Source organism: Tursiops truncatus, chromosome 2 (assembly GCF_011762595.2).
Source record: "Tursiops truncatus isolate mTurTru1 chromosome 2, mTurTru1.mat.Y, whole genome shotgun sequence".
NCBI classification, from domain to species: domain Eukaryota; kingdom Metazoa; phylum Chordata; class Mammalia; order Artiodactyla; family Delphinidae; genus Tursiops; species Tursiops truncatus.
In genome coordinates, this window is record NC_047035.1 from 135,615,633 (window position 1) to 135,687,721 (window position 72,089).

General features: G+C 37.6%; 1 non-coding gene across 1 annotated transcript; it reads right to left on the reverse strand.

The window, feature by feature from the left end:
• Window positions 1-33,378: 33,378 nt before the first annotated feature.
• LOC117311524 (U6 spliceosomal RNA) lies at window positions 33,379-33,485 on the reverse strand. Its single transcript, XR_004525719.1, has one exon. It is a non-coding gene; the product is annotated as a U6 spliceosomal RNA (small nuclear RNA).
• Between the last annotated feature and the right edge of the window lie 38,604 nt (window positions 33,486-72,089).

A 72,089-nucleotide genomic window follows, 5' to 3' on the forward strand; every position in this document is an offset into this window, starting at 1 on the left:
CCACTTGACTTTGATGGGTCTTAACGTTTTCCTTCTTGATTGATAAAGTCTCTTTGATAGCTTACTTTAACATTTTGACTATTGTATTGCAATCATTTTTAAGATGTTCTTTGCTGTTAAGATTTGATGGTTTTGGCATCTAAATAAATGTATTCCTTCTGTATACCTAGTGCACCATAGTCAACTGTTTTTCCAAAATTATTAATCATGTCACTTATTTACTTTTGTTTTAAGATATTTTCTATGCACATAAGAATATATAAAACATATTCACAAAGAATGTGTAAAATGTATGTGAACTGTTTAAAGAACAACGATAAACACTCTAGTTTCCACCACTCGGTTTAGGAAAAGGAACCAATGCAACTACTTGGCCACCCCATTGTGACTTCCCTAATCACACAACTCTCCCCCACTCCCCAAGGTAACCAGCCTTTTGACTCTGGTGATCATCACTTTCTTCCTCTTCTTTGCAAGTTTGCAAATATGTGTGTATTCCTAATTAACACATTGTTTAGATTTTCTCGTACTTGACCTTTATATAAGTGTCAAACCACACTGTGCTTGTCATTAATTTCTTTCATTCAACAATATTGTAGTTTTAAATCATAATGACATGTGGATGCATGTCATAATTCTTTTGCTCTGCAGTATAGTGAGTATTCCATACTGTATCTGTTCATTATATTCTTAATGACTATTTGGGTTGTTTTCAGGGTTTTTGTGGTCGTTTTGCAATTACAGGCAATATTGCTTTGAACATTGTTGTAGATGACAAGTCTCCTAGAACAAATGTGTAAAAATGTCTCTAGGGAATATATTGAGGAGTCAGGTTGTTGAGTAGTGGGATATGGATGTATTCAGTTTTACTGGATAAACACCAAAATGTCTCCCAAAGTATTTATTCTAGCCTTCTTCCCCTCCAGCAGTGAACAAAGTTTTCTATTTCTTTCCTTGCACAGCACTTAGGGTTTCTGACTTTTTAAGTTTTACTTACAGCGTGAATACAAAATATTATTTCAATGTGATTTTAATTATAACTTTGCTCATTACTAAGTGAGGTAAAGCACTTTTCACACGTTTAGAGGTTATTCATGTTTTCTGAGAAACATTCAAATTCTTTGCTCATTTTTCTGTTTTTTAGAAAACCTTTTTCTAATTGAATCACAGGTGCTCTGTTTTTATTCTACTTGTTGTCATTATAAGTGTCGCAAATATATTCTTATTTATGGTATGACTTTTTACTCTCTTTGTGATGTATTTTCATTGATGAACTCAAGTTGTTAATTTCACATAGACAGGTTTATCAATCTTTGCCTTTACGGTCCATACTTTTTGTGTTTTATTTTTTTAAATCTTTATTTTCTGAAAGGAGAAACTCTGTTTCTTCTACACACTGACACCACTCCACTTCTGATACCAGATGCGTGGTTTTTTTCTCACACCAACAAATTCTCTGACACCAGCTGGGTGTCCTACAATTCAATTCAATTTTGACACCATCTACCTGGAGTTAGCGTCAGATCCCACAGGTTAAGGGCTGAGTCCCACAAGACTGCCCCCAGCTTCAGATGCCAATCCTATGTCTGGGCCTCCAGTATTTGTAATTGACCAGGTGTAAATCAGGAGTTCCCACAACCCCCTCCTCAGGTTGGATTATTTGCTGTGCTGCGATGGCACACAGATCTCAAGAAAATACTTACATTTACTAGTTCACATAATGAAGCATATAATGAAAGATACGAGTGAATGAACAGACACACGAAGAGATACATACTGTGATGTCTGGAAGGGTCCCGTCCCTGGGGAGTTAGGGTGTGCCATCCTTCCGGCAAGGAGATGTATTCACCAACTCACTAAGGGATTTAACCAGCATTCAATTTTTGTCTTTAAAATTACTGTGGTGATTAGCTTCTAAAATTTTACTTATAGTCATGAAATATTATATTAATACATTACTAAAAGTAAACCATCTTTATAATCTTAGCCTAGATCCCATTTAGCCTTAGTGAATTACCCTTTACATCATATTGAAATCTATTTGGTAATATTTTATTTAGGGTTTTGCATTCTACATTAGCAATTTCAATGTGTTTTCTTTATTCAGTTTTATAATTAGGGTTGTACTACCTTCATCAGAAATGCTGAGTAGCTACCATCTTTCTCTGTACTCTAGGAGAATGATTTTTATTTTATTTTTTTTATATTACACACAACAGGAAAACTAACAATGTTTTGTTCTGTTTTATTAGTAGATGTGTTTATGTGCTTATGCACAAGAATGGTAAGGAGGATGGGTGGCTTTGGGGCTTGGTTTGATTCACAATGACTTGGTTTCTTTTCACTTCTCCACTCTGCATTCTGGGGTGACAAACTTTTCAAGCTGGCTCCCTGCATGGCATCACATCTTTACAGTTCGGAAGAGAGAGGGCTGGCTTCTATAAGTTCTCATAAGATGGAGGTATCTTCTTTGAGAATTTCATAGAAAAACTGTCTGCTTTATGTTTCATTGTCTTGAATTGAGTCAGTTGTACTTTCTGGCCATGCAAATGCCATGAATTGATGGGCTTTTAGATGGGTCACCTGATCCAAGCATGATAATAAAGGAACTTTGCCTTGATTAGTTAAAATAGAGTCCCACCCTGGATATACTGGATAAGCCACTCCTCAGGGCTGTTGATAGTGAGAGGGAAAGATAAGATGTTGATGAGACAATCTCAATATTCACTGAAAAGACATCCTTTAATAACTTAAATTATCTAACTTTAAAACCATTTAGGGTTCTCCTGTGTTTCAAACATATTTTTCCTATTTTTCTATTGGTCTATTTTGGTTTCCTGTGTCTTATTGAGTCCATTTTGTAATTTGTTCCAAGTGTATCATTCATTTTGTCCTATCTTAAAAATATGTTAGCCAACATTTTGTATAGTGTTGCCATATTTTTAATCTCCTGTGTGCCCCTATATCTATTACCATAGCCTTGATTTTCTTTTTGAATAATAATAATAATAATAGTGATGGCAATGTAGGTACTGCGCAAAAAGTTTTACATATATTATCATTTTTCTAATTGCTCTCATAAGACTTGTTACAATTTTGTTGTTTTTATCAATTTCTTTTTAAAGAACTAGCTCTTAGATTTGCTTATGTCTGCTGTTTCTCAGTTTCCAATAATTAATTTTTGCTGCATTTTATCATTTCCTCCTATTTTCCTTAAGACTGCTTCTATATTCTTTTTCTAAATTCTTGATAATTAAAAATCGTTTTTCATCATTTAACAGCAATGTATTAAGGATCCAGATTTATGTATGCTTATATTTATTATGTAGATTTATAATACTTTTATTTAAGATAGTTTCTAAGTAGTTTAGTATTTTATTATGTATTTAAACTTTGACTCAATGGGCTCTTAGAATAGCAGCTTTCAATTTCTATGGTTAGGGCTTTGTAAAGTTATTTTTGAAATTTCTACTCTCTCTGAATCTTTTTTTGTTTAATATATAAATTTATTTATTTTTGGCTGCATTGGGTCTTCATTGCTGTGTGTGGGCTTCCTCTAGTTTCGGTGAGCAGGGGCTGCTCTTCATTGTGGTGCCCGTGGGCTTCTCATTGCGATGGCTTCTCTTGTTGCGGAGCACAGGCTCTAGGCACGCGGGCTTCAGTAGTTGTGGCTCGCGGGCTCTAGAGCACAGGCTCAGTGGTTGTGGCTCACGGGCTTAGTTGCTCCGCGGCATGTGGGATCTTCCCATACCAGGGCTTGAACCCCTGTCCCCTGCATTGGCAGGCAGATTCTTAACCCCTGCACCACCAGGGAAGCCCCTCTCACTGAATCTTGAACAAATAACGTTGGTCTGTACAGTGACTAATTTGCAGAACTTAATGCAGGTTTGTGTCCCAATAGACACAATTTTTAAGCCATTCCTTTCAGGCTTAAAAAGAAAGAATCATTTTTCAATTTGTGGTATATGAAATTAAATATATGTCTATTCACACACTGTTGTTAATTATGTTAATCTAATCATCACTGTTCATATATATTTTTGACTACTTCATTCATTATACAGTGAAGGTAGGGAATTAAAGCAACTCCATTATATTTCTTTCTATTTCTTAATTAATTTTATAAATTATAATTTATAAATTAATTTTAGTTTATTTTAAAATTTAAAATAAATTTTTATTTATTAATGACAAATAATTGCTTAGTTAAATAATTGATTTCCTAAGTAACATGTGAACACACACTTATATAATTAGCACCCAGGTCAAGAAATTGAACATTGATAACTCAGTCTCATGTTTCCTTTTAGTCACTAACCCCTACAGGTAACTGCTGTCCTTAATGCTAACAGCAGAGATAGGTTTTGTCTGTTTTTGTACTGTCTCGTGTCTGGCATCTTTCACTCAACACTGTTTGTGAGATTTGTTCATATTTTTTGTGTGGAATGTTTTATAATACCATTGACTTGAATGCTAAAAAAAAAAAGTCAATATCGTGAGGCACTAGAGAAGCAAACATACAAAACTGAAGGATTATTTTAGAGTAAAGGAGAGTCAGTAGCTATGGCAACCAAGTGTATGATTAAACTGGAGAGTTTTGAATATGCACTGTATATTAGTTAATATTATTTTATCAATGTTAAATTTTTTGAGTGTGCAGTGGTCTTATGGTTATATAGAAGAATGTCTCCTTGCTCTTAGGAGATGATGTGATGATATATTTGAGTTAAATATTATAGGGTCTGCAAGTTACTTTACAATGGTTCACTAAAAGTAATATACATACATATATATTTGTGTGTGTGTGTGTGTGTGTGTCTGTATGAAAATAGCAAGGACGTGGTAGGATGTTAAACATTGGTGAAGGATGTAACAGTGTCATATTATTCTTTCAACTTTTCTATGGAGTTGAATTTTTCAAAACTAAAAAAAAAATGTGAAAGATAAGCATGCATTGTGATTTAATCCTAAGTTTTAAAATCTGAGAAGTACCTTTTCCACTGTGATTCCATTTCACATATGGGGAAACTGAGGCTCAGGGGAGTTTGGTAAATTGCCTAAAGTATGCTCTTTCCACGAAAGCCACAAGGATACTGTTGACTGATAGTTCAAAAAAATGAAAGCTACAAAACATCCTGGGATTTTATAGAAGATATGAACCTATCTACTCAGATACAGATCTTAGAAATGATGTTGAGAGAGTTTAAGTATTTGGTTCAGGGGTGTCAGAGCCTGTGTTAAAATCTTGGTTTTCTGGTCAATGTTATTTTCACTGCACCACCAAAAACTGAAAGTATTTGCAGGAAGAATTCTGGGCCATGACAACAAAGTTTTAAAAAAGAAAAAGAAAAAGGAAAAGAAAAAAACCCCTCAAATTCCTCCAATTGCATTTCAGGTTTATGTTTGACGTGTGACCACATGTCAGTCAGGTGTTTTTATTGCTTGAGTCAGGAGCATTTTGTCTAACTCCTCTGAATGTGTAAGATCCTCGCTTTCTTTCCCTGGCCAGATTGGGAATGTATCTTGGCATGTAGCAGAATTCCTGGATGTTTATTTCCCTGTCTTATGTAACAACAGTTTTGCTGAATCATTTACTTTTTCCCTTTGACAGAGTTTCAATGCTGTCAGTAGAGTATGCATCAGGGCAGAAGGGAATTATCATGGTGTCAAGCATTATGGGTAATTCCAAAGTAAATAGTTCTGCAGAGAGCCTTGCTGACTTGCCTGAAGGCAGTGAAAACTCCAAAGGGAGGGCTTCCTTCTGTCTGGCTTTGTTAATTTCAGTTTAGTGTCTATTAGCAGGCTTCTTGGAAATAGGTATGTTGGACCCTTGACAGTCCTCTTGAACTTGAGAGCCCTATCCAGTCTCCTTCATCCGTTTCTCATTATCCACATCTTTCTGTTTACTTTTCCTTGGCCCCAGCCTTCCCTGAGAGGAAAGAGATGTTTCTGTTGTTCCCTTCCCACACTGAGAGCCCAGAGTTTGGGTTAGTCGTCTTTTTTTTTTTTTTTTTTTTAATGAAAGACCATCCACAAAAATATAGCTAATCTCACCAATGAGCGATTTCCCCCATAAAGTCCTGTGTGATGTTATAGGGATCCGGGGATCACCATCTCAGTTTTGAGATTAGTCAGTGCTATGACCTGATCATACCATTTTTCATCACTAAATAAGTAACAGTGAAAAACATGAAAAGATTCTGCCTTAATGTGTGCTTGATAGGTGTCAAGAAATTAGATTTTACTTGTTCATTCTTAAAATATAAAAATATATTCTAAAAGATACATTTAAAAAAAACAAACCTTTAATTATCCAGTAGTTGGATAGGGATACAATTTATATAGTTGAACATTGCTTTATTGCCTTCTCTTACATGATCTTCTTCAGCTCAGATAACCAAAACTAGTATTCTTAAAAAATAAAAACTAGGGCTTCCCTGGTGGTGCAGTGGTTGAGAGTCCGCCTGCTGATGCAGGGGACGCGGGTTCGTGCCCCGGTCCAGGAGGATCCCACATGCCGCGGAGCGGCTGGGCCCGTGAGCCATGGCCGCTGGGCCTGTGCGTCCAGAGCCTGTGCTCCGCAACGGTAGAGACCACAACAGTGAGAGGCCCACGTACCGCAAATAAATAAATAAATAAATAAAATTAAAAAATAAAAACTAAGTGAGATAAGTTAATTGATTTATCTAATATTAAAAGTCTATTTGATTGAGCTAGAAGTAAAACTAAGAATTTAAATATCTCAATGTCAATATGCCATTTTTTTCACTATATAGATAACATAATGACGCATTAAAGATAATTTGTAAAGTAGAAAATATTTAAAATACGAAAACATTACAAAAATATCACCCATGTCTCATATTTGTTAATTCCCTAACTATATGCCAGCCATTGTTTTAAGGGTCAAAACTGCATCAATGAACAAAATAGAAAAAAATCCTTATTCTCATGCAGCTGACATTATAACTTGTTCAATTTTCAATATACATTGTATATTATATACATGAATATGTGTAATATATGAATCATATTGATTATATAAAGGTGATAAATGTTATTAAAATAAGTGAAGGGAAAGAGGGTTTGGGATTATCTGGGGAGAAGTAGGTGGGGGGTATTGTTGAGAAGGTGATATTTGGTTGATGATTTGAAGATATGGGATAGTGAGACATGCAGATATGTGATGGAAGAACATTCCAGAAAGAAGAAGAGTCAGTGCAGTGGTGAGAGCATGTCCGGAATTCCTGAGGAACGCTAAGGTGGCCAGAGTGACTGGAGGGGGTTTGGTAGAGTGATGGGGTTGCTAGAATAAAATAGGAATTGGAGTTTTGTTGCAAAGAGGAATAGAAAAATGGGAGCATAGTCTGGGGCCTTTTTTGTTTTTTAAGGTGACACCAAGAAATCTTTTATTTTTATTTATTTATTTATTTATTTATAAAAATTATTTATTTTATTTATTTATTTTTGGCTGCATTGGGTCTTCGTTGCTGTGCGCGGGCTTTCTCTAGTTGCGGTGAGCGGGGGCTACTCTTCGTTGCAGTGTGCGAGCTTCTTATTGTGGTGGCTTCTCTTGTTGCAGACCACGGGCTCTAAGCACGCTGGCTTCAGTAGTTGTGGCTCATGGGCTTAGTTGCTCCACGGCATGTGGGATCTTCCCGGACCAGGGCTCAAACCCGTGTCCCCTGCATTGGCAGGTGGATTCTTAACCACTGCGCCACCAGGGAAGTCCGAAATTCTTATTTTTTAAGACAGAGTAATAATATAATTTTTATGCTGATAGGAATGATCTAGTAAAGAGAAACTGAGAATGTAGAAGAGGGGGCAAGAATCGTTGGATGGATGTCTTTTTTTTTTTTTTTTTTTTTTTTGGCGGTGTGTGGGCCTCTCACTGTTGTGGCCTCTCCCGTTGCGGAGCACAGGCTCTGGACGCGCAGGCTCAGCAGCCATGGCTCACAGGCCCAGCCGCTCCGCGGCATGTGGGATCTTCCTGGACCGGGGCACGAACCCGTGTCCCCTGCATCAGCAGGCGGACTCTCAACCACTGCGCCACCAGGGAAGCCCTGGATGGATGTCTTTGCATGGGGGTGAAGACAGGGAATCTAATGCATCCATGGAGGGATTAGCATGAGGCAGGGTCATGGAGAGTTTATTCATAGTAACACAAGGAAAGCAACGTGCATGAAAATAGATTCTTGAAGATGGGTAGAAGGGATCCTGAGGATTTTTGGAAGATCGCCTTTGATTGCTTCCATTTTGTCAGTGAAATTGGTAGAAAGATTATCAGCTGTGAATGAGGATGTTCCGGGAAGACTTGTTGGAAGTTTCAGGTAAAAGGAAAAGGTGAGAAATGGTTCAACAGGAGTCTGAAGGAATAAATGGGCAAGAGAAACATACTCTAAATTTGGCAGCATTTCAGCACTCATGAACGTTTTGGTCGTGAGTTGAAAGTGATACCGGACAGAAGGGTGATGTGTTTTCCCTTCCTATATTCAGTGACTTGGAAGGAAGCAGGTGGGGAAGAGATGGTAAGGAAAACAGAGCTGAAAACATCTACAAGTGAGTGATTATAATGGTTGGTCATAGGATTTAGACTCGATAAGGAAAAATAGGTATATTCAGAAAATTGACACTTTGTTACATTTCCTTCTATCTTTTTAATGTACAGTATACGTCAGATTTTTAAAAATTACAAAAATTATTCTGGATTGTGTTTTTTCAACATGTTTTTCATGGGCATTTTAACGTACTCTGGTTTCCCAATAGACTAGAGCAGGGGTCCCCAACCCCCGGGCCACAGACTGGTACCGGTCCACAGCCTGTTAGGAACCAAGCCGCACAGCAGGAGATGAGCGGCAGGTGAGCCAGCGAAGCTTCATCTGCCTCTCCCCATCGCTCACATTACCGCCTGAACCAACCCCCACCCCCACCCCATGGAAAAAATTGTCTTCCACGAAACTGGTCCGTGGTGCCACAAAGGTTGGGGACCGCTGAGCTAGAGTATATGTACAATTTCTCTTTTGAGGGCATTGAGTTTTGTGAAAAAGACTGCTAGTTTTCCTCAAATATTCTCCCATTCTTTAATAGTAATAGAATCCCTTCTCCCACTTTGAGCTTGGTACACAGCCACAGAAATAAAAACTGTTTGCCAGCTTCCTTCTAATTAAGGATGGCCATGTGAGCATCTCTGGACAATCAAATGAATGTGCAGGGCATGTGCCAGTCATCTGGGACCATAACCTTGACAATGGACGCTACATGCATTTATGTTATTGAGAACCTGGGTCTCTGACACCATGGAGGTAATACCTTTAGCTAGAATAATTATGAAAGGGAATTAACTTTCTGTAAACCAATGTCATTATGAGATGTGTGGAAACAGATGAATTGCAGCCTCCCCAGAGTATGAAAAGGCAACATACCTTTTTTCCAGCTTGAGCATCCTGTTTCTTGTTTCTCTTTATTCCACATGAGATTATCTGAAAACAAAAGCAAAACAAAAAGCCACTACTTTAAAAAGGGCAAAGAAAAAAAACACCTGAATTTAAAAACTCTAAGGCAAGATGCCTGTAAAGTTCAGATTTGTGGCCCACCAATAATTAACATTGAGTCACAGATTGGCAGGCGTGTAGATCAGCACACTATCTGGATTCTTCTTTCCCAAGTCCCCTCATCTTGGATTCTGAATACAGGTGTCATCTAATTTTCTGTAGGCTTCCGTTAGTCTTACCCATACTGCTATCTGACAAGGATAAATCCCAAGTAAGTCAGATTTGCGGATTTCATTGACTTCACAGTTCATTGGCAGAGCAGTGATTCTTGAAAAACCTTGTAGTTAGTGAATCCCCTAGCACTTCTTCGTTCAAATCCTCAAATCGGCTTGCTTCTGAGAAGGAAATTCTGGTATTATTCACTCAAGTATCTTCAAGACTCCCTTTCCTATCTTTCCTACGTTCCTCCAACCTCCAACCCAATTAAGTAGCTTTCACATTTTAATGAGCATAAAATTATCTTGATAAAAATGCATCTCACCAGACCACAGCGTTGGGGTTCCTGATTTGGTGGATCTGGTGGTGGGGCCCGGGATTATTTATTTTTAACCAGTGTCATCCCATGGCTCTGGTGTGGGCTCTACATGGATCACATTTGGAGAATTTCGTAGACACCTTCATGGAAATTGACATTCTCTGACTCAGTTGTACTCTAATTGCTTAGAACAGTTTCATTGTGTGAGATAGTCTAACAAATGGCTGATCTTCACTATCTTTCCCCATTTTTTCCCCGATATGATAAAAGAGAAACCTCTGCCATAAGAGTAACTTGGACACCTGTGCTTCAACCAAAGTGCACTTCCAGTTTAAATGTTATTTTGAGTCAAAAGATTGACAGAAAATATTTAGAGGAAACCAGTTTCCCCACGTGTCTTGTTCAACTCAAGCAACCCGGGAGATTTTAGTAGCTGTGACATACTCCACTTAGTGAAAAAGGGGACAAAATCAATGCCCACTTCTGTGGTTCTTACAGAGAAACATAAGGGACTCTGCCTCTTAATTTTGTTGTTGTTGAAGATCTGAAGATATGAACCAAGCTTTAATGTTGTAAGGCAAAATGAAAACAAAAACAAAAACGTTTTCTGGCTACTGGAGGTTTTTATCCTTCTTGGCTTAGAACTTCTAGAAAGATGTTGTCTCGGGATCAATGTAAACACCCTGGGATGCAGTGTAAGTGCTCCGTATTTCACAGCTCAGGTTGTAGATGGAAGCCTTTTTGGGGGTAAGATTTACCTACAGCTAGCGCTCTATTGACTGCTTATTTGCTTTCCTTTCTTAAAAATCTCCCAACTTTAATTTCTGGGACCCCATTCTGAGACTCATTTTGAGGGAATTAATTATAATTCTTGTGTTTGGAGTTTTCTCTCTGAATTTTATGAGTAACTGCATTAAATCTCCCCAGCATGTGCGCACGCACACACACACACACACACACACACTTTAGTTTGTGTAAAGCAGAAGTCTAAACAGGATAAAATTTTGCCCCTCACCCGACTCTTCAACGCCAAGGACATTTGGCCCTATCTAGAGACATTTGGGGCTGTCCTCACTAGGTAGGCATATTACTGGCATCTAGCAGGTGGAGGCCAGAGATGTTGCTAAACACCTTGCAATGTACAGGACAGTCCTCACAACAAAGAATTTTCCAGCCCACATGTCAAAAGTGCTGAGGTAGAGAATCCTTGGTGTAGAGCCCACAAAAGTTTATCCATGAGAATGTATTTTCATTTTATTTTTATTAAAGGCTCGTTTCCCCATCAACCAATTGGAATATTGCCAAGTGGCCTTTTCACATGCTCCTTCCATAATCCCCCTCAATTGCAAACCAAATGACTTAAATCATCACAAATATCCCAGGGGTCCATGATTCACAAATAAGGAATAGTTAGCGCTGGCTTGGTGGGCTCCCTCCACGTCTGTTCAGTGACCTCATCTTAAATTATGGTCCATACACAGTGCACTTTAGCGACTGCTCATTTCTCCTTTCCCTGCCACCCAGAGCGTTGCCACCTACCACTTGTTCCCACATTCTGTAATATCACAAAGCCCCTTCTCTCTATATTATTCTCAAGGCCTAGCAGGACTTTTGGTGTTGAGGCAAATAAACACCCTACCAATAATCCAATAAAACTTTTACAGACATCGGATATAAAACATAGCGAGGAGCAGTACACAATCTCTAACTGCTTGCTTCTTTTTTATAAACCCTGCACTTGAGCCCTGGAAGCAACACAAATCAAAGCTAATAAAAGTGCCAAGGTTTTAACCTTATTGTCCCTAATGGGTTGATTCACCCTTCCTCTGCTGCTCCCCTAGTGACTACGGGGTGTCTGGGTTCCCAGATGGAAGAGACGCATGCTGGCATATCGAGTATGAGGGAGGAGGAACTAATTTAAAACACTTCTTTCATCAGGTTGATTTTCCCTTTTTTTTTTTTTTTTGCGGTGCGCGGGCCTCTCACTGCTGTGGCCTCTCCCGTTGCGGAGCACAGGCTCCGGACGCGCAGGCTCAGCGGCCATGGCTCACGGGCCCAGCCGCTCCACGGCATGTGGGATCTTCCCGGACCGGGGCACAAACCCGTGTCCCCTGCATCGGCAGGCGGACTCTCAACCACTGCGCCACCAGGGAAGCCCGATTTTCCCTTTTGATGGTCATCAGCTGCAGATGAATAAGTGCCATCACCTTGGGCCAGAACCAGACAGTGTCTGAGGTTCCCAGAGACAGAACGCAAAACAAAACTAAATCCTGGAGCTTAGTTTTTTTTCAGCTGCATTTCCCAACTCTTACTTTATGAGGGAGCTGCAATTAGTCTATGCTATAAATGAAAACAGATTAGAACCGATAAATGTGAGCTGTTTGATAAAAAGCTTGTCCCAAAGCGGAGGTAAGAGGAAACCACAGTTAGAATATTAGTCCTTTCATAGGGAAAATTTTATCATTGGCAGAATGACTGCTGGGTTTTGCTGATAATCCAAACGCCAACATTTTCTTCGGAGCCACAGCTCAGATGTCTCTAGGGGCCAAGTAGATGACATGAATGAGTGAAAAGGAGGGGAGAGGGGAAATGTTGTGTAGGGGTCTTTGGTCATCTAGATATATGCCTTTCTTGCAGTCTCCAGCCCTCTGCCAACAGCTCAACCAAATTGTTGGCAAGCAGACATGCATTTTCAGATCTTCCTGTTTTTCAAATATATAAGATAAATATCTATTTTAATGTAAAGTCTTCAAATTTTTATTACATGGGTGAGTAATTTCATTTAGGAAAGAAATGTGTGGGCCAAAAAACAAACGAAAACATATCGGTGGGCTGGCTTCCCATGATCTTGTATTTAGCGTTTCTTCCTTGAAAAGAAATAGCTTATGATGTTTGGTGTTCATTAGTCCCAGGACCCTGATCAAGGCTTTATAGAGCACATCATAGGGTTTTAGTTTTGGTTTTGTATTGGCTTTTTTTTTTTTTTTGCTTTCACTGTAGGACCCACTTACATTTTTAGAGGGTAGGAGATGGTATGGGTCAGGGTAACTTTTTGGTGACCCCTTCCATTTCAAGCCTTCTCCTCTAGGTGTCACTGCAGCTCTCCTTTGGGTGGGGGGTGGGGGTGGGCAGTGGTCTTTGACCTCCTGGTCCCCTTCATGGTAGGGCTTTCCTGATGACCTGGCCCTGCCAAGTCAGGCAGCCATGGAGAAATAAACTTTACACACAGCCTTCCCTTGACTAATGATGCCAGTAACCATCAAAATCAGACAGGAGCTTCATATAGCCACAGGCACCAAGAGATTGCCACTCTCGACTCTCTTTCATCTGGTTTTGCTCTGTTGGAATGTAACATCTTTTCAACAGCTTTTCCTTTTCAGAGCAGCATTATAGTAAAGCAGTTGACGGTGGCTTGTGTTAACCAAAACTCCCACTAACAGTCTACCAGGAGAGGTGATGCATTCATCCATAAGGGAAGGTGCAGGCAGGGTGCAGAGGCAAGGGCTTATTGGATCAATTGACAGTCATTCCAAATGTATCCGGTGGGACGAATCTGGGGCTGATCCCAAACTCTGAAATGCATTCTTCCCTGGGAAAATCATGAGCCAGCAGGTACAGGTGTTCAGAGAATGCAAACAAACCTTCCCTTCATATTTCTTTGAACTGTGAGCACCTATCAGCAGCTTGCCCTCCCACTGTTTCCCAGCAGTTGGAGCATAACTGAGTACACATTTGGAAGACAGAAACCAGAGTAGCCAACTGACGCTGGATTCTAAGTACCAATATGGGCAATTACATCTTCACTAGTAAGTATTCAGTGGAAAATATACAAACATTAAAATAAAGAATGTTTAAGTTTCTTCAAACTAACATTGAGAGGTACATAATCAGTATTTTCCCTTCTTTTTTTATTTTTTTTTTCCTTTTTCCTCCTCTTCTTCCCCGCCCGTATTTGTGAAGCATCTTATACTGTGTACAATTCTGGACACATCTAACTTTTAGGAGGCGCTCTCTTACCATCAAGTCCATATATATATTGAGAAAAAGAACATACACCATTTGGAAAGTTAGAAAGGGCACTTGTGTTCTTAGATATTCAAGAAATGCAGTTGCTGCTGCTGTGATGGTCATTCTTGTTCCTGGCGAGAGGGAAAGTCACTGTTACCTTGTAGTGGTCAGGAAATACTGCAAGAAGGTGTACAATTTGGACAGTTAGGAGGAGAGGTCATTGAGTAGGGAGCTGGGGCTCAGGTTGGGATAAACATCATGAGGAACCTATGGCTTAGGTGTCGTGTGACTGGAGCAAGAGATTCCTATAGGCCCGAAGTATGATATGGCAGAAAGATGAGGGGACAATTCAAATAATGGGCAAGTTGGTTCACCTTCCTGAGCATCCATAAAATGGGGACAAAATGCTTACCCCCATTGGGCTGCTATAAATATAAATATATGTTATGTAATGTGTTATACATCATATATAATGTATAATAGATCATGCATATCGTGTTATATATTATAGATACAACTAAGAGAAGTAGTGGAATATCGTACAGAGCACGAAGCTTGGTGCCTGGCCCGTTTTTGCACTTTCAGTGTAATAGCTCAAGTCACGGAGGTCTTTGTTTGATGACTTTGGGTATTTTTCTGCTAGTTTTTGTTGGTTCCCTGAACCTTAACTTATTTCTTTTGAAGATCACTTGGTTCCTCTCATACCGACTGTTGCTGCTTCTGAGACCCTCACCTTCCTCATTTATCAGTTTGATTTCTTTTGCTGATATGCTCAACTATCCATCCTAGCCCTTCCGCTAAGGCCTAGGCAGCCTTTTCTCTGGTCCCCAGAAGTATTTCGAGAAAGGGAAACTGCGCTAGGACACAGCCAACTGCACAAGCCCCAAAGGCCAACTGCACAAGCCCCAAAGGCCAACTGTACAAGCCCCAAAGGCCAACTGAGTTCCTCTGGCCAATTGGTTTTCCAGCCTCAGTAAATGCTGGTTTCTTCCTGCTTCTTGACACAAGCTTCTCTCATTTCATGAGACTTTGTGATTAGTATTCAACAAGAACCTTCTCTGACAGCATTTGTAGGAAACCAGACTGTCAATTTATTTATAGCCAGCCTCAGGGCAGAACCACAATGCCTGTGTAAAGCTACTGAGATGCATAAAATATGGTGTGTGTGTGTGTGTGTGTGTGTGTGTGTATATATATATATATATATATATATATATACGTATTGACTAGAGGTGACATTTAGAGTGGAAATCCATTGCCCCATGGGTTGGAAAAGTGACTAACAGTAGGATATAAAAATGCCAAGGAAAGACTTGGTGTTATTGCTAAATGGAGGTCACTTTTTCAGATTCATGGTTAATAGTTTCCTCCAGAAATACTCCATTATATATGGGTAAGCACAGTATCATCTGTGTGTGGTCTTGTTCTGCCCAAACTGAAGTTGGTGACCTGGACTTCATATCATAGAAAAAAACACATCTTTGTTAAATCTCCTACTTCTGGGTTTATAAAATGGGCCAGTGACCTGGGGCATATAACACAAAGGGAAATAGGGAGCAAAGGCCTCCAGTGAGCTAGCAGCTATGATGTCCTGGTGGGAAGCATCCTGGGCGTAGGGTCAGGGGACCTGGTTATTGGGGGTTCAGAGATAATCTTACCTTAACCTTCTTTAGAATTGTTTAAGATTAAACTTTATCACTATTACTATTTCTATGTAATTTCTATCATTCTACCTATCTATCTATCTATCTATGTATCTATCTAGTTTATAAATGTAAATAGCATATATATGTCTATAGTATATTTATATTTATATATATGTCATATAGTATATTTATATATATAAGAGAACATGATCAGTATAATTATCCAGGTTGGATTAGAGTCCCTTTAATGTATTCTCATAGCATTCTGCGCTTTTTGGTCACAGCACTTTCAAAACTATAATAGAACAATTATTAACATAACTTCTCTATACCAGGTTCCCTGAGGGGGGAGGGGCTGTGTCCTCAGCCTGAGAACAATGTAATAATGTCTGGCACTGGGAAGGAATTTACTATACATTTTTGAATGAATTACTGTTAAATCTTAGCATTTGTTAAGTCTGAATGAGCCCTAGTAGTGTTTTTTTGTTTTGTTTTTGTTTTTACTGACTAACGTATACTGACATCTCTATTGGTCTGTTCTGATCCTGGACTAAATAATATGATTCAATAATATCCCAGATGCTTCTATCACTAATTATTCTTATCTCATTTGAGTTTTTACAGCTTCTCACAAAATGAGATTATGAGTCCCATTTTATAACTATAACTCTTGAGGCCTCCTGGAATTTGGTTCTAGTCAGTGTTTCTCATTTGTAGACTTACTCTTACCTTGAATCATAAGTCTTGACCTTATCCAGGGTTGTTTAATTCAAAGCTTATGTGGGTGTGTGGTTACAGAATTTAGGTATTAGGTTCTTATGTGGGTGTGTGGTTACAGAAACTCCATAGATAGAGGTCATAGGCTGAAGTATATTTCTGACTTTTGCCTTATCACCCCCACTAATAATCTAATCATTTTGCCATGGGTTTGGGGTTTGATTTTTTAAATGTGGTCATAGAAACACTAAGGAGAGCAATTTTCCATGTGGGCAGGGCGAGGTGACTCATGGAATGCTAGAACGGGGAGGAGTATTAGAATTGGCCATTAGAACTCAACTTCCAGCTGTATCTTACAATGTGGTAACTGAAGTCTAAAGAGAAAGTAGAAATGCCTCAAATCACACAGGAAGGTTTTGATGGGACCAGAATTATAATCCAGGTCTTCTTATTGCTAGTGTAACAGAATTTTGATTGGGACTTTCTTCTGAGAATTGGAGCTAGCAGATTGCAGTACAAGTCATTCCATACTCCATATTCAAAAAAAAAAAAAAAAGCCCCCCTTGAGCAGATAAGTTCCCAGGGCTTACTAAGAAAAGTCAGATTTGAGCCTACTATGCCTTGCACTGCACCCCACTTCAACATATAGGAAGAGAGACTGGAGCAGGAGGTGGGGAAATAGTCACCAATAGCTTCATGCAAGGCCGTGCTCATGGTGAGAGGGCTTCCTGTTTTCTCTGTCCTCAGTAGCTAGGGTAGCTGAAAGCTCCAAAGTAGTTGGTGGTAGACACTGAAGATGGCTCTACGTAAGGAAAAACAGCCTTTTATTTTTCCAACTGGATGGATGCTTGCTGAGATGTAGAGCGTGTAGCTGCAACCTGCAGTGAGGCATCTGGGAGCCAGATTGTACAGTTGTTGGAGACTGGGCTGACCAAAAGAGTATGCCATCCCCCACCCTCTCCCTTAAACCTCCCTCCAAAGAGAGAATACACATCTTGCCTCCGTCTTGACATCTAATTCTTACTCTATTAGGCAGAAATTTCATATTTCACCTCAAAACTGCATGTCTTGCAGACATCATTTCACAGGAAGACTGCTCTTTTTTTCACTGACTATTTTATAGCATTTTTCTTATTATTTTCGCAGTGTCTAAGTAGGAAGGGATACATTAGGGTTACAGACCTTCTGGTAAAAGAGATCTCAAGCCTATGCCTAAGCTGACAATAAGTAACTTTATTGTGTGGGATTGGGCCCTGAATAATCTACCACAGTGCTCACTAACAGTATGATGAAGGTCTAAAAGAGTAAACAGTGAATGAACAAACGAATCAATGAATGAACCCAACAGGAACACACCTTGTTACCAAACTCAGGTTCGGCTGCTCACTGCTGGAAAGTCCATACTTGAGAGACAGGTGTTGGTAGGAAGGGAAAGGTTACTTTATTCAGGAGGCCAGCAACCTGGGGAGAAGGTGGACTTGTGTCCAAGAACCAACTCCTAACTGCCAATCAGCGGGCAAGAGCTTTTAAAGGGGAGTGTCAGGGGTGCACAGGCAGAGGGAGGGGGCCACGTGCAGAACAGCACAGTTGGCTCTAACAGTCATCTTGAAGTTGGGTCACATGTTAGTCTGATCAGTGTCATCTTGATTGTTTTAAGTACAGTTAGTCTTCAGTTCCAAGGTCAGTTTGTTCCCATTTCCTTGAGGCCAGTTGTTATATCATGGCTACAGGTTGGTCATCATGTAGTTAACTTCTTCCACTGGGGGTTGGGGACAGGGTTTCAGTATCTACAAAACAGCTCACAGGATATGGCTCCGAATGTTATCTGTAGCCCTTGAGGAGGAACTAAGGGTTATTTACTTTGTTTAATGACTAAACTGTTATTATTTTGTCTTGTTTGACTATTTTCCTTTGTTTTTGCATTTTCTTACTTCTCTGATTGAATTTTCTCTTTGGCTAAAGTTTCTCTATAGACAAGAGGCAGGCAGAGGACATGGGGGTGGTCTGTCCCAGGAAGACCCCACAGGGTCCTGCTCGGTTGCAATCCTACAGTGTTTCTATCAATGAAGAACCTAATACCTAAATTGACCATGAAAGGTATTGTTGTTGTTACACTTGGCTTCAGAGTCAGACAATTTTATGGGTTGAAATCCCAGGTCTGCTACTACCAACTGTGTGATTTTTGGCTGGATATGTGATTGCTCTATGCTCTAGTCTTGGTAGTAAAATGGAAATGTTAACACCATCGTTTATGCGGTTGTGATGAGAATTGGAGATAATACCTAGAAGGTTCTCAGCAAAATGCCTGACAGAAGATATTCAGTAGAAGCCTCACTTTTTACTCAGCAAATATTGATCAGTGTCTAATCAGTCCCGGAGTCTGAGTGAGGAGCCAGGCACAGACACATTCATAGGGTATAACCCCTTTCCCGAGAAGGTCACAGTTTATCTGAGTAGGGAAAGAACGAGCTGGTCCTACCTAAGGAACTTAGTTTGGAAACCAAGGGAATGATTAATAAGGCTTCTCCTTTGAGGTGATCAAAGTGCTCTACATTGTCATTGCATGTAGGCTTTAAAATGTAATATTTACACATATATTTGTCCACACAATTATCATTGTTTTTTTAAAAACTCAACCTTTTATTATATGAGATAAAGAGAGTAAAAGGAGAATTAAAATGAGCTACATCTACAAGTGCTTTGTGGACTGGGATTTGTCTGCACAATCATTTAGTCAATGGCTAGAGGAATAGAGATAAGCAATTGTTTGTCTAGTCATCCTGAAAAATCATAATCTTGCTTCCATTTGATCAGAGCCTGCGGTCTTCAACATCATTAAATACTCCATTTTTTATAAATAAGTTTGTGCAAGAGACTGGGAAAATCAGTGCAAAGCCCTTTCTATAGTCTTGTATAGAAAATACAAAGTATTAGAGTGGATCCATTGTGTAATTGGGTGTGAAAATTACCTCTGAAGTTTCCGGGTATATATACTACCCAGTACTAAAAAGAGTGGCTGAAAAAAATAGGAATTTTCAAAGGAAATATTTACCATCCAATCCATGACTTTTGACCCCGTTAGCCAGATCAAGAATGTAGAAAGAGGCCAGAGTAGAAAGAGAGTTGATCTGGATAAAATCACATGGACTCCACCCCATTTCCCCTTACCTGCCTCAAGCCTGGAGGAGTAGCTTCATTGAGATCACTGGGATAGCCTGATATGTGACCCCTGGAGCTTGGGAGTCATAGTGCATTGGGGTTGTATTCCCATAATCTAGAGGAAAAGCAATATGCTGAATAACTGTATTTGATGGTGAGTCAGAGACCCGGTTAGGTTGGGATCATTTCTCTGGGCAAAGGATGCATGTGTGTTTCCTCAGAGATGAGTGGCTTGTGCAAGAGGGAGACACTCAGAGATGAGTGGCTTGTGCAAGAGGGAGACACTCAGAGATGAGTGGCTTGTGCAAGAGGTAGACAGCAAAGGGCCGCCTCAGGCCACATCCAGCTGAGCCATCCGGAATGGTAAAGAAACACCAGCCACCATGTGGGGAAGGAAATGCTCTCTAGGGACTGTGTAGCAGGCTCTCAAGCAGCCACCTGGAATGGAGAGCTATCTGTCAAGAAAGTGAGAAGACCCCCTAATAGGAAAATCCAAAGAAGAGCAATTGTACATCTGCCCCCAGATGGCCTCCACATCAGAGGGTAACTGCACCCACCATATGAGGCTGGATCTTTCTCCTGTATGACCTTTCCTTGCGTCTAACACTGGAGGTACCCAAAATAGCAGTAAATGAGTTGGAAGGAAGCAATGCTCTGTACCTCCCTCTCCAAGTCCCAGCCTCATTCGAGTTTCCAATCCACTACCAACGTCGACTAGAAAAAGACTTGCCTTTGAATAAAGATTAAAATATCGATTTACATATTTCACAGAATATTTCTGATTTGAACTTCTATGGCATAAGAGCTAGAAGTCATGAGATCTACCTAGTTCATTGCATTCAATGAATAAATCTGGAGGAGGGTGTTTGGGGTGTAATCCCAACTATCGTGTGGATTCAATGAATGGGTTATGGTAACGTTCCTTTTGTACAAGCAGGCCAGGTTGGCAGTTTGTATTACACAGAAAGCAAAGGAGAATGTGTATAAAGACAGAAGGAAGTCAGGATTTTTCTTTTTGAATGAAGAAAATTCCTTGCCTCGTTTATTGCCAATCCCTCCTACCAACTCCTGCCCTCAAGAGGCTCAGAGAAAACCTGAAGATTTCCAGACTTCTGATTCTTTTTCCAGAATTGACCTGCTCTGTATCTCATTCCTGTCAGCCCCAGACCTCCACTGAATGGCCAAATAGCAGTGAGGCATTCATAAGCAATGTTAAGACTTGGTGTTATTTTATGTATGAATGGATATTATTTTAAAGTTATTTATAAGAGGCATCTGAGTAATTGTCAGATTAATGGAGATGATTTGAAGCAGGGAGACTTTTAGTTTTCTTAAAATAAGACCCTGCTGAAGTCCAGGACTCTGTGATCTAGTCCTGAAGGTGGTGGATGTGGTATATATCCTCAGCTACATGCCTAGTATGTGTTCTCTCTCCTGAGTATGGCATCCACCGCCTTCTCTTTGGAATTTCAGCAGCACGCGCCTATCTCCTGCTACCTGCTGCTGCATCTTGAACTTGTAAGTCTCTCTGCCTGAGGACACATCCCAGTTCTTTTGCCATCAACGGGCTGTAACCTGAACACTCCCCCTCATGCAAGAACGAGATGGCTGTAGGAGTTTGGAGGCAGGAAGGAAGAAGACAAGACTGACAGGAAGAGTTCCATTAAAAATAAAACATTTCTCCCCGTTTGAAGTGAACAAAGTCTGCTAACATGTAGCCTGCTTGCTGGGATTTCCAGCTGTTCCCTCCTGAGCAGTTGGGTATCAAAGCCGCATGGGCCGACGGGAGGACTGTTTGCTCTGATGCCAGAGCAATTACAGCCTGATGGTGTTCAGCTCTGTTACTGTTTTTATTGCTCTTATTATTACTTCTCTGCTCATGGATTCTGAAGGCCTTTCTACACAGACGCGAACCCTGGGGAATCACAAAGCCACAGGCACACCGTTTGCAGTCACCGCTCGGCAGCTCTTGGATTGATGTGGTTTTAGCATCTTCCCTTTATCTGGTGAGCAGAACCAGAGTTGTTTAGACTTACACCCACAGGAAAGAGAGGATTCCCTGCAGAAAATGTCAGTCTCTACTCTAGGCAGTGAGCAGGATAGAAGGAGAGTGGCTTCTTAATTTTCATCTAAAAAGATCTCCAAGTATCAGTGGACTAGGCGCTTCCTGCCTGCCTCTGGGTCAAGAGGCATATTCAAGGCCAAACTGTCTGGGGCCTAGACTTGAAGCTTTGGACAACGGATTCTGTCAATGCTTTGCACACAGCAAAAAGAATTTTCTTGAAAAAATTTACCAAAGAAACAAATCTCTCCATGCATTCTCATTACGTACATGTTTTAAAAAAACAACATTTGCACATATCAGCTTTTCAAATATATTTGCAATTGGGTGGGTGTCATTTGCTGAAAAACAGAGTGAAGTTCTAGAAGGATGAAGACATAATCTTTTTTTTATTCCCTTAAGGTTAATTGTATTAATAATCCAATGCTGTCAATAAAATTTTCTTACTGATTTTTCAGTTAAAACATTCTAAAATTAACCATTATTTCTTAATTTACTGATTGACTCAATATGAGAGTTTTACACAGCAATCTCATTTCTTTTAAGCCCTGAATGATGATTTTTCTCTGCATTTGATCAGGCTTCATTTGCTGAATTGAATATAAAGTTGTTATATTACTTTTGGTTATATGATATCTTTTGGATCATAACATCAACTTCTAGCCACATATAAATCTTCAGGCCCTAATAGATATTAATCCCTCTTCCTGCTTATATTGGTTTTCTCCATCAGTGTATACATGTCAATCCCAATCACCCAGTTCATCCCACCCCCCACCCCCACCCCGCTTTCCCCCCTTGGTGTCCATATGGTTGTTCTCTACTCTGTGTCTCTATTTCTGCCCTGCAAACCAGTTCATCTGTACCATTTTTTGAGATTCCACATATATGCGTTAATATATGATATTTATTTTTCTCTTTCTGACTTACTTCACTCTGTATGACAGTCTCTAGGTCCATCCACGTCTCTACAAGTGTCCCAATTTCGTTCTTTTTTATGGCTGAGTAATATTCCATTGTATATGGGTACCACATCTTCTTTATCCATTCGTCTGTCAGTGGGCATTTAGGTTGCTTCCATGACCTGGCTATTGTAAATAGAGCTGCAGTGAACACTGGGGTTCATGTGTCTTTTTGAATTATGGTTTTCTCTGGGTATATATGCCCAGTAGTGGGATTGCTGGGTCATGTGGTAATTCTATTTTTAGTTTTTTAAGGAACCTCCATACTGTTCTCCATAGTGGCTATATCAATTTACATTCCCACCAACAGTGCAAGAGGGTTCCCTTTTCTCCACACCCTCTCCAGCATTTGTTGTTTGTAGATTTTCTGATGATGCCCATTCTAACCGGTGTGAAGTGGTACCTCACTGTAGTTTTATTTGCATTTCTCTAGCATAAATTATTTTTAAATTAAGGTATGCACATTTGTGTTTTAAAGACATAATGCCATTGCACTCTGTTGGGGCCCAGGGAAGGCCACCCCAAAATATGACTCAATGGTTTATTGATTATTTTGAATTAGAGTAACTTGGGAAACACCCTGTGGAGGTAAAAAGATACTAAAAAACACTCTGATCCCCGTCTTTCTCCCTAAAAGCAGGAAATAAATCTCCCATGTGAAGGTATTTTCCCTATACCAGGAGTATAGAAAGCATCCTTATCACCAGAATTAGGGAATTCAAGGCTAAGAAAACTGTGTAAACAAACTTTGTTACGTCTTGATTAGTCTGATGCTCCAAGTAGAAGCACCTTTGTTTTCTTAAATCTTCACAAATAATTGTTTCTTTGTCTAAAAATGACACATAAACAGCCCGTTTTGGTCACTTTCAGGGGTCCCATTTTCATGAGCCCTCTGTGAATACAAACTTTTTTTTTTCCCTCCTGTTAGTCTGTCTGTGTCAATTTAATCATTAGACCAACCAAAAGAACTCCAGAAGGGTAAGGAAGAAATTTCACCTCCCCCAAAACACATGATAGACAACACTATAGTGTAAACATAACTTTTTTTTTTTTTTTTTTAAAGGAGATGTTAGGGGTAGGAGTTTACTAATTTATTTATTTATTTTTGCTGTGTTGGGTCTTCGTTTCTGTGCAAGGGCTTTCTCTAGTTGGGGCAAGCAGGGGGCCACTCTTCACCGCGGTGCGCGGGCCTCTCACTATCGCGGCCTCTCCTGTTGCGGAGCACAGGCTCCAGACACGCAGGCTCAGTAGTTATGGCTCACGGGCCTAGTTGCTCCGTGGCATGTGGGATCCTCCCAGACCAGGGCCCGAACCCGTGTCCCCTGCATTAGCAGGCAGATTCTCAACCACTGCGCCACCAGGGAAGCCCTAAACATAACTTTTATATGCACTGGGAAACAAAATAATTTGTATGATTCACTTTATCTTGATATTCACTTTTTTGCAGTGGTCTGAACTGGACCTGCAATATCTCTGAGGTGTTTCTGTACACCAGGAATATGATTCTTCTCTCTCAGTTCATTCGAAACTTTACTTATGTAGATGGATAAAAGCTCTAGCTTCTCTTGAATGCCAGTGCTCAATACTTTGCCTCTTTGTTTTTTATCCACATCAGATTGACCAGGTTAAATTGGAAGAAAATAAAGAAGAAAGAAAATGAAAATTGATCAAAGATGAGTGACATTTATATATGTATACGTACATACATTTTTAAAAATTAAAGTATAGTTGATTTACAAAGTTGTGTTATTTTCAGGTGTACAGCAAAGTGATTCAGTTATATATAACTAAATCACTTTATATATATATAATATTTTTTCAGATTCTTTTCCCTTATAGATTATTACAAGATAATGACTATAGTTCAGTGTACTATACCTACCTATACAGTAGGCCCTTGTTGGTTATCTATTTTATATGTAGTAGTATGTATCTGTTAATCCCAAACTCCTAATTTATCCTTTCTCCACCTTTCCCCTTTGGTAACTACAAGTTTGTTTTCTATTTCTGTGAGTCTATTTCTGTTTTGTAAGTAAGTTCAATTGTATCATTTAAAAAAATTCTCTATATAAGTGATATCACATGGTATTTGTCTTTCTCTTTCTGACTTCCTTCACTTAGTATGACAGTCTCTAGGTCCATTCATGTTGCTGCAAATGGCAATATTTCATTCTTTTTTGGGACTGAGTAATATTCCATTATATATATATATATATATATATATATATATGTATGTATATATTTCACGTCTTCTTTATTCAGTCACCTGTCAATGGACATTTAGGTAGCTTCCAATGTCTTGGCTATTGTAAATAGTTCTTCCAAGAACACTGGGGTGCATGTATCTTTTCAAAATAGAGTTTCCTCCAGATATATGCCCAGGATTGGGATCACTGGATCATATGGTAACTCTATTTTTAGGTTTTAAGGACATAACATACATTTATATGTTATGTATAAATGTGATTTATACAGATTTCTAGGCCCGTGTGTGTAATAGTGCATGTAGAAAAAAATGCCTGAAATTCACATTTATGGAGTATCTACTCTGTGCATCTGTATAGCACATGTGCACATTATATCTCATTTAATATTCATAGAAACACTTAAGTGATATATAATATTATCTCATTTTAAGGAAGAACTTGAATTCAAAGATGTTACATAACTTGAACATGGTCATTGGGATAAGAAGTGGCAGAATTGAGATTCAGATCCCAGAGAGTTGACTCCCAAAATATTCCTTTTGCATTGTTCAAAGCCGAGGCCTTGTTGGGGAGCTTATTCTGGAGCAGTACTACACAAACTGTCTGGTCCCTGAACTGTTGATTCATCGGTTGCTGCAAAGATACAGGAAACTTGTACCAGAATAGAAATAAGCACAATCACAGTGCTCCCTTCCTTGGAAAAAAACAATCAGATGAAATAAACATGTGTACTTAGTCACATGATTGATTTATATTCAGTCTCAGGTCTCTTATTTCATCACAGATAAGTGTTGACAAACGTTTCACAGGCAAACACTAATCTGGGGACCACACTTTGAGAAGTGCTGGACTTGAATATTGCTATGGTGCTCTTACCCTCCCAAAGCCACTGGCCATCCAACGTGACTAGTGAAGGCATGTCTGGTGGGCCACTCTCCTGGGAGAAGCTATATTTATGGAAAATTGGGAGCTGCAGTTTCATCTTAATGTTATTTCACCTTTTGAAAATAGTTTTGGTTTGTGTCCCATGCCCCTCACCAGACAGGGAGACTGGGTGTACTTGGACGGACTGGTGTGGAGCCTGGATACCTGGATAAGGGTTAGGATTGGTATTCCACTGTGTAGGGAATTGAAATACTTTCACATCTGTGCATTAATAGCCACTGCTTATGCCCTCCAGGTGAAACTCCCACCCACCCCTTCACTATTGTGTTCTCCCTCACTCCTCTTCCATATTCCTCCAGGACCATATCAAGATTCAGAAACCACAGGATACAAACCTGGCAAAGCAGAACTCTGCTCTGTTGCTATGACCAGCATCTGTTCTGATTGGTCATTGTCTTTTTCAGACAAGTTTCTCAAAATATTGTATATAACTCTTAGACAGAGGCAGGGGACCTTCTCCCACCCTCCCCGCCAATCTGTGACACTAGAAGGAAAATTCAAAACTAGATCTCAGAGCACCTCTAGGGACCCAGGGCTAGAGAGATTGTTGCAGCTAGTCATCATAAGGTGGGCTAGGGCAGGTTTCAGGAACGAAGGGCAGAGCTAAGGGATCAAAGGGCCAGGGAAGATGAGTGCCAGGGACAGTGGGTGGAAATAGAGAAGGAAGGTGACAACCTAATTGCTTATGATTGGGCTTATGCTTATTCCTGCTGAAAGGTAAGACTTATAGAGGCACATAACCTCTAAGAAAAGATGAACTCCAAATCTTTTATTAAACAGGAATGTGAAGTTTGAAGCCTTGTGTATTGACATGGACATTTGATTAGTGTCAGGGGAACATTTATTTTAAGCCCATTTCTACTGGCACTTAGCTACATAACCTTGTATAAGGCATTGTCAGTTTATGCGTCTATAAAACAGAGAGTTAAGCTTGCTAAGATTCCTCTCTGCTCAAATTCTAGGCTGTCTAAGATACAGTCTCTGATTCATATTTACTCTCATATGCGTGGTCCAGAAAGACATGGAAAGGCAATCACAGAGGACTTAGCTGGCTGCTGTGTCATTCATGGCTTAAGCACACATTTACCAATAAAAGACCCAGGGAAGGTCCAGCATAGAAATAAAGGACACATTTGAAATCCAGCCCACACCTTCAGCCCTGCTGTTTCCATGAATATAGGGCCTTTTTGCAGTTACTAAGGAAACAATTGTCAGTAATGGATTAGGAAGCCGGGGCTGAAAGGATGGATACAGAGGGGCTTTGTACACAGGAGCCCATCAGTTGGAGTCTGGCAGAGACATCAACATGCTTCGCGATTGATTTGGTCTTCAGTGTGAAAGCATTAGATAAGCAAGGAAGCCGAGGAGCCCCGCCCACCGGCTTTCTCGCTTTCTTCTCTACCACCTATTAGAGTTCACAGATCTGCATGGCTGGATTGGCTCAGTTTTAACTTCTCTGCTGGGTGCATGTCAGGACAAAGGATGTACAAACTTAATTCATCTCACAACCTCTCCAAACTCATTTAAAACTCTAAAAGTCACTGTCTCTCAACTCACGCCGGCAGTTTGTAAAGATTCTGAAAATGTTTCTGGGGACAATACCAAGGGAGTAGATTTCTTGTTGCTATATTCTTACTAGACCTTAAGGTGTTTAACCCCAAAATGAAATTAGGCACAGGCTCAGTGACCTAAAGGAATTAAGGAGAATCTAGAGGATACCAGGTAATGTTTGTGAAGGAAGAAACAGGTACTCAAGAAAGTTGATGTGACTAACCAGCTTTATTCTTTGCCTTTTGTCCTAATTAAATATTTAAATTCAAATATTTGATTTAATTTTAACTTAACTAAGGAATTATTAAAATGAATTTTAATTTTACTTATAAATTTAAAATCACATATAAAATAATATTCATTCAGATATACTACTCTTTCCAGGCTTAGGTGCATTGCTGAAGGAAATATGAGTGAAAAAGCAATTACTAAGAATAAAGTAAGGAAAACGAACAAGGAAAAAAATTAAAGTGGGTACCCTCATCATCATGCATTTCTAACTACTTTTAACATTTTTGTACATGTAAATTGTTTAACAATTTTTTAATAAAATTAGGATCACAATGGGTATACTACACTGTAGTGGATTTATAGCTTGTAATACTATATTGAATTAAATAATGCCATTTGCAGCAACATGGATGGACCTAGAGTTTATCATACTAAGTGAAGTAAGTCAGACAGTGAAATACGAATGTCCTATGATATCACTTATATGTGGAATCTTAAAAAATGATCGAATGAACTTATTTACAAAACAGAAACAGACTCACAGGCTTAGAGAACAAATTTATGCTTAACAAAGGGGAAAGGTTGTGAGAGGAGGGATAAATTAGGAGGTTGGGATTAACATACACACACTACTATATATAACATAGTTAATCAACAAGGACCTACCTTATAGCACAGGGAACTCTACTCAATACTCTGTAATACAGTAACCTATATGGGAAAAGAATCTGGAGAAAAATAGATGTATGTATATGTATAACTGATTCACTTTGCTGTACACCTGAAACTAACACAACATTGTAAATCAACTATACTCTAATATAAAATAAAAAATTAAAAAAAAAATTAAAGCATTCCACAGATACTTAAAAAAATACTCTATTGTGAAATTATCACCATGGTGTTGTCTCTTCAAAGCACATCATAATATTAATATTCCATGATGTGAATATACTCAAGCTTATTTGACTAGTAATATACTGGTGCACATTTAGGACTTTCTTGTTCATCTTACAATTATTTTCTTAATAATGATTTCTGGAATTTGAATGAACTCCAAGAACTTAAACATTCTTAAGGCTTTTGAAATATATTTTCAAATTGTCCTTTGGAAATACTGCAACTATATGTACTTCATTGGTAACAGACTATGATAGTGCCTTTTTATAGCTTTGGACCAGCAGATTAGTACAATTTAGTGATCAAGGCTAAACCTGAATTGAGAAGCAAATCATGATATTTTATTGTTATAGTAATTTGCACTTTATATCAAGTGAGGTTATTTGTCCCTTTATTAAAATTATGTTTAGTTTGTTGTTTCACTTGTAATATTTTAGGCAATTTAGATATATTTATATTTTATTTATCCACTCACTAATATTTTCCTTTATGGTTTCTTCTTTGGGGATATGCATTGAAAGACCTCCTGGTCTGGAGATGGTAGAACATATAAATCTGTATTTTATTCTTTATTATTGCTTGATTTTTAAATATTTATATTTAACTCTTTAATCAAAATTAAATAATTTTATATTTGTGTTAAGAGTTTTACTTCAAATATTAACCAGTTGTTTTTGTTTTAGCTCTATCGTAATCCATTTCCTGGTGAATTGAAAGGCACTTTTATCATATGCAAACTTTCACATATTCCAAGGTTTTGGTGCTTTCTGCATTCTTCCCTTGATCTGCTGCCATATTTTGCATCAGTACCATAACAGCAAATTATTGTAAATGTGTAAGATCTTTTGCCTATTTGTAAAGGAAAACCCTCATTATTTTTACTCTTTATTCCAAAATTATTCTGGGATATTTTTGCCATGTATTCTTCTAAAGTGGATTTAGTTTGCCAAGTCTGAAAATCCCCATTGCTGTTTTGATTTCTACGCTTTTATAGACCGATATGAGGAGAATTGATATTGCATGCTATTGGTCACTGCTTTCCCAGAATTCAGCATATTTCTTCATTTATTTAAATTTTACCTGTTATCTCTTGGTAAAGTCCTGGGATTTATCATATAACCCTTAGAGTACTTACTATTAATTCCATTCCTAAATATTTTAGTGTTGTGTTGCTATTGTGAATGGAATTTTTATTATACTTAATTTATTTTGCTGGTTCATAGAAAGAAAATTGATTTTTGTATATTTAATTTGTTACCTGTCTACTTACTCAACTCTTGCCTTATATCTAATAGATTTTCTGTTTCAGTTGATTCCTTTGGTTTGTTTTAGTACATAATCAGTTTTCAAATAATAATGTGATTCCTTCTTTCCATATGTATGACTCATTTTTTCTTATCTTATTGAATTGTTTGGAACCTGCCAAATAATAGTAAATAACAGTAGTGAGAGTATACCATAGTTTTAGTAAGGATTGGGTATGCCAAGTATAATTTTGACTTTTGGTTTTATATAGGCATTTGATATTATTATTGATAATAATAAATACTTGTATAATGTGAAATGAGCCACATACTAAATTAAATTTTTATATATGTTAACTCACTGAATTATCTCAGCAGCTCCATGAGATAGATAGTGGTATTATTATTATTATTCCCACTCTACAGATAAGACAATTAGGCACTGATAGGTCAAATGATTTCCCTGATGGCCATACAGTTAGCACAGCACTGAGATTGAGGCCCTAGCAATCTGGGCTCCAGGCCTGTGTTTACACCTACCATGCCATGCTGCCCTCTCAGGTTTAGTAAGTGCCTTGTGGGCTCATATACTAAGACTTGTATTAGAAATGGATGCATACAGAAGGTCCTGGTTTTTTTGTTGTTGTTGTTCTCTTTTCTCTTCTGCCTTTTGATCTCTATGTGTTAACATTTCTGTTAGTAGATTTCCTAATAAAACCAACCCCATGTCATTCTTAGAAAAATACTCTCTAGACCATGCTGTATAATTAATTATTTGTCTTGCTGCTTTATTTATGTGCTATAATGATCAGTTTTTTGGTTTTAGGGTTATGCTAATATTTTCCCACTTTTTATTGAGTTATAATTGGCATATAACATTACATTAGTTTCAGCTGTACAACATAGTGATCTGATAAATGTATATATTGAGAAATGATCATCATGTTTTGTTAATATTCATCACCACACATAGTTACAACTTTTTTTGTGATGAGAACCTTTAAGATTTGCTACCTTAGCAACTTTCAAATATATGATACCGTATTATTAACTATAGTCACTATGCTGCACATTACATCCCCAGGACTTATTTTACAGTTGTAAGTTTGTAACTTTTGACCACCTTCACCCATTTTGCCCAACTTCCACCCGCCCACCTGTAGCAACCACCAATATGTTCTCTGTATCAATGTTTGTTTTTTTCAGATTCCACATATAAGTAAGATCATACAGTATTTGTCTTTCTCTGATTTATTTCAGTTAGCGTAATGCACTCAAGGTCTATCCATGTTGTTGCAAATGGCAGGATTTCCTTCTGTTTTGTGGTTGACTACTATCCTAATATATCTATATCTATACCTTTATCTATATCATATTTTCTTTATCAATTCGTTCATTGATAGATACTTAGGTTGTTTTCATGTATTGGTTATTATAAATAATAGGGTTACAACAATATTTTAAAAGAAATTCTGAAATTTTCCTTCTCAATGTGTGGTCTGTGTTTAATTCTTTCTCGTCCTTGGGTTTATCTTCCTAAGGCCCTCACACATAAACAACATTTTTCAGGCACAGTATTTTCTCCTCAATTCTGTATGTTGTTGCTTCATTGTCTTTGGTATTTAGTGGTGTGAGCAAATTTTACTATTTAATTTTGATTATTTATAGGGATCTTTATACTTTCTTTGTTCCTTTTCATTAATTATAACACATGTATTTGATGAGCTTGTTTGATCTGCAGACTCAGATTTTTTTTTTTAATGTAAGGAATTTCTTTCTTCTTTTCTTCATGCTTTTTTCTCTTTTTCTTTTTCTTGACTTCTGTTATGACTCCCATACTACCTAGTCTGAAAGTCCAAGATCAAGTGCCTGAATCTGTTCTACAGTTCTTATTTATATATTTAACTTGTCTTGTTTATCTAGTTTTCCCTTGAGATATTGGAAAATTTCTCAAAGCTGTCCTATACAAAATGAATTTTATTTTCTACATCAAACAGTTTGTTAATTCTTTCCAATGTCTTTTAACTTAGACATTGTACTTTCCATCTCAATAGTACAATTTCTTCTGTGCTCTTATTCTCTCATCATGCCTTTTGCTGCACTTTCACCAATGCAATATACTCTTATTCTTTCCAAGAATATAAACAAGAAATATCCCAGATTTTTCTCATTTCTGGTAGTAAATGTACTTGTTTGGTGTCCTTTGAGTGCCACCCTTTTTAACTGCAGTATTTCTACATAGGTGTAATGTCTTCCCTCTGTGTATGTTTATAAAGGGTGTTCAATGAAGCCTAGTTTTGTTAAAAAGATAGGCTTTGCCAGACATTGTTGTAGGTCTTTGGGGCAGATATTAATCCCTATCCACTTGTAACTTGGGTTTTCGGACACAAAGAGAGGCCCATGCAAGATGTGAGGACTAATTGAAGACTTAATCACACAAAGCCAGAACCTCCAAAAATGACATTTGCAGTCAGTAAAGTAGTGAAACCACAATCTGTGAAGCAAGTAAGTGGGTTTGCCTGACTGTCTTGGCCATTGCTTCGGGTAGAGCAGGAAAAAAATGGAAAAGTCTTTATTCATAATTTCTCAACACAAACCCTCCTTCAAGCAGAGTTGGAGTCATATTTCAATGGTACAGTGTAGCCCAAAAGGCCTCAAGCCAAAACCTCAGCCTATAATGGTCCTTGATTTGTTGTCCCCAAGTACCCAGGGGAGGAAAACACAAGTTCTTTCTGGAGGCAAGAGCATTAAAATCAATCCACAAAGGCTTTCTTTGAATGAAAAGAAATATAAATTTAGAAATTTTGAAAAATCATAAAATATTTGAGCAAACAAGGCTACATTATTGACATTAAACAGAAAAATCAAACCAACAAATGATGCACGCAAAGACTATATTCAAGAATAATCAGGTAGAGAATATAAATAACTGTGTTTAGTGTTTTAGAGACAGTTTTTGAGATGGATGAGTTAAAGAGACGGTTCAATGAAGCTGGAGAGAGAATTATTAAAGTGGAATATTTATATAAAATATTCAGAATCACAGTGATAGAAAGAAATAAAAATATGAAAGTAGAGCTAAGAGTTATTGAGGAGATAGGGAATGGGGGTGATAAATTATTACAAGAGATAATGGGTGACACTTTTCTAGAACTAATGAAAGACACCAATCTTTAGTGTCACTGAATTACACATAAAAGAAATAAATCTAAATATACTTCAGAATATAAAAGATAAAGAGACAATCTTACAACTGCTAAATGGAATTACAATAGTTTATTGGCATACTGCATATAGCTTTTTAAACATTTTTCTAGGGAGCAGTAACTTTAAAAAGTATTTCTTAGATGGATGTTTTATTGATATTATAGAGCCCCCTCCCCCAAATGTTTGTGTAAGATTGGCAAATCTTAGCAATGGTGTCTGAAAGTGTATGTGAGGGTTTTTTTTTTTTAATGGCTTTTCTTAAACTTTTTCTTTTATATTGGAGTGTAGCTGATTAACAATGTTGTGTTAGTTTCAGGTGTACAGCAAAGTGATCCAGTTACACATATTCATGTATCTGTTCTTTTTCAAATTCTTTTCCCATTTAAGCTGTAACATAATATTGAGCAAAGTTCCCTGTGCTATACAGTAGGTCCTTGTTGATTATCTATTTTAAATATAGCAGTGCGTGCATGTCAATCCCAAACTCCCAATCTATCCCTTCCCCTGGTAAAATAAAATACGAAATGCTTCACGAATTTGCGTGTCATCCTTGTGCAGGGACCATGCTAATCTTCTCTGTATTGTTCCAATTTTAGTATATGTGCTGCCAAAGCGAGCATGAGGAATTTTCATTTCTAAGTCTTCACCAGAAATCACATCATTATGTGCTTTGGATTTTGCTTTTCACACCTATCATTAAATCATAAACATATTCCATATTGATAAATTGTTGTATAATTATCATTTTAGTGACTTCATTATATGTCATAAAATTTATTCCATTATAATTTCCTTAGTCATTTTTTCCTTATTAGATATTTAGACTTTTATTTCTCTCAAATTTTAATTACTATATATAACCTTGATATAATGTACAGTTTGTACATATGGCTTCACTTTTATTTAGAATCAGTTCCTTAGGAAAAGTTCCCAGAAGTGATATTATCATGTCACATAGTCAATGTATTTTGATATGTGCCAGCTTTTATCATGAGTCAGCACTAAATATTACAAATCTGAATATATATATCTACCAATATGCTGGGTGTAAGAGGCATTTTTATTTAGGTAATAACATTTTTCCATGTTTGTTTTTAAATTATTTTCCTCTTTTGCTCACCAGTTATCAGTATTCATGCTTTATAAACTTATCTTTTGTGGATTCTGTGTATGTCTTACCAATATGTAATTTTCTGCAATAACATAAATATTAAAATAAGTAATTTTCTATAATAACACAAATATTCTTCCCATATTAATATTTAAAAATTAAGTTCAGATGTACTTATGAATTTGACTTATTTTGGGGTAGATTATCAAGAAAAGTTAATGTGTGTGTATATATATATAAAGAATTGTGCTAGTGAGTTTTGCTTACCAATGTGATGAAAAGATAGGCACCTATACTTTCTGGCAGCATTGGTAACTGAATATTGATATGACAGACATTGTTGGCTCACCCAACGCTTGTTTCTAACACTCTTCTGTCTTACATGTCTTTATTAAAGAGGATGAACAAAGTAAAATGTTCATTTACCAGACCATTGTAAAGCTGGAGTTTGCTTTATTATAATACACAGTTCTGGCCAATAAAGTGTAAGCAAGAGTATGCTGTCACCTCCTCCCCCCCACTTTCTCTTTCTCCCTCCTTGAATGATGATGTGCTGGCTGGAGCTACAGCAGCCATCTTGTATGTTGAGAAAACCAGGAGAATGGCAGATAAAGTGACCCTGATTTTGTTAAGACACTGAAATAATTCCACGAACTTCATACCCACCAAAACTTATAATATGCAGAAAATAAAGCTCTATTTATGTTTAAGCCACTATAGTCAGGCTTTCTGTCATCGGCTGTGAAAAGCAAAGCCGAATTAACACAACTAAGCTGGGGGAGAGGAAAATTGGGTCTCTGTTTTATTAAGATGCACTTTTAAACTAACCCAAAGCCTTGCTGCTGTGAGTACATGGTAAGTGACCAAAGTATATAACAGAATTTCTAAATTTTATCCACCTGTTTCCCCAAACATATCCAGGGAGTGAATGCACCTCCTGGAGCAAAAATAAAATAAGAATTTAAAAAATGCTCATGACCTTTAACAATGGGAGAACATAATTTAAAGGCATTCCTCTATTCGTTACTCAGAGAAATGAAGTTTCACTTAACAAATATAATAAATATCCAAGAGACACTCCGTCCATGCCTTTCTATACCCACCCATTTATAACCATTACTTATCCATTTTTAATATATGGACGACATGCCATATGACAGGCTATGTATTCCATGCCAGGGATGTAAAAAGACAGATACTGCTCAGTCCTTGCCTTTGAGGATTTCACTCAAGGCTGGGTGTGGGAGGTAAGAGGAGGCCGTTTGGATAAACAAATGTTTTTTTTTGTTTTTTTGGTTTTTTGTTTTTGCGGTACGCGGGCCTCTCACTGTTGTGGCCTCTCCCGTTGCGAAGCACAGGCTCCGGACGTGCAGGCTCAGCGGCCATAGCTCACGGGCCCAGCCGCTCCGCGGCATGTGGGATCCTCCCGGACCGGGGCACGAGCCCGTGTCCCCTGCATCGGCAGGTGGACTCTCAACCACTTAGCCACCAGGGAAGCTCCTGGATAAACAAATGTTTTTGATACTGTGTGAGGGTAAAAAGTATAGAGTACTCAAGTGAGATTGATAGTAGAGGGTGAAATAGAGTAAGTGTTACCCAAGACCCCACAGCCAATTAATGGTGTAAGTTCCATGATTCAAGGTCTTCTAGAATAGTCATTTTATAATACCAACCATTGGCTGAAATAAACAGACCAATATCAGAGATATGGGACTATTTTTGCATTATGAAAACACTATCATTTTGTCTGCTGTTGTACAGAAGTTGATTTGTATGAAGAAATTGCCCCTGACCTGGCAATATGGTGCATACTGTGAGATTTATTTCCTCCAGGACTCTTCCTTCTTTTGGACTGTTGTCTGTTCAGCTGGATGCTGGGGTAACACATGTAAGAGGAGGCCTCCTGCTTCTGACTGAGGAGGAGGGTGTGACCAAGACAGCCCTTCCAGAATGAAGAAAAGCAGCCAGGAAAACGGGCAGAGGAAAAGTATCAGCCCTCAGAGCTGTGGCACATGGAAAGAGACTGAGATTTTTCTCTCTCTGTAAAAAGTGCTCTTTTCCATTGACCTAAGGAAAATAACTTGTTAAACACGTCTTTCCCTTCCCACTGCCGTTGTTTATGGAACAACAGACTTCACTTAACTCTGAAGTAATGTCTCCTTTCTTCAGGAAAACAGGTGTCCAGACATGCAGCAAATCACATTTTTAAACAGCTAAAACAAGCTGGGACAAAGTGAGAGAGTGGCATGGACATATATACACTACCAAACGTAAAATAGATAGCTAGTGGAAAGCAGCCGCATAGCACAGGGAGATCAGCTCCGTGCTTTGTGACCACCTAGAGGGTTGGGATAGGGAGGGTGGGAGGGAGGGAGACGGAAGAGGGAAGAGATATGGGAACATATGTATATGTATAACTGATTCACTTTGTTATAAAGCAGAAACTAACACACCATTGTAAAGCAATAATACTCCAATAAAGATGTTAAAAAAACAAAAAATAAATTAAAAAAATAAACTTGAGGACCTTACACATTTCTTTATCCTTTTACCTAGAAATTCTTTCGTGACGCTTACAGTTTCCTGGCTTGGAACTTTTTTTGCCTTGGGATACTTTTGGCCAATCTTTTCAAATTTTTACTATCACATCCCTGTCTTCTTGATCACTGTTCTTTGGATGGAAAATCTGTTTCTTAAAATATAATATTCAACAATTGATTCTTTTTCATTTAAGTCAAATGTACTTTATAAACATGAAGACCTCAGGACCACATTGAATTCTGTCATATTAAATATCTTTATAGGATGAATAAAAGAAAAATTGAGCTATTACTGATCAATATTGGGGGACTTTGAAATATTCCTATCATGACTTATCTAAGTATATGGAGGGAAGAATTATAATCCCTTTTATGAATGAGAAAATCAAGGCAAATGTTCATATATCTAAGATCACACAGTCAGAAAATAGTAAAATCAGGATTCAAATCCAATTTTTATCTCACTTCAAAAACCATGCACTTTCTACCTCACCATGTAATAGAGTTCCTCCTAGACTACATAAAGCTGTTTGTTGAGTAGTTAAGTCAGAAGTGATTTATGAGGCTCTATTATGTACTAGCTGGCAGGGCATGGATAAAGTATCAGTTCTATGGGTCTAAATCTCCTTCTCTGTGGAATCGATACAGTAACAATATCTACCTCATAGGACTTTGTTAAGGATTCACTGAGTTAATGCATGTAAAAGGGCTCAGAACAGTACTGGACATAGTAAATGCTCAATAAAGTTGTTTGTTCATTGTTATTATTATCTGTTAACTTCGTGAATAATAGCATAGCATGAATGTCATGGCTTTGCTTTCATGTGTTATCTTAGTACAACTGAATAGGTGGTTCTAAATAAATGGTAAATGAGTTTGTTTTTTTAAGTTCTTAGTGTTTGTATGTGAGAGATCTCCCTCATTCTTCTCCGTTGGTTGGCAAATTTATGGGAGAAAAAGGGTATCTCTTAGTACTATTGTTTACAGACTTTGGTTTCAGCTGTGAAACACTTTTGTAAAATACAGATAGAAGCACTGCTGCTTTATCTAAAGTGGGGGGAAGTGACTCCTGGATCTCCACGTACACCTCCTGCCCTCTAGTACCCCTACCTGGTCATTGCTGTCTTGGGAGTAATTCTGGGAAATCCTGAAGGTTGATGTAATGCAGACTGAGAACCACTAAGCCACAAATCCCACAACAAAACACATTGGGCAGTGACTGATAAATACTATTAATTCTTAATTTCTGTGATAGGCCTATGTCCAGGTGTCCTTCCTCTTAATCTCAGATTGTCTTCACTCGGTTTCCATCCTATACTCACTGTTGAGTGCTTTGTTTAACTGACAGGGTCTACAGTTTGGTACCAGTGAACTGGAGGAGATGGGATCTATGTTCTGCTTGGGCCTCCTCATCTTGGAACTCAAATCTGTAAGCTGCAGCCATCAGCTGCTGACCTGTGCAGCAGCTCTACTGAATGCTGAGGAGTCATCCCTGGACCACCACCTCCAGCGGTAAGTTGCTCACTATTTGAACCTTTGTGTTTCCATTGGAGAATATCTGGGAAGTGAAAGTCACACGGACCTATGGGTCTTTGACAGAGAGAAAATATGGAGAAGCTGCCAGATCAAGGTAGGGTAGTAGTGCTCCATTGGAAACAGACTAGGGGCATCCTTACTTCCTGCTGAAGACAAGGAGGATGTTGCTTACTTGTACATAAATGCACATATAAAGCTACATACATTTATAAATATGTATTTTTATTAAGTTTTGCTCATGGCAAAGAAGATGCAGCTTAGCGACACACGTGCACATTTACCTATGCTTATGTTTGCCAGTTATGTGTTTATAACTGATTTGTGTTATGTGTTTATAACTGTTTATACTGATGTCACTTTGGAGTCATTAGCTAAAATCTGGCAATCTCGCTGCTAATATCCAGGCACTTGGGGACAAGAAATGTTTTAATCTTCCCATTCTTAAAAAGCAGTGTTCTGTCTCAGAATACATGATGGTGATGAATACGCTGGCCCAGAGAAACTGACTCACAGCCATGGCAGGGAAAGGATGGATCTCTGAGAACAGTGAGGATCTTTAAAGAGTCAGGAGAGGGAGAACTGTTATCCGCAGAAGCCCTTTTGATGCCCTGTACTGTAGACAAGTTGTATTCGTGGGCAAGAAGGGAAGATAGAAAGGCCATGGGAGAGAAGAGAGATCAGGAAACGTCAGAGGAGTCAAAGAATGCTAAGTCATTGCCCACGTTTTGAGCAAAGCATTGGAGCGGGGGATTGAGCTGTTGGGTGAGGGAGTGCCTGCCGGTAGATGAGGAAACATCTTGTCATGCACTTCATGTCCCAAGGCAGAGAGAAAACCGCTAATACTGGGGCCTCCTATTTCTAGCTCATTTTCGTTAATTTTCCTCCTGCCACTGTTAGGCTGCCATTCCAGTGTGACTTCTCACCAAATGGCCAATCAAGCCTAGAAAGATCTAGCAGTGTAGATTAATACTGCTTTGGAAGGCACTGGTTTCTCTAAGACTTAATTACCTAAGTGCAATATTTAACTCGCTCATCACACGATGCTATAGATCACAGACTATGGAGACTTAAGTAAATCCAGACTTCTTCCCTCCCTAAAGTCACTGTGCCAATTTCGTTTTGACATCACAACCACTTCCGTCTGCCCCAGCTCCTTCAACACCCCTCCGAGCCCGAAGGCTTGGTGTGCTTGGCATCGTGGTTGGTGTTTCAGCTTCTCCCTCTGACAGCAAGCGCTTCCATCTGCCAGGATATATATTTCAACTTGTCTTTTCATCTTTGCCTTTGCTAAGCTATCCTGGGTGCAGGCATGCCTGCGTTTTCTTTCTTTCCTTCCGTCTCCCCCCCTCCCCCTCTGCTGCTCATTGAGGGAAGACTGAGCAGACCTGGCATTGCTTGCTTTCCCTGAATTGATTGTGCCCGTCTGTTTGATCCAATGCAGTGAGGATTAGTTGCCTGTAAACTGGAACAAGAAGAAATCTATCAAAGAAGTGCCTTTTCTAATTCAAGCCTAAAGAATTTGGTGTCAGGCTCCAAATGCGGTGGCCGCTGTGTGGGTTATCATAAGAACATAGTATTACCTGCCCTCCATGCCATCCCACACAACTGACTGGTAATTTTTCAGTTACAACCAGTCCGAGAATACTGAAGGTTGACGTCTTCCTGTGACCTCTGACCCTTCTTAGGCTGGGACGGCTTCTTAAGGGCAGGATACCTACAAAGGGTGTGATTAATCTGTGTGTTTTGAAAAGATTTCAGTTAAATTTGAGAGGCGTGGAGCTTGGTGGAGAGCAGCAGGGTGAAAACTGCCTATTTCACCCAAACGTTTGTATCATAATATATTTTTCTACTCATGGAGGCAGGTGATCCAAACAAATCATGGTTCCTGCCCAAAGGACCTGAGAACTAATGGTTATGGGGGAAATTACGCTGAAAATATCCTGACCCAGAAAATATTCCTGCCAGTAAGTGTATAATCATTAAAGGCTGGCAGAGGGAAACTTAATAAAATGATATTGGTTTGAAACCAGCAGCAAGCTGTTTGAGTACCTTTGATTCGTTTCTGATGAATGGAACTAAATCATGAGATATAATAATCAGCAGAGTGAATCCTAAGAATTGTGTTAGCAACAGGGGTTCTTACTATAATACAAAGGGTGTAACTAATGTTTGTCAGTACAACTCTCCATAAGCTTTAGAGAGGAGACCTATGCTACCCTCCCGCCGACTCCTGCCTCTTTTCCTTGGGCGTGTGGCCTTTATTTGACGTAACAGGGTTATATACTTGAGGAAAGTTCTCTTTTCTTGCAGAGAAGGAGATACTAGAGAAAAAAGGGGGGCTCTGACCTGAAAGTTTGCCTTAAAGAAATGCGAGCACATGTTATTTTGAGGGTCCCTCTGACAACATTAACCCCTGGGAGTGATCTACTGGGAAGATAAAGGCTGGCTGTACGCTGTGGACATCATGTTTTTTGACAATAGGTTTTATGCCTCACTTACCACAAAAACAATTAGAGTGTAGTCAGCATCCACAGAGCAACTTACCGTTTTTCATGAGCAGAGAAAGGGCAGAATGGTGGTGGTTTGCCCAGTGGCTGAAGCTGAAAATGAAGTACATGCACTCTTTGTTTTGGTTTTTCTTCTATAGCTCTCTTCTTCCCAGTTGCTCATTTAAGAAATGTCTGCAGACTCATTAAGGCGTCTTTAGATCTTCTTGCCGTTGCTCTTTCTTTCTCCTTCCTGTCAGTCTCATCCCTGGAAATAATTGTGTGTGCACTGCAGGAATGCTAAGCTGCTTCTTCAGGAGGGGCCGTTTATCCATTGTGACAGGTCTTTTGCAAAGTCATTTAACAGTTTTGCCGAGTCAGCCACCTTTCATCTTGATTTGTATCCCTCCAGTGCCTTTCCACTCTTCAGCTCAGCTCCCCTCTCTCCATTTGTCCTTCCATTAATAACAACAGAAAGCTCAGAGTTTCTGACCTGAGCCTTAGCAATAGCTTCATATCTCGCCTATTCTCCCAAATTACAGTCCTATTGCCTTAACCGGGGCTTCCCTTGGAATCAAGATAAATTAGTTTAATCCTCTCTTCAGTTTGATGAAACAACACAGAAAAAATAAAAATCTTTCATAGACTTTAGAAAACCTAATTAGGCTTTTTAATAATTAAAGATACTTGGTTTTCATTTAAAACATATACACTTTTGTCTTTCTGAATAAGAAAATATAATTTGGAAATCAAACAACAAAAACACATCCCTACTCCTGTCTTCAGTCACACACCATCCATCTACCTGTGGATAACGATTGTCAGCATTTTGGTGAAATTAGATTACTTTTTCACCTATGAATAAATAGATTAAAAAACCCTCAACAACCATGTATAGGAGTTCCTTTCCTTGAAACTTTATAAACACATTTTTCAAAATAGACTTTACTTCTAGAGAAGTTTTAGCTCTCAACAAGATTGAGAGGAAGGTAGAGATTTTCCATATACACCCTGCTCCCACACATGCATAGCCTTCCCCATTATCAATACCCTCTGCTAGACTGGTAGATTTGTGACAATTGATGGACTGACATTGACACATCATTCTTACCTAAAGTCCAGAGTTTACATTAGGTTTCACTTATGGTGTTATACATTTAATGGGTTTGGACAAATGTAAAATGACGTGTATCCATCATTATACTCTCATACGGAGTAGTTCCACTGCCCTAAAAATCCTCTGCACTCCCTTTGTTCATCACTTCCTCTCTGCTAACCTCTGTTAACCACTGACCCTTTTACTAGCTCCATAGTTTTGCCTTTTCCAAAATGTCCTATAGTTGGAATTATACAGCATGTAGCCTTTACAGATTGGCTGTTTCTCTCTTAAAAATATATGTTTTAAGTTTCTTCCATGTCTTTTCATAGCTTGATAGCTCATTTCTTTTTATCACTGAATAATACTCCATTGTCTGGATGTATCACAGTTTACTTATCCATCCACCTACTGAAGAACATCTTGGTTGCTTCCAAGTTTGGGCAATTATGAATAAAGCTGCTCTAAGCATATGTGTGCAGGTTTTTGTGTGGACATAAGTGTTTAACTCCTTTGGGTAAATACCAAGAGCATGATCACTGGATTGTATGGTAAGAGTATGTTTAGTTTTTGTAAGAAACTGTCAGACCGTCTTCTATAGTGGCTGTACCATTTTTCATTCCCACCATCAATGAACAAGAGTTCGTGTTGCTCTGCATCCTTGTCAGCATTTGGTGTTGTCAGTGTTCTGGATTTTGGCCATTCTAATAGATGTGTAATTGTATCTCGTTTTAATTTGCATTTCCCTGATGACAGAGAGTGTGGAGCATCTTTTCATATGCTTATTTGCCATCTGTATATCATTTTTTAGTGAGGTGTCTTTTAAGTTGTTGATCCATTTTTTAATCAGGTTGTTTCCCTATTTTGATTTTGAAGAGTTCTTTGCATATTTTGGATAACAGTCTTTTATCAGATGTGCTTTTTCAAATATTTTCTCCCAGTCTGTGGCTTGTCTTTTCATGCTCTTCATAGTACCTTTCACAGAGCAAAAATCTTTAATTTTTATGAAGTCTACCTTAACAATTCTTTCTTTCATGGATTATGCCTTTGGTGTTGTATCTAAGAAAATAATTGCCAGAGGAACCTAGGGGCAGAACAGGAATAAAGATGCAGACATAGAGAATGGACTTGAGGACACGGGGAGGGGGAAGGGTAAGCTGGGACGAAGTGGCATGGACATATATACACTACCAAATGTAAAATAGATAACTAGTAGTAGGAAGCAGCCACATAGCACAGGGAGATCAGCTTGGTGCTTTGTGACCACCTAGAGGGGTGGGATAGGGAGGGTGGGAGGGAGACGCAAGAGGGAGGAGATATGGGGATGTATGTATATGTATAGCTAATTCACTTTGTTATACAGCAGAAACTAACACAGCTTTGTAAAGCAATTATACTCCAATAAAGATGTTAAAAAAAAAAAAGAAAAGAATTGCCAAAACCAAGGTTGTCTATATTTTCTCCTACCTCATCTACTAGATACAATGATTGTTTTTGCGTTAAAATCTTTGCAATTTATAGGTGAAAGTGGGGTGCTGTTTTAATTCATACTTTGACCTTTTCTGAAATGGATTACATGCTTCTATTTCATTAGTATTCTTTTTTAAAATAAATATCCAAATAATATCTTTTGTTCTTTATTCTTTTAATAATCATTTTAAAATTTACATTTAAATTCAATTTCTATATTAAAGATATTCTACTTCTGTTTGTCTTGGATATTTCGAATATGTCCCGATTAACCTTTCATGTTTTTTACATAGTTTATTGACTTTGGATGTATTTGTTTTTACATAGATATGTTTCTCAGTCTTCTTCTTTGTTTCTTTTACCTTTGATAAAATTATCTGCCTCAGTCTAATAACAAATAATTCACATGCACTGTAAGAATGTGTTAATTCAACTGAAGTAGGTTAAGTTTATAATGAGTATATTTACATATTGTAATTCCTCTACATTTTTTCACTATTGAATAAGTCTGTATTTCTAAATTGTTAACCATTTTTAACAGTTGTTAACCATTTGCTATATTGTTAAACATTTGCTACAGCAATTACTTAATAATCCATCCTTTAACACTGATTAATATGTCAGCTTATTATATAGTATTTACATACGCATGTACCTGGTATATATGTATATATATATATGTTTTTGGTTTTATTTTCTGTTCCATTAATCTGTCTGCCAGGAACACATAGTTTTAATGTTGCAACTGTGTAATTTAAACCTGTGATGTTGCAAGCACCACCTCATTAGTATTGTTTAACACACATATACATTTACATATACTTATATTTGCCACTTAATATATTTATGTGTGTATTTGTTTAAAAATGTGCTTTGCTATTTTCCTTTTTAAATTTTCGCCAATAAACTCTATGATGAGTTGTTACCTGCCCAAAGTGAAAGCACTGGGATTTTAACTCAAGTTGCATTAAAATTATAGGGTTTTTTCATCTATTGACTATTTGCCTATATGACTTTTTCAAAACCTGATATTTTGTTCCACTTTTTCAGATCTTCTTTGATGTTCACAAAGTATTGTAGGGGTTCTTTTGTAACCTTTTTTTTTTTTCATGTACTTCCTTGATTTATTATCATGAGCTTTTAATCTTAACATTTAAAATTTTCTTGTCACTCAAAAAGCATCTTTTTCATCATATTTTTGTAAGTGGTTGTCTTAGTTATATAGGAACATTCTTGATTATTGATATGCTTATTAGTAACTTCAGTGCTCTCTGTAGTTATACCTAAAAGTGTTCCCCTAGATTTTTCTGTTTTTCTAGATAAATCATAGTATCATTTATAAATTTTGACAATTAGCTTTGCTTACTTTTTATTCTTATCTATAACCTGCTCAGTTTTGAGAACATAGTTTAAAGATGATGATGATGATTTTATGGGCAACTTGATTGTGAATCTCGCTTCAAAATGAGAATGATTCTAAGTATTTAAGAATTAAGTAAAATGTCTGTTGGTTTGGTATTAATGTTCAATGTCCTCTTTATTAATTATTCTTTTTTCTTAGTTTAGTAACTAAAAAATCAGGATTGGATGATGAGTTTTTTTGGTATCTAGAAAAATGATTATTACTTTAAACTAATAGTCTTAAATTATGTTAATAGGTTTTATAATATTCACCCATCCTTGAAAATCAAAGGAAAATGTATTTGGCTATGATCTAAAATATTATTTTATTATAGATATTGATGGTATTTACTGTGAATATAGGAGCTTTTTTCCTATGTTTGTGAGTGAGTGAAGTGTGTACTTGGTCTGTATTGTTCAATCATCCACAACACTTTACATTTCCTAGGATTTTTCCTGGAACATATACATTTTGAAATACACATATTGCCGGTCCAACCATCTGTGTCTCATTTAATTTAAACAAAAATATTGTTTTCCACTTCTTATTTTCTCACATAAGACATATCTGTGGCATTTGGATTGTCTAATAGTCATAGTCAGATCATTTTAAAATTCAGTTTTATGTTTAATTACTTGCATTGCTCATCTCTATCCACTCTGTGCAATCATGTCCTCATTCTTATTTTTATGTTGACTCATCTCACATTTTTGTTAGAGAACACCTTAATTTTTTTTTTTTTTTTTTGGTAAAGTAAATCAATGGTGTACTTTTGGTGTATTAGTATACATGTGGATATCTTCCTCTTTCCTTTACATCGAGTTCCACTTTGCCTACCTAGAGATTTCATTAAAACAATACAGGCTTGGTTCAATTTTCTCTGATATTTAAGCCATTAGTAATCAGCCTAACTTTTCTTTCTTTGTATGTACCTTGTTTATTTCTGCCTTAATAGTTTTTCCTTTTTCATTAACACAAATATTCTTTTTCTACTGCATCAAAATTATTTCTTTTCTTTTTTCTTTTTAGGTTTAGGTCCTTTTGAGTCATTTGGAATTTGAATACCCTATCCTTTTCTGACATGTCTTTCAATTATACAACAGCAGTGTTTCCATTCTAGCGCTTCATTCTCTTTCTCTGGAGTGTTTGATATCTGCTTTCCAGACTCCCTATCTGTCATGTCTTCTCCTCTCATCACTTCTACTTTGTAACTCTTCTTTTCATACTTAAAAAAATTTTATTTTTTAGTGGAGCATAGTTGATTAACAATGTTGTGTTAGTTTCCAAAAAAGTAATACAAATGAACTTACTTACAAAACAGAAACAGACTCATAGACTTAGAGAACTAATTTATGGTTACCGAGCAGGAATGATTGGAGGGAGGGATAGATTGGAAGTTTGGGATTGACATGTACACACTGCTATATTTAAAATAGATAACCAGCAAGGACCTACTGTATAGCAGAGGGAAAGCTGCTCAATATTCTATAGTACCTTGTAACTCTTAACACTAGATTCTGGAAGTGCGTCTAATGTTTGTCCTCATAGATTCAGTTTTCTGCAGCGTGGACTCTCCTCTTTGCTGATGTGTTTTATTTTCAGCCATTTTACATTTAGGTTTTATTGCAGCTATTTCTTTATCTCTCATCAGTTTTTCTTTTATTCATGCTTGCTTGCAATATGGTCAGCTCTCTTTCCATTTGGATCTGCTATCTTTTCATGTACTGTTTCACGGATGTCATTTTTCTTGAATTTTCCTGATACCTGAACAGGGGCTACCTAATGCTGGCTTCTGTTTCCTGTGCCTAATCATTTCCCAAAGAGCACCATTGATCTGTGGGTTGAGTAAGGCATTCATCTCCTTATACACTGCAGAATGTTTCACGCTCTGGGTTGTTAAGATTCTTTCATCCTCCTCTTTCAACTTCTATTTCATCATTTTTTTGTTTATTCATCTTTGAATCATGAGAGCTCTGTTAAGGCTTGAAATTGCTCAATAACCCAGGATTTAGATGCTCTTTAAACCCGTTTTGTAGTCTAGCTGGATGCAGATAACTCCTCCTGTTTTAGTATGAAGTAACTTGATTTAGATGGTGCTTTTTCTTCAAGAAGCTTTGACCTGAAAGTATAGATCTGATTGTACTGCAGAAGTTAAGGAGAAAGGAGGAGTTATATCTCTATTTCTGGAGACTCTCTGACTCCCTCAAGATGGTTGGTTAATATTTACTAAATGAATATGTGAATTACTTGAGATACAATATTATCAATGAACTTGTGTTCAAAATAAGTTTATATTTTGGAATCCTGTAGGGGGAAATTAATGACAGTTATGATGATGATGGTGATGGTGATGACAGCAAATATTTATATAAGTGACATGTAATCTCCTAAGTATTAATTTACTTGTATAATCTCATTTAAGCCTCTCAATAACTTTATGTACTAGATATTATTATATTCATATTGCAGATGAGTACATTGTGATTCAAAATAAAATATGTGGCTTGCCTAAGATGACAGAATTGATAAGTTGTAGAGCTGAGATTTGAACCTATACAGTTTTGCTAAAGAATCAGTACTGTTAATCACTATGATACACTACCTCTTAATAGATAATAATAATAGCTAACACATGATAAGAATTTACTCTTGTCATGTCCAGTGCTCTGTGTTTTGTATGCATACCTCATTTCTTGCTTTATCTTTTAAACCAGGGGTTGACAGACTTTTTCTGTAAAGGGACAGATAGAAAATATTTTAGTCTTTATGGGCCATATGGTCTGTTTTACAACTACTTAGCTCTGCTGTTACAGCGTGCAAGTAGCCATAGCCAATATGCAAATATATGGGCATGGGTACATTTCAGTAAAATTTTATTTACAAAAATAAAGAGTGGACTGGATTTGTCCCAGAGAGCCAAAGTTTGCCAACTCCTGCTTTAAACAATTCTTTGAGGTATGTACTATTATCTCCCTTATACAGATAAGGAAACTGGAGGTCAGAGAAGCTATATAACTTGTCTTTCACCAGCTAATAAGAATCACATAGGAGTTGAACCAAGCAGTATGACTCTGTATCCTTGATGTTTAGTGACTACAGATACTAAGCTGGGTGGGGTTTTATATGACCAATGAATGACACTTTTTTCTTCTCTCGTGAATTCTAAACCAAATAAGAAATAGAACACAGGAGTTGGATAGGTTGAATGGAACATACCTGATTTTTTTTTACTGGTTATAAAGAATTAGAGTGCATGGACCCACCATAATTGGACTTTCTTACCTAGAATTGTAGGAGCAGAGCTGGCCTTGCTAAGCTTATCATGCAGAGGAGCAATGAGGGGCATCTTGAGTTCAGGGAGAGAACGAACACAGGGGGTCACCAGCAACTCATGCTCACTCAGCATCTCCCCCTGAATCATCAACTTCATGACACTCTTCCTCCCTTAGGGAGAAGCAGGTGAGGGCAGGAAGTGGAGTACCAATGTCTGTGGGCCAAAATGAGACATATGGGAATGGGGAGAATTGTTCCCCAAAAGGTGCATTGAATCAAAACAAAAGATGGAAACTCAATGTTTCAGATTGCAAATTACACTCTGTTTCCAACAATTCCAGTTGTTGCTACATAGCAATTATGACAGTATTTCTTTTTGCTTGTCTTTGGTCACCCTAATTTCATTTAAATTAAAAAAAATTAGCCCACAATACCTAATATTTGAGAATAGTCTTAGCTTCACTCCGTAGTTGTAGGCAAAGAAATGTCCAGTGGCTACGAGGAGGGAAATGTTGGAACGGAACTCAGCCTGGGGATCTTTTGAGACTATAAGTTATCACGTGTAGCTTTAAAACATTAAATGGCTCTCTAACGGATCAGGGAAAATGAATTGATTAGCCAGGAAGAAGTGCTAATCTTAGCAGGAAACAATAACAAAAACCCTGGTCCATTAGTAAAGAAAGGCTAATTCAAATATTTTTGGTATGATTCTATGCTGATTCTTCTACAATAAGTGAATAAAAATAATGAAAACTCAGTGTTAGTGCATCTATGAAGAAAGAAGTTTAATAATACTATACTCTGTAAATTGGTTTACTTTTCCTCTGGAGAAGAATTTGGCAACTTTTAAGAAGGTCCGTAAAAACCTCCCATTTAATTTTGTTTCCAGCTAGAATATCCCTCAAGAAAATAAACTTATCAGAAAACAGTATTTACTACATAGATATTTATAGCAATGAGACTTATAGCCCCAAATAAATTTAACCCAAATTCCTAGTAGTAAATAGAGAAAAAAGAAAGAACATGGTTGATTAATTTTCTAGAATACCATGAAACCATGAAAATAATGTGTGTCAATGCATATATGAGATGATAATAAAAGCAGACATTGATTAGAACCTTACCATGAACTCGATGCTATGCTAAGCATTTTGTTAGTATTATTTTACTTTATCATGTAAATAATCTTGTGTGATAGATGCTATTATTAAAGTCCCCTTTTACAAAGAAATTGTTCTATAGAGGTTAAGAAGTCTGCCAAATGCCATGAATCTTACAGAAGAACTGCTAGCTTTTGAATTCACTTCTGTTTCATTACAAGGCTCAAGTTCTTCTCCTTTATGATGTTCAGACTTTCAAATAATAAATGGGAAAAAATCAGGATAATTAATACTCTACACATGCTGATTGTGACTTCAGCAACATGCAGAGCCACTGACAGAGGTGAGGGCCATTAAATGGATAATCTAAAACTTATTTAATCATCTTAGTTTCTTTTTCTCTTCAGTCCCTAAAAGTATGTGTTGGGTGAAGTGAATGTATGTCTGTGTGTGTTTATGTGTAAGTTTCAAAATCTTAATGTCTTGTACGTATTTTGGCCCAGAAATATCCCTTGATTATTTTAATACTATTCAGGGAAGATTAATATATATCATCATAGGTGGAATGTATGTCACCATGGGTTGAATGCATTGCAACTCATGGGGATAAGAATTCGAAAGAGAGAGGTGATACAGATTGCAGACAGAAAGGAGTTAAAGTGAATTTTCTTCATGTTGCATATTTGTTATTTGTAAAATATCCCCACCTAATAACAACCATGAACGTTAACCTAAAAGAATACCTATTTTACAAATGACTCCATGGGAGCCCAGGGAGTCTAAGTGACCCCTAGGTGTGGTTAAGTGATTTACCCATTTCCAGTCAACACTGGGGATCTCATTCACTTCTGCCTCAGGCTCAACCAAATGAAAGGCTGGTCTCTTGCCTATGAATCTATAAATACCTGGAAGCAGAATAGGCTATCAGGCCCTGGAAAAAAATTTCAATCAAGAAAACTCACTCTTTCCACTCTCTATTATCAACAGCAGCCTTTTGCAGCCTTGTCTTTTGTTGTTGTTAATTATAAAAATGGAAGACAAAAACCTTCAAAGTTTTCCCAAACAGGAGAGGCTATCTTTATATAGGAAAGCTTCAAATAGCCTGGTATGGGTGATCTAAGTTAATTCAATAGACTTTCATTAATCTTTTGAGTAATACCTTTTTCTCTTTATTTCTTAATACTGGTTTTCTCTTTATTAAGAAACTCCATGAGCCCCTGTGGCTCTTACAAAGAGCTAGCCCTCTAGTATTATGGTTCAAACCATTTTACCTATAAGAGTTAGTCTACCAGATGGTATAGAGGAAAGCAAAACTATGGATGTGACAACAAAGGCAAAAAAAAAAAAAAAAAAGAAAAGGAAAAAGGAAAGCTGTTTTACAAGAGAAGAAATCAAGGTCATAATATTCAAACTAGAGTAGCCTTATGAGGATAAAAAGAAACAGAAAGTTTACAGTTTTGGTTTGTAAGCTTCTGAATTTAGATGACTGTTGTAGAAGAGAAATGCGAGGTGAGTTTCTGTGAACATTTCCACATTTTGCCCTTTTTCTTTATTCTGGCCATTTGTCCAATTCCCCCCTCTTAGAAGTGAATCAAGTAAAGAAATCTAGACACATCCACTGCATCCAAGATGAAATAATCTGTCATGGTTTTTGCTGTTCCACAAATTTCCATGAAGCCCTCACTTTGTTATCCAGCACAGTTTTTACCAAGGACGTGTGACTTAGTTTCACAGAAGCTCAGTTCTGGTTCAGAATATTACTGCTGACAACTGGCTCTGTGACTATGGGGAGGTGGCTTAACTTGTTTACTCTCAGATTTTTTTTTTTTTTTTTTTTTTTTTTTTTTTTGCGGTACGCGGGCCTCTCACTGTTGTGGCCTCTCCCGTTGCGGAGCAAGCACAGGCTCCGGACGCGCAGGCTCAGCGGCCATGGCTCACGGGCCCAACTGCTCCGCGGCATGTGGGATCCTCCCGGACCGGGGCACGAACCCGCATTCCCTGCATCGGCAGGCGGACTCCCAACCACTGCGCCACCAGGGAAGCCCTACTCTCAGATTTTTTAGCTTTAAAATTAAAGATCTTTAAGTTCCTTTCATCTCGAATAGCCTATGTTTATTCTCAATGCTACAGCCATTGATATCCTCTCACTTAAGCATGAGCAGTAAGGTTGCAACACTTCATTCAAGATATAAAAGGCAAGGCAGTTGAAGTATGCTAAGTGGCACAAAGCTCGTATTTGGTTGAATGAAAATTAAATTTTATCTCCATGCCTACTGAGTAGATAATAAAGGGACAGAAGCTTAACAGTACTTAGGTAACAGAAAGGAGTTATAAATAAGTGAGAAGAAAAGGAGAGGGTAAAATAAAGAGGTTTGTTCAGAAGTAGATTTAGGGGCAATAACATGGTGAGGAATGATGCGCTTATGATGACTTGTTATTCATCATTTCATTATGTGGTTTTGAATCAGGGAAGCTGACTAGTTCCTTGTGTTTTGCCAGCGTGTGACAAAATAAATACAATGAGGAGTAGAATGGTGACAGGTCATAGGGCTTGGAAGTGTGATAAAGGTTTGATATGTGTTATCTTAAATCAAGCAAACCCTAGGAAATCTTTATTATTATTAGGAAATCTTTATTACTATTATTAATTGTTACCTTATAGATGAATAAATGGAGGCTTAGGATGCTAAATATTTGGTAAAACCCAAGCTACTACTGCATGGCTGATCTGTGATTCAAATACAGATCACTGATTCCAAATTTCTTTTTTTTTTCCTGAAATGTACTGCAAATAATTCTTTAAAATTTTATTTATAAAGCAGTTTCCAACACAAAGGGGAAAGCTTAGACCATGAAAAATAATCTGTATAAGTTGATGTTCTTAACCAAAGAGCTGGTTCCTCTACATTCAGTACAAAGATCACAACATCCTCCATGATAAGGAAACATACATGCAAATAAGTCTCAACATTGTAAACCTTTCACTCACTGAATGTTCAAGACCATGAAGGAAAACCAGTCAATCTAACTTTGTTGTTTTTCTTGTTATTCATATATTTAATTACTTGGGAATAACCTAGGAAAAGTCAAAGGAACTACTTCTTTGTATTCTAAGGAAAAGATGTAAAATTATCTTTTAGGTCTACTTAGTTATTGAAGGTTTGCCTTAGAAAGGAGGGATCTAACTTTTGGAAAGAGGGCCTGAAGAAGTTGAATTGACTCTGTCTCTTATCAGTGAAGCACTGAGGGCATAGAGATGATTTGCATTCCAGTCTGAGCTATAGTTTAACCACTCAGCCATTAATATTGTGGGAAAATAGACACTGGGGAATTGAGTATACTCATCAGAAAAGCAGGAGTTAAGGACACCACTGATGATAATAACCAATATTTATTTACTGCTTAACAAATGCCAAACACTAATTCTAAGTTTTTATTCATATAAGCCTTTTTTTTTTAACTTATTTTATTTTATTTATTTATTTTTTGGCTATGTTGGGTCTTCGTTGCTGGGCTCAGGCTTTCTCTAGTTGTGGCAAGGGGGGCTACTCTTCATTGCGGTACGTGGGCTTCTCATTGCAGTGGCTTCTCTTGTTGCTGAGCACAGGCTCTAGGCACACAGGCTTCAGTAGTTGTGGCACTCGGGCTCAGTAGCTGTGGCTCGCAGGCTCTAGAGCACAGGCTCAGTAGTTGTGGCTCACGGGCTTAGTTGCTCCGCAGCATGTGGGATCTTCCCGGACCAGGGCTCGAACCCGTGTCCCCTGCACTGGTAGGCGGATTCTTAACCACTGCACCACCAGGGAAGCCCCATATAAGGTTTTTAAATTCCCTCAAATAGTCCTAAGAGGTAAAAAAATATTTTGCCCCCATTTTAAAGAGATGAAACCGAGGTACAGGGAATTTAAATAACTTGCCTAAAGTTACTCGTAAGTGATGGAGCAGGAATTTGAACCCTGGAAGCCCTCTCCAGGACCAGCATGTTTAACCACGATACCAGTTTGAACAGCAGAGGTGGTTTTGTAAAATCACAAATCTCTTGTTTCTAACTGGATCATATGTGTGTCTATACTTGTTTACCTTGTCAGGAAAACAAGTTGCTCTTTATGAATTCCAGGTCAGAATGTTGTGTAAAGGGAAGGAGAGGCTTATTAAACCATTGGAAAGACTGTGGGGGGCCAAAGGCAAGGACTCTGTGGCCGATTAACATTTAGTGCCAAAGTTAGTGGTTTTCAAGAGCCCAGTCAGAAGCTGCTTTGAATCTCAAGATTTTCCAGGACACCCCCTCCATGCATCTCCATCTGCTGGAGTCCTCCTGAAGGAACTGCCCTCAACTACGTCTGTGGTCTATAGGCACAAAGAAGGTGGCTGGCTAAGGCTTGCCTGAAAGCTGATGATGTCTGATGTCTCCCCATCCATCTACCACAAATGCTTGCCCAGGGATAATGGTCTCTCCCCTTCTGCCTCCAAATCTGATAAACAGATTGGCAGAATCTAACCCAGAACCTTAAGAAGAACTAGAGAGAAATGATGGAATTATTATACCACTAAATACTAAGTCATGTTTTTAATATAATCATGAGTGAGTTTGAAAGATCATGGCCTGCAAGTAAACAAATCTATGGCTCCAAAGCAGAGGTATGAGTGCCATCAGAATTAAGCAGAAGCTAAGCTGGTTTCACTAGTTCCCATGGAGTAGAATGATGGTAATTCTTAAATCTGCACATTTTTGTTGAGTTCCCAATGTATACGTGAAGATTACAATGATTTTAATTTGTAAAATTCATATTTTAGGTGTTTATGTTTATAACAACTCTGTGAAGGCCCCCAGGTAGAAACTGGAATGGTGAGAGGGTGAGAGATGCGTGCACCCAGGCAGCCAGGTCTGCACGGTCACCTCTTGGGATTTGTACAGATGTTCCAGGCAGAGTTTGCGTATATCCAACGGCATAACTGTTAACTAACTCCATCAGTAACACAGAGTTTGTGTCTTCCCTAAGAGCCCAGTTTTTGTTAGCAGCGGTAATAAGCATAGGGTCAGGGACATTAAATTTCCTAAAGAGGTTGGAATTTATAAAACCAAAGGAGAAACAAAAACATACCTAGTTATATTTCAGGCAGGAATGCAGCTAAAGGGAAGGCACAGCGGGGAAACCTTTGATCCATGGCATGTTTTGGCTTCACTACGTAAAGAACGATATTCAGACTGAGAAGGAAGAAGAAGAGGAGGCAGAGGAGGAGGAAAATAGAATAAAACCTGCCAAGAAGGAACAGATGTCAAATGTGGGAGAGGGAATTTTAAAAAAAATATATGTATTAGTCTAAATGAATTCAGGTTTCTGGATTGGCTGTATTAAAAGGCAATTCTGAAATAATACCCATATGATATTATCTAATTCCTGTCCAAGATCTTTGAGGAGGCATGTTTGCAAACTGAAGTTGGAAAAATATCCTTTTACTCTCCAAAACCTAGAAAGAGAGGTAGTCTCTCAGACTTAAGCAAATGAGTATGATGTAGATATCAGGAAAGCACAGGTTGATTTATTAAGGAAGGTTTATTAAGTGTTCAGAAAATGAACTGGGCATGACTGGAAACTACTAAATATTCCCTGTAAAAGAAAATGCTCAAACAAACCTGATTTTATTATAGCTTAATTGAGGCATTTTTGATGTACAATAAACTACACATATTTAAAATATGCAATTTGATTGGTTTTGGCATTTATACATACAGTCATGATACCATTACCACAATAAAAATTACAACTATTCCCATCATCCCCCCGCCCCCCAAACATCTTTGAGTCCCTTTGTAATACATTTCTCACTGAGACAACCATTGATTTGCTTTCAGTCCCTAAATTTTTGTCTGTAGTTTTAGAATTTTATGTAAATGAAATCATATAGTATGTACTCTTTTCCCCCCCTTTGGCATTTTCGCTCAGCATAATTATCTTGCGATTTATCCATGTCCTAATCTGATTATATTTTATTTTTATAAGGTTAGTAGCTAGTAGATCAAATAAATGTAGAAGAAATTGTTTACCTGGACTTCAACCACACATTTCTGTTTCTCTAACAGTCTGAGATAGATCAATCCTAACTCAAATTTTTTTCACTGGTTGTTCCCTCAGACTGATACGCATTTCCTACAGATCATTGCATAGCTGGCTCCTTCTTGACATTCAAGTCTCAGCTTAAATGTCATAATCTCAGCAACATTTGTCATGACCACCTTGCCTAGAGTAGCATTCCTAGTCACTACTACTATGACACCTTTAATTTAATATCATCTCTCTTTCCCAGCTAGCATGTACAACCCATGAGAGAAGGAACTTTATCTGTCTTGTTCAAAGCTGTATTCCTAGCACCCAGAACAGTGCCTGATGCATAGGAGGTAATCAATAAATAAGTGAACAAATAAATCTTTGCCAAGCCTTTCATCTACGTTTATGGGAAATTATGGAGACCTATGGGCTGAATAATGGCATAATTCAATGTAATTGTTATTAGTTGAAGTAATATATTCTAAGTATGCTGATTAATGGATATTTTTCAGTCTGAATTGGGATTTATATTCACAGCTTTGCCTTAAGTCCTGTCCTATTCCACAATTTTTACACATTAAAAAAATAAAGCACTTAGCTGTAACTATAGAAACAATGGTATTTCTTTCTGTATAATGTGAAGTTATAACACATAATAATGATGTAATTGATATTCTAAAATATATTTACAGATGGAAATGATAGATGGTGCTGAAAAGATGAAAGTAGATAAGGATAAATTCTGCTCCCAGACAAGGACACACCCCCTTGGAAGAGTACACAGCTGTCTATGTGGGGTTGTAATTGACAGTGAGCTTAGTAAGACTCAGTGTGCTAAACCTGCCAAAGTTCTAATGACAACTTAGTGGCTTTAATAGAGTTAGAGAATACAGAATTGGAGAGGCATGAGTTTCCTTCTGCTTTGCTCTTGACAACACAAAACCTAGAGAATTATAATTTGTTCCTGAACCACAAAAATGGAAATGGTTTCAATGGATTGCATACATAATAGAAAGATGAGTAATGTAAAAATAGTACATATAATGAATAGTAGAAGAAATGGGCAGTGTTTATTTCGTCGGCTGTCTCTGTATATTTCCCTAATGAAAAGAAATTAAGGCTAGTCTTGGTCTGACATCAACAGTGAACTAATATCTATTAATATCTGATACTACCTGGTTTGCTCAGTCAGAGATGCCCACAGATGGAGTGACTTCAGGCTCTTACAGCACTTGAAAAAGGCTTTGTAGGTCAGACTTAAGATTGTGAATTGTTACTTGGATGATAGCATATTTAGAATCTGTACTAACTCTGACTTATAAATTAAACTGTATCACAATATTAAAAAAGAAAGCTGTTCATTTTCATTTAGTTTATTTGGTATGAGATGTAGTCCATTCACTTTTTAAAAATAGATGAAACCACGAATTCTTCCCTTAATTCCTTATTGATACGAATAATCCACTGCAGAGGTAGGTTTGAGGAGTGGCTGCTTGGCACTCTTGTTTGAAATTTTATCTTGCGCTATTAGGGGACAAAAAACTGTTTGTTTTGTTTTCGCATTTTACTTAAACCAGAGAATAGCAGTTTTTCATAGGGTGTAGGGGGTGTATATTGAAAGCTTTGGTTTCTAGGTCTTAGTCACCACACAAAATCATTTTATATTCCTCAATTTCCATTCAGTTGGATGGTTTTGTGTAGATGCTTGCTGAGATGGTACTGTCCAACGGTGTGGGTGCTGAATTGTAGGGCTCTCGAGGGGAAATTTTCTCAGCAGTCTCATTAGTAAGATGAGACTGCAGGCAAAAAGATAAGCTTGCCCAATTTATTTACTTAGGCATTCTATTTTTCAAAATTGTATTATTACCCAGGGAAAAGCATTAGCTATTGCTGCATCTTTCTTTTATGTAGACATTTATTTCAAATTGTAAGAAGTACAAAACATAGTAATCCATATTAAGTTGTGGGTTGCATTTTTCCTGGACAATTTTCTCTATTAACAAGAAGTGGCGACAAAGGAAGAACAGAGACATATTTATTACGTGATGTGGAAACAACACTGTTTCTAAATGATACTGTTGTGTGGTGTATTCCTAGAGGTACTGACAGCTCCTTATAAGGCAGATGAACATTTCAGCTGAAGTTTGCAAGCAACACACAAGGCTAATTACAAAATATTTTTCTGTCTCTCAGCAAACTGCAGGGGGCAAGAGTGAGCTTGTGTAAGCACTAAGAACCTAGATTTCCCTGGGTGCTGTCTTCTCACATGTGTTTTTAAATCTTCCAACTTGTGATTATTATTTTTCAGAACTGAATTAGTGAATCATTTTACATAGTACCATTATGTAAAATAAAATGATACTTTGTTTCTCTGCATTCACCAATTACTGGGTGGAGAAAATTGGACTCCTAAAAGACACATGTGTATATAGTTTGCCAGATTACAGGAAAGCCTTGTAAAATGCTCCCAGATGTTTGATGTAAGAGAGAGAAAATGCCAGGAACAAGGAACAAATTGAGGTGGGTTTCAGATATTATACAATCTATTGAAGTAAAAGCTAAGAAAATAAATAAGATCATAGACATGAAATCCCTCTGGAAGGTCAATAATCATAGAGTTTAACTATATTAAACCCATTTTCTCCTTTGCTTTCTCCCCTTTTGCCTGATACTATTGTAGAAAATATTAAGGAATATTATTGCTAATCCTTAATAAATAGTACATTAAGCATGAATTACCTTATCTTTTCAGCACAAGGACTACAGGACTGCAAATGAACAAAATCTGGACTGTTTTACTTTTCAGGGACCAGACCCCCATATCCAATCATCAAGATTGCCTTTCATTTTAAGGGTTGGTTAGGTGGTTCCTGATAAGAATTTTGCTGTGAAAGAGTTGAAGCATTGTAACTAGAGTCTCCTTTCAACCTCAAAGAGCAAATGGAGAGCCTGTCCATCCCTTGGTATGAAGTTTCTTAAACTTGACTATAGCAGAGCCAGATGAAGTAAGGATTGTAAAACTGGCCTTCTTCGAATGTCAGGATTGTTCTTGAATCAGTCTATGTTCTAGCAGCAAAAAGCTGGAAAATGGCAAAGAGGTAATTGAGAAGAGATCAATGAAGGGACTGTTTTTGAAGGCAAGATTAAGGGAACCATTAAAGGATGGTGAAGCACTCTGGAAAGGGCAATAGTGGGAAGGTATTATCACCTTAGTGAGGTAGAGCGGTAGAACCAAGGAAGAGTTGCCCTAGCCTGTGAGAGATGTATCTGCATGGTAAGGAGTGTCCGACAGGGAAGAATATTGCAGCCTCTGCCAAACAATGTTTTCATAGGGAGGGACATGAAGGAATAAATGCCATACCTTTTTCTCTTACTAACTCCTGATCTCCTGAATATGCCAGTTTGTCCAAACCCAACCAAGGCAAGAAAGCTTGGTTAAACCAGTCTTTGAGGTCAGTCTCCTAGGACACAGAGCAGGATGGAGCAAGATGAAGAAGACCTGGAGGAGAAAATGGAGAATATGTAGCACATTCCACATTTTAGCTTACTTGTTTTTGGAAATATACCCCAAAATTATTAGTTTCCATGTTTTCATAGATAAGTATACTAAGATTAAAGTCCTTAAATAATTTTCCCCAATTTAAAAAAGGATCTATCTGACTTCAAACTCTTCAACCTCTTTCCGCTATACCATGCTGCTACTTTTCCTTTGTTTCCAAAGATCGTCTTTGGGGGAAGATAATCCACAAAAGGAGAAAAATATATCGTTATATCACCTCTCCTCCTTATTGTAATTCTACTGTGTGTAAAGTGCTGATCTTTGTTTTCCAAAGAGACCAGCAGGATTAACAAAAGTAACTCATCAGAATTTCTCTAGCAGGGAATCTCAATCTTACTGTTCTCCATCCTGCCCTTTATCCATGGCTGTAGTTTCTCTGGGATGCTTAACGGGAAAATTTGAGCCAAGTGTTCTGGGCAAGCCCTGAAATGCCATTAGTAGTAAAATGGATCTGGAAGGCACATTGTAAAGTTTGAAGACAGACCACTGCCGACAAATTACAGATTTATTTAATATGTTTGTTTTGTTGTATATGTAATTTAGAGTTCTTGTGGATTCCTTTTAGTAAGATGAGACAGAATCTCAGTTTTTAGACTTCACCAAAAGACTGTAAAATTTTCTTTTAAAATAATAAAGTTGGGGAGGTCAAATAATCGAATCTTTAAAAGCAGGAAAATACAGTATCGTCAATCTCATGTGACATACCTTTCATATATATTTTTTTACTTTTTTATTTTTAAGCTTTTATCTTTAAATAATTTCAACTTTATTAAAAAGTTGCAAAAACTATCCAAATAACTTCACTGAGAGTCCTCAAATGTCAATATTTTACACATCTGCTCCCTCTTTTCCTTCCTCCGTCTCTCACACACACACACATGCACACAGACACACGCTATTTCGTTTTCTGAGCTATTGGAGAATAAGTTGCTGACATAATGCAAACTTACCTTTAAATATCTCAGTGTACATTTCCTAAAAACAATGGTATTCCTGTATATAACTACACTACAATTATAAAAATCAATAATAATTGATACAGTAAAACAGTCTACAGGTCTTATTAAAAAATGTTTGATTCAGTAATGCCCTTTATAACAAAAAGATCTGAATTGACTATAAGATCCAATTCAGAACAATATGTTTCATTTAGTTGTCAAATCTCGAGTCTTCTTTAATCTAGAACAATTCCTTGATCATGCTTTACGTTTCATGACCTTTACATTTTTTAATGTAAATTATTTTATTAAAATTAATTTGACCTGTTTCTTTTTACTTTTTTTTGACATCTTTATTGGAGTATAATTGCTTTACAATGGTGTGTTAGTTTCTGCTTTACAACAAAGTGAATCAGTTATACATATGTTCCCATATCTCTTCCCTCTTGCATCTCCCTCCCTCCCACCCTTCCTATCCCACCCCTCCAGGCAGTCACAAAGCACCCAGCTGATCTCCCTGTGCTATGCGACTGCTTCACACTAGCTATCTATTTTACATTTGGTAGTGTATATATGTCCATGCCACTCTCTCACTTCGTCCCAGCTTACCCTTCCCCCTCCCCATGTCCTCAAGTCCATTCTCTACATCTGTGTCTTTATTCTTGTTCTGCACCTAGCTTCTTCAGAACCTTTTTTTTTTTAGATTCCATATTTATGTATTAGCATACGGTATTTGTTTTTCTCTTTCTGACTTACTTCACTCTGTATGACAGACTCTAGGTCCATCCACCTCACTACAAACAACTCAGTTTTGTTCCTTTCTATGGCTGAGTAATATTCCATTATATATATGTGCCACATCTTCTTTATCCATTTATCTGTCAATGGACACTTAGGTTGCTTCCATATCCTGGCTATTGTAAATAGAGCTGCAATGAACATTCTGGTACATGACTCTTTTTGAATTATGGTTTTCTCAGGGTATATGCCCAGTAGTGGGATTGCTGGGCATGACCTTTACATTTAAAAAAAATTTCAGTCCAGTTATTTTGGAGAATGTCTCTCTCAGTCTAAGTCTGCCTGATGTCTTCTCATGATTAAATTTAGGTTGTGTACTTTTGGCAAGAATACCACAGAAATGATGTTTTTTTTTCCTTCTCAGTGCTTCATTTTAAGAACCATATAATATGTATTTGTCCCATTACTGATGATGTTACACTTTGATCACTTGTTTAAGGTGGTGCCTGCCAAGTTTCTCTACTATAAAGTTACTTTTTTCCTTTTTAATTAACAAGTATCTAGTGGAAAGATGTCCTGAGAATATAAGTGTTCTGTTTTTCATCAAACATTCACCTATCAGTGCTAGCATCCATTGATGATATTTTGCCTGGAACAGTTATTATTATGGTACTATTATGGTGGAAGCCAAATGGTTATTTCCCAATTCTATTATTTCTTCTACATTTATTAGTTGGCATTCCATTGTAAGGAAGAACTATTCTTTCTGATTGATTTACATCTCTATGGATTCATTGATTAGCTTTTTCATTGAGTTATAATTAATTACCAGTATTATTTATTTTGATGCTAAAATTGTCCTTAATTAGGATAGTGGAAATTCCTTCATACTGGATCATCTATCCCTCAGCCACATCCCCGTCATTCTTTGAGCATGTCATTATTTAGGGTACCGCTATATGTTCTAAGTTTGTTTTGTACTGTACCTGATTCATCTCTAAAATCATCCTTTCTTCCCAAAGAGATTTGATCTTATTTGAAGGTGGTATTTAGAAACTAAGATCTAAGTGTCAGGTGTGCATATTACTTTTTTAGCAGACTGAACTAATACACACACACACACACAAACACACACACACACACACACCTTTCTTGAAGTGGTCTTACCGTTGAAAAATAATAGTTTAAGCAATAACATAGAGCTTTTCTTTAGGAAAAACATAGACTTTTGGCATTAAGAGTCTTTGAGTTATAATTAGAACTGGCAATTTTCAGCTGGGGGAATTTAGGACCAAGAAAAAAAGACTGACACACCATGGGTATAGGCAAAGTTTTTGCTGCCTTGATATTTCATAGTCTCTCAAGTACTCCTAACTTTCCTTCTCTCCTGATTCATTGTTTTCAGATAAATTTCTCCATGAGGTCTAGTTCATCACCAAGAAACTTGATGTTATTTGACGTCAACAAACTTCCTATTAGGTTTAGGTTAAATGGATTTTTCCAAGTGAACACATTAGTGTTTGAGATAGTGTTTATCAGCCTCCACATAAAACCCCAAGAGACATTCAGAGTCAGCAGGCTTAGGAATCATGTGGGATACTGTGATTCTGAGTGCCCACCCCCATCCTCACGAAGGGAATAAGGTGCTAGAAGAGCTGCTTCATAACTGGTCCATTGCTCATTCCCCAGATGATTCCAGGTGCATATTAACAGTTTAACTTTGTTAAGAAGGTGTCAGCCTTGCATCATTTGCATTCCGTTACCCACAATGCTTTTTAATTTATTGCCTGCTCTGAAAAGCAAATGATGACATTCTGCTGGGAAAATTTCAGCCCATGTGTGCTCTTTATAAAGCAAGGAAGTGGAATAATTATCACTGATAAGGAGGAAAGAGAATATTTTTCACATTTGGTGTTTTAGAGAATGTGGCGTGTGTGTGTGTGTGTGTCGTCTGTGTGTACTTGGAGGTTGCATTGGGGAGAAGAGATGGAAGATGGGGAAATAGTGATTCTGGTTCCCTGTACTAGTAATAGTGAACCAAGAGTTGTCAGTAATTCTGAAAATCCTTCTAAGTAGGAGGAAATCCAATTTATTGTTAAAAATGATCAAGTAGACTTGTGCTGAGTGTGTGCTAGGGTACATGTCATCAGAATCCTCGGTAAACCAAGATTAGATCATGAAACAAGAGGCTTAGACTCAAGGGTTGAAATTTACTTGGTCTCATGAATGGTCCAAAGATGAGATGGGGGAGGAAAGCAGGTGAAGGAAACCAGATAGAATGATAAAACACAAGTCTCTTCTCCCCTCCCCTCTTTCCCTTTTCTTCTCATTCCTTTTTTTTTTTTTCTGTTTCATCTACCACAACAAATGATAAACAGAATCCTATTATTTCTTCCTTCACACATATTTTATATTAAATAAAGTCAAATATAAGAGTGTATTGGAAAGAGATATAGAAATGAATAAAATAAATAAAGTGAGGGTTTTCTTTTAATTTTGGGAACTTAAATTGTAGTAAATAAGCCAGTACATATATAAAACTATTATAATAGAAGTAGGAGTTAACAAGCTGTATGTATTTTACATACAATATCCTTCATAGATAAATAGCAATATTTACTTTTATCTGTCCATCAGAATGGAACTCTAGGAAGATAGGGCTTGTCTTTTGTTTTGTTCACTGTTGTGTACCTAGTTCCTTGAATAGTTCCAGGCATATAGTAGATGCTCATTAAATACTGAATGGATAGATGAATGGTAGTGTTCACATCTTTTATCATCATTTATTCCCTCCTTCTCTCTTTTGCAAAATTACAGTGGACCCCACCTCCTCCTTTACCATAAACTCCTTAACTCACTTTACCATACTCTATGGGAACTTCTTGCAGCAGGGATGACACACTGCTGTCAAATCCACTTTTTCCCTTTACGTCCTCACTGCATTTTCTGCTTTGCATCAAGTGCAGTGGCTCATTGCTTCCTCTACTTTTAAACTCTCCTCTTCCTTTACTTTTCTCCCACACTTTACTTTTTTTGCATCTCCTCTGGCTTTCCTCCTATGAGTCTGAGTTGTCAGTAATATCCATTCATTTGGTCCTCTTCTCTGTTTTTAGTTTTTAAATAAGAATTTAGATATTTAAGGTACACATGATGATTTAATATACATAACACACTGACATGATTACTACAGTCAACTAACTAACATAACACCTCACACAGATTTCAGGTACTCTTATCTATACACACACACACGTCATTTGGTCTTTTTTTTTTTTTTTTTTTTTTTTTTGGCTGAGCTGGGTGGCTTGTGGGATCTTAGTTCTCTGACCAGGGATTGAACCCAGGCCCTTGGCTGTGAGAGCACAGAGTCTTAACCACTTGGCCTCCAGGGATTTCCCTGGTCTTCTTCATCTGCTAGTTTTTCCAGTTCTTTAGCTGCCTTTTCTTTTCTTTTTCTGCTTATTCCTCTGAGGTGATCACATCAAGCTCCATGACTTGGATTATGATCTCCATGCTTAAAAAAAAAAGAAAACCTTTAAGGAAGTGAGTGTAGAAAGAAAAGTCACCCCAGACTGAGTCCTGTGGTGCTCCATCTTTTAAAAGGCAGGGAGATGAGGAAAAATTACCAAAGAACAGTGAGAATTTGTGGCCAGAGGTGTTGGAGGAAAATCAGGTGGTTTTAGTGTCCTAGAAGCCAAGAGAAGTAAGCATTTTAAGGAGGAACATTGAAAGGCACTTACCAACTGAGTGACAATGGATTGATGTTTCCAACCTTGGGTGCAGTGTTCTGGTAAGTTCACACTAGTGTAAGTGGTAATAGCATTTTTGTTTCATTTGGTATTTTTTTAAATGCATAGATAAATGGATAGGTAGATATCCATTAAACAAAGGTTTGGATAAAACTGATGTGAATACTGGTTCTGCCTTCTATGAATATAGCATGGCTGTAAGAACTTGGACTCTGAAGTTAGATGGCCCGACTTTGGCTTTTTTGATTTTAGATGAGTACACTGCTTAAGTCTCAGTTCCCTTATTCATAAAATGGGAATAATAATAGTACCTATTTCATTAGGTTGCTCTAAGGATTAAATAAGAAAACATATTTAAACAACTGAGAATCTGAGTACCACAGAGTAAGCACTCAGTGACTATTGTTGCATGAGCTTGTGTTTCCTTTTCTGTTGAGTGGGCATCATGCATAGTTCCAAACTCATAGAATTATTGTGAAAATCAAACTAGACTATCCATGTAAAGTATTTTGTGCATAGTAAGCTCTCCATACATGTTGATGGAATCACTGTTGAATATGTTCATCATTTGGTATAAATTAAATGACCCAGCCACCCAGTTTATCCCTCACTTGAGCACTGCTAGTGGTTATGGGGATGGAAGCATTACACAGCTTTAAATTGTTTTATTCTAAGTCATATATTGTTTAATTCATGCCCATAAAGTGCTGTTGGTTGAAGACAGGAAGCATAAGGGTTAGTGATGCGCATGCAGTTTCACAGGATTTTAAAGATGCATCCATCTGATCAAAATTCCCATAGAGCACATCAAGGTGTTTCTAGTGCTTTGAAAACCAATGTTAAAAAGAGAAAATTTAGTGATGATTAAATCCAATTTGACTTTCATATCGGGGGAATAAACAGAATCCTCACGAACAACATGTTATATGTGAAGTGCTTTCAACTGGAATACTGAAACCACCTCTTTTAGCTCATCTTCTGGAAACAAATTTAAAAATAAATAAATTAGTTTTTAAGTGGGAAATGCAATAATTAGGTCTGAAAATCAATTAGGTCTGAAAATCAGTGTTTAATTTCATGGCTTCATTTCAATCTAAAATCAAATATTAAGTAACCCATGTCAGTCATTAAATGGAACAGTAAAATTTGTCTATATTTCTTGGAGGCTATGATAAATTAACTTTATATTATAGTATATCATACATCATTGGTCAACTATAAAATGCTGTTTTTACCTCAGTCCACTTTTTATTGCCACAACAAAAAAGTACAAAATATTTTGAAAATTTTCGAGTTTTTACAAAATTGTATATGATTATGAAATGAGTGCCTGAGGGGAAGAAACTCTATTTAATCAATAATTGTAGAGGAAGGACTCAGATTCTTAGAACTGAGATGTTAACTTGGGGGAAAATTTAGAGTATAAATATTATGAGTTTGATTTTAGCACTTAATTATGAAAATCACCGCTAAGACTCTCCCTCCACCGCATGCTCATCTCCTAGATAATATCCTCTTCAGGGAAACCTGAAGTTTGTTATGTGCAACTTACTATTACATGCTATTAATCACAATTCCTTAAGGCTCATTTATTCTTTAGTAAAGGGTCTTAAAACTTTAACATGTGGTTCACATATTCAGTTAACACACTTACCACCTTCCCTACCGGGCATCCCAAAACCTTGGTTTTCTCCTCTGGACAAACACACCTCAATGTGTGTTCCAAAAGTTTCTGGTATATTTTGTTACAATCTGTTTTGAGGATTTCACAAAATAAGCACATTCGGTGGAATATGCATTTCAACTAGTCCCAATTCAAATCCAGCACTTGCACTAATTTGTTGTGAGACATGAGAAAAACCTACTTAATTGACTTGACTTATCTTAGCCTCAGTCACTTGATCTATAAATTTATATATTTTCCTGCAGAGAGAAAAAAGGTTAAGTGTGGAAAATGTAGTGAGGGGGATAAATGAGTAGACACAAAAGAGAGGGACCTTGCATGCAACAATGAGAACAATGCACCATGAAGCAAGGAATGTGGTTAACTTAATTATCTGTCCTTGAGCTTTAAATCTCTCCATCTGTCCATCTCTCTAGCTTTGCTAACTATCTTCTAGAGCCTAGAAGGGTAATTCTAACAGGTAGGTACATAACATATGGGAGTTGCTTTTTCTCCTTTTCCAGCTCCATCTTTCTACTCGCAACACCAAATCACCTTTACATCTGTGCACACCACTGTAATAGGGAACAGTGAATCACTCCCACCAATGAATTAAAAAATGAGAATAAAAATTAATACACATGTACAGCAAGTTATCGTTTTCTAAACTGTGTATGGAAATGATTCCTTCTTTATAAGTTGGCAGTATCCCTAAAATTATTACTTCCCACTTAAGCAAAGAGGAAAGACTAGGTTTTCATGAAATCACATAACTCTGCTCTTTTTTTCTACCTGCTCTGTATGGAGGAATCATTAAACAAAATGTGGGCATGTGCGCGCGCACGCGCGCGCGCACACACACACACACACACACACACACCCCCACACACACACACACACACACACACACCCCCACACACACACACACACACACACACACCCCTCGTAAGCTTTAAACATAATACGTTGTAAAAATGTAATAGGATATTATATGCCGTCCTCCAATAACTTTTTCAAAATTTGGAAAAGATGCAAAGTCAAATGGATAGAATTTATAGGAACCTCACTAAAGAAAAGATAGTCCCAAGAGGTCAATGAAAATCTCTTTTCTGCACTTTTTGTATAAAATGTTGAAGAAATATTGAATAAGAAAATAAGAAGCATGTCAAATTTCTTTCACAACAAAAAAATATTACCTGAAAGAATATCATGAGTTCCTTTGAGAATTTTCCTGGAAGTAGAAGTCAAAACTGAGTTTTCTTTTTTAATGGAAATGAAGAGCTAGAAATGTGTGATCAATTTTAAAGGGGCATACGTGATGAGACCATGAATGATTGTTCCTTTAGAAACTGAAGTTGGGGGCTTCCCTGGTGGCGCAGTGGTTGAGAGTCCGCCTGCGGATGCAGGGGATGCGGGTTCGTGCCCCGGTCCGGGAAGATCCCACATGTCACGCGCGGAGCGGCTGGGCCCGTGAGCCATGGCGGCTGAGCCTGCGCATCCGGAGCCTGTGCTCTGCAACGGGAGAGGCCACAAAAGTGAGAGGCCCGCGTACCGCAAAAAAAAAAAAAAAAAAAAAAAAAGAAACTGAAGTTGGATGAGGAGGGTTAATAGACAGAGATAGGAAGCATTGTTCTGACATAGACCACAATCCCTCTAGCCACTCGTGTTGAAAACTTCGATATTCCATTTATTTTGTCCCCTTTCTTCATTTTCCTTCTCTGGTTAGTGGCTACATCTGGCTAATTTCCATTCTTAATATTTTCCATGTCAATTCTTCCAATGTCGTGGGCACAAACACACATAGGCTACTATGGACTGAATTGTGTCCCTCCAAAATTCATGTGTTGAAGCCCTATTCCCCAATGTGATTTTATTTGGAGATAGGAACTTTATGAAAGTAATTAAGGTATAGGATTTGTGTCCTTATAAGAAGAGACACCAGAGAGCTCTCACACACACGCACTTAGGAAAGGCAACGTGAGGACACAGTAAGAAGGAAGATGTGTGCAAACCAGAAAGAGAGCCCTCAACAGAAGCTGAATGCTGTCGCACCTTGATCTTGGACTTTCCTGCCTCCAGAACTGTGAGAAAATCAATCTCTGTTGCTTAAGCCATTTAGTCTATGGTATTTGTTATGGCATCCCAAAGTAAGATATAGACTGATTACAGTATTCCAGAATCAGTGCTAATATACCTTGTCACAGGTTTAAATAAATCCTCACAAAAACCTTATGAATGAGGTCTTATACAGATGAGCACTTCAGTTTTCTAAGAGGTTAAATTATTTTCCCCAGTACACAGAGCTAAAGATGACAGCAAACGTTTAGAGCCCTGTTTTATTTTTAAAGTGTGTTTCTTCCATGCTAGTACCAATATCATTACTGTAAGCCCGGCCTTCCTTGTTTAGGTTTCCAGCATCTCCCAGAGCTATCCAGCACCTGTGCTAATTTTGTATACTTACCAAGTCAAAGGCATCTATTTTGTTATTTCATCTTCACCTCATGCTCATTTAATGCACCTCTAAGAGTTGCCAAGACAGGCCCCAAATCCTTAACCTGTCTTCTCAGGTGTGTTCAAAATCTGAGCCTGCTAAATTAAAATGTATCACTGCTTTCAAGCTCATGTACCTAATCTCTGATTCACCATACTATACTGGAATACACCACATTCACCTTGTCTTTATGATCTTATTATCTGTGGTATTCCCTCTCCTGGAAAAGTTTCCTCTCCCATATACATACAAAAATTCTACTCATCATTTGAGGCTAAACTCAATCCAACTACTTGTATACATTTTTCTTATGTCAGTCTATATTATCCCCCTGCTTGGAACTCTTCTAGTTTGTGTGTGTGTGTGTGTGTGTGTGCTTTGCCATGTATTTTTTTTTCCTACTATTTGGTTATGTATTCTTCCATTGTTGTCTTATGTTTATGAGAATTTTTTTCAAAAAAAAACAAGGAGTAGTTACTGATCAGTTACTATATGATCTAGGCTTTGCAAAAACTAAAATGGCATTGCATAAGAATATACTCTATTCTTCCTCTGTAGTGTATTTCATAACTAAGCCCAGTGCTCCAAAGATACTCAACAAATAGTAGATCGATTGATTGAATGAGTGATGGTATTACTGCTATGTGCTCCAAAACTCAAAGAATATCCAACACAATCTCATCTTTGCTCACCGGTAATACTGAAAAGGGATCACGAATGGAGTGGCTGTTTAATACACAGAAAGACAGCATGGTGTGATGGAAGCTGTATGGACGTTGTACAGAACTGAGTTTGAATCTGAGTTTGAATCCTATCTCCATCCACTTCCTTATTTTATTACTAAGGAAATTACTTAACTTTTCTCAGCCATACTTTCCTTATTTAAAGCCCCCATCACAGAACCCGGCTCATAATAAAAACGGCGGAATCTCCTAATTGCTATTTGTGGCTGTTGGAAATCACTGTGTAGAGAATTTTGTTATTCCTTCGTCCACACTCTTTCTATGCCTATTGCTGCTTCAACTTTACCCTGCTTCAAAGATGAGCAATATGTATAAGTAGGTCTAAACATAGCCAGATTCCTGGACTGGCTTTGAATGGGGGCAAAGGGAAACATTTAGAGGAGCGTACTCTAGCAAAGTTATTAGTAAAGAGAAATAGTTATGTACAGTCACATTTCGTCATAGTCATCTTCCCTTGCAGGAAGCAATATGTTTGCTCAACTTAAAAAGAAAACATGGAACAGTCAATCCTACAGATGCATTACAATGCTCTAGAAAGGATATAATTAGACAAAACACCTTGTATTGATGGATTGCCTCTTGGGGGGATGCACCTGATTAGAGAATCCATCATTTCACTTAGTAACACCTGTTACACCTGTTTTAGAAGTGAATTATAAGATATAATGAATAACTATAAAATTGAAAATAACATCCCATTATTTTCAATAAAGAATGAATGACTGTGGACCAACGTAATTCTGTTATTTCTAATGGGAGGATAGTTTGAGCTGATACTTAAGGCTCTGCTCAGCATTACGTTTGGAAAAGTGCAATTTAATTGGTATGAGGCAGTATGGGTTTGGGAAAATAAATCATGTCAAACACAGTTGATTACTTTTTAAAATTAAATTGCTATTGGACTAGATAGAAGAGAAAACAAGTAAATTCAATACGACTGGATTTTTTTAAAAGCCGCCTGACAACATTCTTTTATAGTGTTAAACACATAGATTAGTTTCAGGTAGGTTTATGAGTAAATAGTGAAGTGGTGATGGACAACGGCTGCTGGGGTTGAAGATCTAGAAAGAAACATAGCTGTTCTTTGGAACGGTTGGAAAAGTACAAAATACCAGAAGTGGAGGGCTTTAGAGGCAGACAGATTTGAGGTCAAATATTGGCACTACTAATTACTGGCTTTATGATAAGTCACAACCTTTCTGAACTTCAATTTTCTCATCTATAAAAATAAATCATAATAGTTACCTTCTAGGGTCTGTTGAGAAGAGCAAATTTGAGGTTTTTAAAGTGTGCAGCTCAGGGCCTGGCATGTAGCAGGTGTTCATGTGATATTTCCTACCTACTTCTAGACTCCTTATGTCACAATGGCTTCCTCTAATCACACAGAACTCTAAGAAATTTAGGGAGAAGACTGCTTCAATATTCAGTCAAGACTCTGGGTAATATTAAGGTCCAAGCTCTATTGCATCCTTGATCTCTTGATATCTTTTATATGTTTTAACTATTTCCCTCTCTGTAAACACCTATTTAAGAGATCAGTACTGTAAAGCCCAGCTTAGTTCTTTGGAAATAAGAAGCTTGAGAAACTTAAAAATCTTTTCAAAAATTCTAAGATAAAAGCTTCAACAAAATCAGTGAAAGCCTTTTAAGAAAGGCCTTCTTAGTACTTTATGCTCCATGGTGGGATGTGACAAGAAGCCCCATGTATCCACCAAGCCACTCTCTTCTGTTAAGAATTCTCTGCATAGTCTACATACTATCGGAGGCTTTTCTCATTTACTTCCTCTGTGTTCCTGCTTATTCATTGCCTCCTCTCCCAGGAATGTAGGTAGGCCATATGAAAATAACATTTTTTTCCTATCCTGTTTATTGCTCTATTCTGTGAGTCGTAAACCCTTTGAGTTGCTAGTCCTGTTAGAGTTGCTAATCTACCATAGGCACCCAAATAAATACTTTTTTAATGAATTAATAGTTGGTCTAAAAATAATGGTTCTGAAGAACCTAGGGGCAGGACAGGAATAAAGACGCAGATGTAGAGAATGGACTTGAGGACACGGGGAGGGGGGAAGGGTAAGCTGGGACGAAGTGAGAGAGTGGCATGGACATATATACACTACCAAACGTAAGGTAGATAGCTAGTGGGAAGCAGCCGCATAGCACAGGGAGATCAGCTCGGTGCTTTGTGACCACCTAGAGGGGTGGGATAGGGAGGGTGGGAGGGAGGGAGACGCAAGAGGGAGGAGATATGGGGGTGTATGTACACATATAGCTGATTCACTTTGTTATACAGCAGAATCTAGCACAATAACATAAAGCAATTATACTCCAATAACGATGTTAAAAAAATAAAATTAAAAATAAAAAAAAAATTAATAGTTTATGGCAAGAACAGGAGTCGGCAAACTATGGCCCACCAGTCAAGTTCAGCCTGCCACCTGCTTTGAACAGCCTACAAAAAACACAGCTATGCTTATGATTTATATGTTTCCTGTGTCTGCTTTTATGCTGTAGTGGCAGAATGTGTGTCCAGGTGACAAAGTCTAAATAGTTACTGTCTGGAATTTTAGAGAAAAAGATTGCCCACACCTGGTTTAGAAGATAGGAATCAACAATGCGATATCATCACCATCATCATCATCAACATCATCCTCATCGTAGCTCTCAAAAATGTTTTAATTGGACTAGACATTTTAGGTGCCATTATTTGGTCTCTTAACAGCATTTGCAAGGTGGGTCTTATTTCCTCTATCTTGCACATGAGGAAACTGGCACTCAGAGAAGTCACAGCTAAGGATATGGAGCTCAACAGTGTCTGAGCTCAGACTCACCCCTCCCCAACCTCAACCTGTCTGACTCCAAAGCCTTTGATCTTCATACTATACTAAGCTACTCATATTTTTACCACAGGCATTTTAAGTGACCATGAGAAGTCATTTAAATTCTCAGTGTCTCCATTTCCTTTTCTTTCATGGGTTTTGGGTCTAAATGATTTTTTAAAAACCACCAAACAAAACAAAAAAAATAAAAGTTTCTGAGCCTTGTTTTATAAGTTTGGTTGCCATGAATTGTCACTTTCTCTTCATTATATTTCTTTCTTGTTTTGCTTGTTTTTAAGGGAAGGGATTACAGAGGTGACGTGCATTATTTTTTACACTCACTGCTGACATTGAAATAGAGGAAATGTTAAGAAACCAAGATAGAACCATTTCACAGGATAAACTCTGAGGGATTAGGCAAATGGGCTTCAAAGTGGAATATGAAATTTAATGTGACTAAGTGATGCAC